We start from the raw sequence: 72089 nt of genomic DNA on the forward strand, positions 1-72089 counted from the left end.
AAATTAAGATGAAGTAAAGTAAAATAAGAAGTAAGATTTAAAGGAAAAAGATAAGAAGGAAAATTGAGGAGTTGATCCAATCCAAGGAGGGAAGTACCATCCAACCAAAGATGCCAAGTCCAGGAGGTCCAAATCCAAAGAGGGAATCAAGTGTCCAACCAAGGAGGCCTATTATTCAAACACAAACAAGGGAAAATGGAATCCAGGTATACTATCAAGGGTCCAAGTCCAAAAAGAAGAAGTCCTGATGATCCAATCCAAGGGGTCCAATGTCCAAAGAGAAGTCCAAATTCCAGGTCCAGAAGGTTGATAAAACTAACTAATAAACTATGATATGAAAAATCTTAACACTATATATATCTAGAAGATCCACTATTACTAATATTGATACTAAACTATTTCTAAAAACTAAAGCTGAGGGATTGGTATAACAATATCACCAGTAACACACTAGAGGTTACTACAAATGATGGAAGCTAAATGAGAAGACCCTTGCTATACTTAAAACAGTATAGACATATGGCGGGTAAACAACAACAACAAGCCTAGATAGTAAACTATAACTCTAGGAAGATGAGATGATGGACATAACCTAGATAGTAAACTATCACTCTAGGAATATGAGATGATGAAAAAGACCTAGATAGTAAACTATCACTCTAGGAATATGGGATGATAAACAAAGACCTAGATAGTAAACTATCACTCTAGGAATCTGAGAGGATGGAGGTTCAGCTTTAGAATAGAAGTAAGTGAAGGTCTCTTTAAAAATGCCAGTGAAACTAATGATGGTCCAGAGTGGTGGGAAGTCTAAATCATAAGATAAGAGGAAGGGTATATCTAGCAACTGTCCAAGAACTCCAGAAGATCCAGTATGGCCATATAACTATTTCTGAAAGAAACTAATGACTGATCCAAGGAAAGAATGAGGGGTCCAGATTCAGGGAATAGAAATTGAAGATGATGTTGATGTCTGAATGATGTGAAGTGATGAGTTTGTGATGAGAAAGGAAAAGTGATATGGTGACCAATAGTGACTGAGTTCCTGAGGGTTCCAATCCATGAAGTAGCTAGATCCAGTGTTTCATAAGGGAAAAGAGAGTTGAGATGATGTCCAAGAGAGGCTGAGTTTGTGAAGGTTCCAATAGTTGATAAAGCCAGGTCCAGTGTTCTAAAAGAAGGAATAACAAAAACTAAACTGCAGAAAAATAGGGAACTGATATGGAAAAGATCCAGTGAGATGATGAATGAGATGTTTAGATGAGGGAATGGTGGAAGTGATGATGAGAGAAAAAAAAGTAGGAAAAGCCTATTTATCAGAAGAGGGAAATATGTAGGATGAAGTGATTCAGGTGGAAGAAGTAGAGGAAGGATGAGTAATTGAGGATGAGTTGATTTGTTGAAGTTTTACATATTTGTAATGAGGTGAGGTGATGTCTTTTCTGATGCTTAACCTGACTGATTTTGATATTCTAAAATGGATATAAAAGATGATGATTTATCTGGAAAAATGGATGAAATGATGAGGGGATGAAAGGATTTTATAGATGAGGAAGGAGGAAAAGATGTCTGATGAAATGGTTATCCAGGTGATGGAATTTATATGAGGTAGGAGGGTATTGTATGCCCCTTTGGGTCCATAAGCTTGTTGATTTTGTGGATGAAGATGAAGATGATTGTTTTTTTTCTATGAGTGCCTCTCCCTCATATATCTCTGGAATGATAGGATTTCTCCCTTTCTTTTATATTGTAGGGAATTTTGTTGATTTTTTTCCAAATGTCCAGTCTCCAGACGCCGGTCGGTATCCATGTAGCAAGTCGCGTGCTGCGGCGAGTCCGTCGCGTAGGTCGCGCGCAATCCAATAACGCCCAAGGTAGGTAGGTAAGTGAAAAGGAAGTCAACCATAAGGGAAATGAAAGCCAATCCGGGTCGCGCACCGGCGTCGAAATGTGCAATGAAAAGAAAAAAAAACCAATCCGGGTCGCACACCGGCGTCGCTTAATGAGAAGAGATCAAAGAAAGAAACCGTCCGGGTCGCACACCGGCGTCGCCTATCGATAAGAAAAAAAAAGAAACCAATCCGGGTCGCGCACCGGCGTCGAAAATCGATAAGGGATGCTGATTTGTGTTTTATAGAGAAACTAGTCGACGGATTTGTTTAATTTTTATATCAAAAGAAAGGAGAAGGTCTGGCGGTTTGATTTAGCTAACAATCAGCCCAAAATTTTGAGCGCGGAAGTTTTCGCAGCGTTTGAAGTTTGACCAAGTGGCTACGTATCAAATCCAACCGAGTGAGGATAGCGCAAAGAGGCGCTAATAACTTCTGAACTAGTCGTGGTGTATTGCTAATTCTGGTATCAAACGAAAGAGGGGATCCTAGCAAACCTTTCGAGTATACAATATGTCCATAATGTTGAGTATCGAGGTGTCCTCTTGATGGATGAAGTTTGAACAACTTCTTGCTGGTAGAGAAGATGCAAATCCGAAGTAACTGCTCTGTGGCGAGCCCAATGAGAAGAATAATCCAATTTTGGGTTGTGCGACGGGGTAACTGGTCGAGAAAAGCTGTTGAGAATCCAAGTGTGAAAGTCTCAGACTCGTTCCAAAAAAATGCTGGTCGCGAACTGCTCGCGTTCGAGTGAGAGCCCCCAATGCCTCCTGTATTTATAATTCCAAGTAGTCTGAAGGGAAACCCGTCGTTGTCCGTCCTTTTGTCGCGTCCTAGCGATTCACCTCCCTCGTCCTTTGCTAGTCCTCCTATATCCAACAAGTCAATCGTTTCGGCGCCGCCGGATACCTTCGCGCGACTCCTTGAAACTAGAAAAGCCCTTGTCTCAAGTACTGACCACCAAGTTTTAGGTCCTAATCTGTAGATTTCTGAAGTTTCCCTGTGGGTTGAAGCTGGATGAAGAGATTCAAAGATGGTGATATGGTTTTGAAAGAAGGTTGTTGAGGGTAGGTGAAAGAAGGAGATTGAAATGGAAGAATTATAGGTATGTAGTGAAGGAAAGTGCTGAAAGTGGAAAAGGAAACTGATGACTATTGTTTTGTGTGGGTTTTGTAGGAATGGAGAGGAAGGGGAAAAGGAGTGGTATATTAAAAGGAGAGAAGAGGGATGGAGAAGTAGTATATAGCTGATGGTAAGAGTGCTACTCAGACTGAATGTTTCTGAAGTATAGAAAAGCCACTGTTGGGACACCACTTGTGGAACTACTCAAATGGGAGAATAGAGCTGGGAAGGGAAATGTATAACTACACTAGTACTAATGTAAGCTATGCCAAGGATGCTGATATAAGAGCTGCCTTCCTGACTAATACTGCTGGGGATGAGTGTAACACTAAGAAAAAAAAGAAGAAAGGTGTGGCTTTTCTACTCTAATCTTAGACTGACTAATACTATGAGCTGACTACTTGTACCTGTAGGGTATGAGGAGGAGAGGAGGAGTAGTGGGGGCAAAGATGAAAGGTGATGTGCAAATGTGAATGATATATGCAGGGGGATATATTTCTGGTATGTATGAAAGTGTATAAGATGTGTGAATGGCAATTTTATCTAATGGTGTGGTGAAAAGGTCATACAGGGTTTATGGGGTAGAAAGTGCATGTGCATGTCTATGTCTCTGTCTGGGGATACAACATATAGAGGGGAGTATATATGTGAGGAAATACAACAAGGGGAAATCATGATGAGCACAATGTAACAAGGTCTGAAGATGAACAATGATGAAATGTAATGATGAAGTGAAGTAATGATGAGCACTATGTAATGTCTATGTATGATGAGTGAGATATGTAATGTAATGATGAGCACTATGTAATGTACTGATGAAGTGAAGTAATGATGAGCACTATGTAATGTAATGATGAAGTGAAGTAATGATGAGCACTATGTAATGTGTAATATATGTAGCTATGGTGATGATGACTGGAATATGTAATGTAGATGAAATGTGAGAAGCAGGAAAATACCAATGAAACTGTATATGCTAATAACTTCTGATCCAAAGGGAATTTCAGGGTGGTATGAGTGAGTGACTAGGGGTAAAATGAGGTGTAGAATCTGAATCTGGAATAATAATGATGGATATGTGAAGGATATGTATGATATGAGAATAGTGATATGAGTGGGAACAGGGTTACCACACCGTCAGTACTGGCCATCGAGAGGAACATAATACACTCTTGATGGCCTGGACTGATCGGCCATCAAGAGGACATGCGCATCTCGCACAGTGACCCAACTGGTCATTGAGAGCAAAGCGCTTCACTCTTGATGGCCAGTCAGCGCAGGCCATCAAGAGTGTAGTATATTCCTCTTGATGGCCGGTACTGACGGGCCATCGAGTGGGGTGTGTATTTCCTCTCAATGGCCGATCAGTCCAGGCCATCAAGAGTGTATTATGTTCCTCTTGATGGCCAGTACTACTGACGGGCCATCAAGGGTGATGTGTATACACATCACCAAGAGAGTTTTGCTCTCGATGACCGGCCAGTACGGGCCTTCAAGAGTTTAGTGTTTTTGTCTCGATGGCCGGTGTAAGGCCATCGAGGGGTATGTGTATCACCTCTTGATGGCTGGTCAGTAGCGGCCATCAAGAGTATAAATAGTGCTTTACTCTTGCTGGCCGGTACTGACCGGCCATCAAGAGGGTGTAGGGTGTTCCTCTTGATGGCCGGTACAGACGGGCCATCAAGGGAGCTAGGTGTGTGTGTCCCCTCGATGACCGGTTAGCACCGGCCATTGAGGGAGTTGTGCTCTCTTGCACCTGCCACTGAGAATGGCAGGTGACGAAATCCACAACAGGTGACGACAAACCCGGGGCGCGGGTTTAAATTTGAGTTTGGATTTCGTCAGCGCAACAAAATCCGGGTTACGTCAGCTGTTTGCTGGCGGTGTGGCGTAGTTGGGAGAGTGAGGCTCCCCATGTCTGATGAATATCAGGTTGCGTGTTTGACCCCCTCTGCAGACTATGGTGCATGCCAGCTAGCTGCGCCGCTCATTTTTTGATGCCCGCCGGAATGTGGAGCCATCCAGCGGATGGTCCTTCAATCATCCGCTGAACGTTCCCTGGTCCGTACATGGGATGGTTTGTCCGAACCATCCGACGCGAGGGAAGTACAATGTCCGTCCAAAGGATGGACTCCCCCGCGCAAGAGCCGGACAGCCAAAGGTGCGACCATCGGTCCAACCAATGGATGTCCTGGATGGCCCGTGGTGTACGTAGTATGCGCGGGTCTGCGGAGGTATGGTAAAGTATAGTACAATCAGTTGGCCACAGGTGTCATGTGTGGCGGGCGGGGCACAGGTATATGGGCTCAGTGGAAAAGGGGCTTAAGACGCTTTGTAGCTGAAAGTATGTAGATGAGAAATAGGATGATTTTCAAAGGAAGAGGTAGAAAGTCCTCATATTTATAGTAAAAGTATGTACAAGAACGTTGCGCGCATGACAGAGAGAAAGTATGAAACATCAGGGAAAGTATAGGAACGTGGCTGAAACCCGGACCAGGCTGGGCTGGGCCATAGTTATCATAACCAAGGTGAGCTAAGGGGCCTGGCTAAGCCAGGCCAACCAGCCGCTAAGTAGCGGTCGGGTTACCAAGTTAGCCCGACGGCTACAACATCCCCCCCCCTTAAGTTAAGGGGCTGACCCAGTCCCGCCGTCAATAAATTTACCATCAAATTTAACACGGAGGCGTCGAGGGGGAACTTTGAGCTTGGCAATAGCTTTCGTTTTTGCGAGGGCTTCCTTAGCAACTCGCGCGTCTTTTTGGCGAATGTCCTTCGCTATGGAAGGGGGCGTTGCCCACATATCATTCGGGATAAGGGAGCGGAGAGACACAGGTCGGAGATTATTGCCGTTTACAGGGCGGGGGTATTTTTTGCCATCCGGGGATTCGAGGATATAAACGTTGTTATCTAATTTGTTGATGATCTCGAAAGGACCAAACCACCGAGCTTGTCCTTTCGTGTACTTTTCATTCCGAAGTTTCACGGACTGGCCAATATCGTAGACGATGACATCCGGTCCTAGTTTGTCATCGTAAGATTGTTTGTTCTTCAAAGAGCGATCTGCGATGCCAGAGAGAGCTTTGCAACGATTTTCATTGATTTGTTTGATTCGATTCCGGAGTTCGTCTTCTCCAGGGCAGATAGGGTTATTTGTGATCATCTTCTTCTTTTCGAAAGCGAGCGGTGGTGAAACACCATAAGTTAATTCGAACGGGGAAAATTTACTGCTATCGCTCGAATGAATGCGGGTTGAATAGAGTGCAGCAGGTAAGATGGCCTCCCATTTGGAGGGATCGCCGGTAGTATTCAGCCGGAAAATCGCGGCTTCAAGGATACCGTTGTAGCGTTCATTTTTCCCATTTGTTTGAGGGTGATAGCCGGAGGTGTTCGATTTTTTTATTTTCGAAGCCTCAAGAAATTTAAGGAGACCTTTCGAGAGGAAATTCGAACCACGATCGGTGAGAAATTCCTTAGGAGTGCCGAAAGGAACAATAACATGTTCAATAAGAACGTCAGCAATCGCAGCTGCCGTAGCTTCCTTCATCGGAACTGCTATAGGCCAAGACGTGCAATGATCAATTACGGTTAAGATCCATTTGAACTTACTCGGAGAACTCTCGGGCATAGAGATGAAATCCGCGGACCATCGTTCAAAAGGTCCGACAGCCGGCAAAGGAACTTGTTCCGATGTTTGCTGCGTATGACGAGGTCGCTCAAACGTCTGGCAGACCCCACATGTACAAATATAATGTTTAACATCTGTAGCCCGGTGGGGCCACCATCCGCGACCGCGGAGCAGAGATAATGTAGCGTCCCGACCACGATGGCCAAGGGAGTCATGGACCTGGGTGAGCAAGTCCAAACGGTGCTGGAAAGGAATAAAAGGAGACTTTTCGCTCCTCCCCGGACGTCCTGTATAGAGCAAGGTCTCTTCGTCAGCGTCATAAGAAAAATAATCAAGATTCTCTTTGGCTGTATCAATCAAAGTAAGAGAGATGGAAGGAGGGATGGGAGTGTCGTCGAGAATGTAAGGAATAAGGAGGGGCCAGTCAGACGGGTGAAGATCCTCGGAAACGTCCTGGATTATGAAGAGATTGGCCCGCCGTGATAAAGCATCAGGGACGATATTGTCTGAGCCTTTTTTGTATTTAACCTCGATATCCATCTCGGAGAATTCCTTGATCCACCGAGAGAGCCGTTTGGAAGGAACCTTCTGAGAGTGGAGGTACTGGAGAGAAGCGTGGTCGGTGTAGACAATGGTCGTGGCGACGGCGCCGTCCAGATAAACATGCCATTTGCGCCACGAATGAATGATGGCCAGCAGTTCGCGCTCCTGAGCTGGATAGTTTCGTTGGGCGGAATTTAATTTGCTGGACTCAAAGGCGACAGGATGGTCGCTCCCATCCGGACCGAGTTGTAAGAGAACGGCGCCAATCGCAAAGTCGGAGGCGTCCGTCTCAATGGTGTAGGGTTTGGAAGGGTTCGGAGTGAGAAGGACAGGGGCCGTTATCAAGGCTTTTTTCAATTCCAGAAAAGCGGCCTCATGGAGAGGAAACCACTTAACAACCTGGCGTTTGATAACATTTCCTGCCGTCAGATCATGCAGGGGGGAGGCTATTTTGGCGAAGTTCTTAACATACCGTCTGTAGAACCCACACAAGCCAAGAAAACTCCGAACATCATGAACATTTGATGGACAAGGCCAATTATCGACAGCTTCTAGTTTGTCAGGCATTGGCCGGATCCCGTTTTGAGAAACGAGATGACCGACATACTGAATTTCCTTGAGGCCGAAGGAACACTTGTGTCCACTGCAACGCAGCTCTTCAGCTTGCAAAGCAGCCAGGACCGTTTCTACATGTTTAATATGATCAGCCTCTGACGTCGAGTAAATCAATATGTCATCAAGATAAACTTGAACAAAAACATCAATGTACTCACGAAGAATGTGCGTCATCATTCGTTGAAAAGTACTTGGGGCATTAACAAGCCCAAAGGGCATAACAAGCCATTCGTAATGGCCGTATTTCGTCCCAAAAGCCGTTTTGGGTACATCAGCAGGGGCAATTTTCATCTGATGAAAACCCTGCTGTAAATCAATTTTAGAAAAGTACTTCGCACCTTGAAGGGAGTCGAAGCATTCTTGAATCAACGGGAGAGGGTGTCGATCCTTCTTTGTGACAGCATTCAAAGCGCGGTAGTCCACACAAAATCGAAGGGAACCCGAAGCATTTTTGGCGAAAAGAATTGGCGAAGACCAAGCTGAAGTTGAGGGCCGGATGAAGCCGGTGCTCTGTAACTTGTGAAGCCGGGTTTTCAATTCTTGAAGCAATAGGGGAGACATCTGCCGAACGTTCTGATATACTGGCTTCGCGTCCCCAGTATCAATAAGATGCTCAATAACGCGCTCTTTGTGAGAGACCGAGTCAATCGGGTTGAAAAGTTTCTCAAACCGAGAGACCAGAGATCGAAGACAAGAGCCGAAAGGTTCTGAGCCGCTGAAATTTGTCGGAAAACAAGCAGAAGGTGTCTCCCAAGGGCCAAGAACGTTCAGAGTACCGTCAACAATCGTACACACAAAGACTTCCACCGAAGGCTTGCGCATTTCACGGCGAAAAGCTTTTCGAGATAGCGGAATGAGTTCCGGATCCGAGGTGAAAGTTTGAAGAGTGTGAATCGAGGAGGCAGAAGAACCGGAGTGAGGAAAAAAGGACGTCGTGGCACCATTGGGTTTTTGAATAACCCATTCATTTCGTGCCCAGTCAGTTGATTTGACGTTCGTAGCAATCCAATCACGACCCAAAATGATATCGTACTGGGAAAGAGGAGCTACTCGACAACTAACAGGAGTAACAAAGTCGACAAGCATCAGCTTTAAGTCACAAATTTTGTTACTATGAACAACGTCAACAAAAGCGCCTGCAACGGCGTAAGGAGTAGCGGAGAAGGAGGTGGGAAAACCTCGATCTGAAAGAAATCTTTCCGATACATACAATGAACCTGCACCAGTATCTAAGAGAATGTTAGCTAGACGACCCTTGATGGAAAGAAAAAAATCTGTTTTTAGGTTACTTTCATGAACCAAAGAGTTAACCAAGGGTTGATCAAATCCCATGCAATCACTCAAAACATCAATAGATGTCGTACTTACTATCTCGTCTTCAAATGGAAGAGGACACTCTGTCCCCAAATCTGGGTGATCAGAAACATGTACTATAGTCGTTTTCGACACATCACGAGTGTCACAATGGCGCTCAGTCACTTCAGGTTCAACGAGTGTAATTTCATTACAAGAATTTACAAGAAGAGAAGGGACAACAAGAGTCGGCGGGAGAGACAATTCCTCACCGACTAAGCATTTAAAGACTTGCCAGATCCAGAGCCGGAGCCAGAGCCAGAACCACCGGCGCCTCGTTTAGCCTCATATTTGAGCTGCTTGGCCGTCTTCGGCTTGGGACACTTCGAACTGAGATGTCCTTCTTTACCGCAATTGTAGCATGAACAAGAGCCGCCGTCCTTCGAGCCGGATCCACTGGTACATTTGGAATTCGACGAGTCTGCCGCGTCAGCTGGTCGTTTATTGTTACAAGAACCAGAGGCGATGGAGTTTGCAGTGCGGAGGCGGTAAGTCTGGTCTTCTTCTAAGGCAGTGATGACGATCTGGTCAAAACTGAGAGGGGTGTGAGAAACACCAGATGACAGCTGTGAGCTAAGGAGGCCTTAATGGGAGGCCGACGGGACACGAAGGAAGAGGAGAGAAACGACTAAGCACCTGAGAAACACCAGATGACAGCTGTGAGCTAAGGAGGCCTTAATGGGAGGCCGACGGGACACGAAGGAAGAGGAGAGAAACGACTAAGCACCTATTGAGGTGCGAGGAGATGATCGACAAGATGAGTGAGTTCATTGCATGATGAGCAAAACAGCAAAGAGAGAGAAAACAGAAAGGGAAGAGAAACTAAACCTGAGAAACACCAGATGACAGCTGTGAGCTAAGGAGGCCTTAATGGGAGGCCGACGGGACACGAAGGAAGAGGAGAGAAACGACTAAGCACCTATTGAGGTGCGAGGAGATGATCGACAAGATGAGTGAAGAAAAAGAAGAAGAAGAGAAGCGGAAATACAACGGGAGCTAATCTAGATACAGCGACTGAAACCTAAACCTAAGCTACTCATGAACAACGTTGTGACCGATTCTTGCCCTCCTCACCCGCCTTGCCGCAGCATCCACCTAACCCCTTTCTGGCCTTGAACACTACAGGGTGCCGCGTCGTCGTTCAGCGGCCACGAGACCCTTGACTTTGTCCTTGAGTCCACGATTTAATCGAGCAACGAATCCAGAGCTGGCCTCATAGTGAAAACCGTAATTTTTCGCCTTATGTTGCCATTCGCGGAAACGCTGGAAAAAAGATTGAGCGGTCTCATTCGGTTGTTGGTAAAGCTTGTTGTAATCGTCCAGAATGGAATCTTTTGAGACGCAAAGAGGGTTCAAGTCGAGAAGCCAAGAGCAGAAGGAACGCCAATTTCCGGGGCGATTTCCTGAGTTGATAGCGTCCTCATAATCCAAGAATGCCTTATGTTCAAGAAGGCAAAAACCGACCAAGTGCCAAACGTCAGGATGAGCTTGCCGGGAATCCAAAACGGCCGCAAGGGTACCCAACCAGCGCTTAACATTGACCTCAACAGACCCATTATACCGAGGGCAGTTGGTGAACGACCAGTCCTTAAAGACTCGGCCAACATTGGTCTCGTAAAGGCCGAGGCTGGTGACACCCTCAAGTGCAGCTTGTCAAACAGCCGAATCATGGAGGCGGGTAAGAGTTGAGGTGTCAAGGTTGTCCGTAATTCGTGGCGCAGGGAGGGTGAGAGGAGGAATATTGGGGGGAAGGGATACCGTCGCAGAAGGGCCGGCCACCGCAAGGCCGGAGATGCCAGAGAGTCCTAATTCGTTGGGAGTCTGCCGAGCCTTCCCCTTGACAGTGCCATCAGAGTGTGTCATCGTGACATCCCCATCCTCCGAAGCATCCGTATTGCTAGCACCGCAACCCGGTGACTGCAAAGTGTCGCGGAAATCGTCTCCGGAATCCTCAGGGTTAGAAGCTTGAGGTAACCAAAATCGAGGATGCTCGGCCAACCATAATCGTTGTTCCGAAGTCATCGCTTCCAACTCCGCTGGTGTATATTCAGAACCGTCGGCCGGAGCGGCAGGAGCAACGCGGCTGGTACGTCCACCACGATTGACATTAACGCCGCTTAACACTGGGGATCTAGGGATGGCCATTTTCAATGATCTAACTTCAAACAAAAAGTCACAATGATCAGCGTCGATCCTTTGTCTTTCTTGCTAATAATAGAAGCAATCGTGAATCCACTGAACCCGCCCAGAGGGTTATTGTCGGGAAAACAGCACGCCTTAGTATCAAAAAATACTCACCAAAAAGCTGGAATAACCAAACAAAGATATACGTAAGACAGTCGAGTGCCGTAAGGATCAAACTTAGGGATAAATGAGTTTATCAAAGATAGTAGATCGTAGCGGGCAGGAGGACTAATCTAATTGACGGGAGGAAAAAACCAGTTTTTCTCGTAACTCAAAAGGAAATCGAAGAAGGTAATCTAAGATAGTATCGAGTATTTGTCGGTGAGAGCAAGGATTATAAGAAGGTTTTGAAAGGCTGAAAAAATAGCAACTCGCTACCACTGTGGCGGGCGGGGCACAGGTATATGGGCTCAGTGGAAAAGGGGCTTAAGACGCTTTGTAGCTGAAAGTATGTAGATGAGAAATAGGATGATTTTCAAAGGAAGAGGTAGAAAGTCCTCATATTTATAGTAAAAGTATGTACAAGAACGTTGCGCGCATGACAGAGAGAAAGTATGAAACATCAGGGAAAGTATAGGAACGTGGCTGAAACCCGGACCAGGCTGGGCTGGGCCATAGTTATCATAACCAAGGTGAGCTAAGGGGCCTGGCTAAGCCAGGCCAACCAGCCGCTAAGTAGCGGTCGGGTTACCAAGTTAGCCCGACGGCTACACATGACCTGTTGTGATGGAAGCGCACACAGTCTTGCAATTGCATATCAAGAGAGAGAGAGAACTATATATAGTGATCTATGTACAAGCATATCTGCGCCGTAGTCGATTATCTATAGGACTATGTGTATAAGCATACTCATGTCCAAACAAAATTCACACCGTTCAATTCGAAACTCGCACAGCTGCTACGGCGGGTCGATCGGAGATCAAAACTTTCCTGGGAAAGGGCTGTCGAGAGCCAACCTCAACCAAGTTGAAAGCGCAAAACAACCTAGGAAGCAAGAGATAACGACGAGGAGCCAAAGAGCAATCAAAAGATGGATTCCGAACAGAAGGATACCTTGACCCTCAAGATTTACCTGCGACCTACCACTGCTCTTCCGCCACCAGCGTTTGGTCCATTAGGGTTGGGGTTCTACTTGCTCGACCAGCATCCAAGCGTCAGCAATCTGACGATCGAATACGAGGACGGCCTGACCGGCCCTGGGAAGGACAAGAGCTGCAGTGTCCTCTCCAGCTCAGATGGATCCACTCGGGCCACCGACTCACTCGATTCTCTCAGGTTGCTGGCCAAGACGTTTACTGCTTCGCCGACTGAACCAAATACTAACCAGCAACCGGAGGAGACCGATCGGATATTCAAGATATTAGGGCCTTCTTTCGACCCAGTACAAGCAAAAGACATGAATACCCTCACCACCATCGCCAACAAAATCGACCACCATCTAACTCTCCGTACATTCTTAGTCGGTTACTCTCTATCGGAGACAGATTGGTGTCTCTGGGGATTGATCAAATCATCTAGCACGTTCAATGCACTTCTGAAAAGATCCCAACATCCGCATCTCTCGAGATGGTTCAATTTTATTGACTGTTTACCATCCAGTAAATTAGCAATCACTTCCCTACAAGATCAGATCAAGAATTCGGTCAAGGGCCGCTCCAAGGCTGGTGTTGCTTCCGTCAACTTCGACGGAGGCCTACCCGGTGCTGTCAAGGGGCAAGTCGTAACCAGATTTCCACCTGAACCCTCGGGTTATCTTCACATCGGACACTGTAAAGCCGCCATTCTGAACCAACATTATGCTAAGATCTACGATGGGAAATTCTTGGTAAGGTTTGATGATACCAACCCAAGTAAGGAGAAGGTCAGGCATTACTCCAGACCTGATATATATACTTCTGGACTCTCGGATAGAATCTGAAGTACGTTACTTTTTTATCACCTGGTTTCGGGTCTCCAGGAAGAATTTCAAGATGCGATTTTGGAAGATCTAGGATTATTGGGAGTGAAAGGGGATCGGATGTCATATACCTCAGACTATTTCGATCACTTGTGCGGCTATGCAACCGAGATGATTTCAAAAGGAAAAGCCTACTGTGATGACACCGAGCAAGAAGTGGTAAGTTCTGAATTTTCGCTTAAATTGGCACCTTGATGACGTTGTAGCTGGACCTTTTGATGACTTGATTAACCCGGTTTCGTGTTTTCTTTCTCTCCTATTATGCCGGCCCCCAAATTATTGTAGATGAAAAATCAGCGAATGGCCCGCCAGCCATCTCAACGGCGTGATTCAACCACCGAGGAAAATCTCTCGCGATTTGAAGAGATGAAACTAGGTACCCCTGAGGGTTTAAGATGGTGCTTACGTGCCAAGATCAGATATGATGACTTGAACGGAACATTGAGGGATCCAGTTATCTATCGATGCAACATTCTTCCTCATCACCGGACTGGGTTCGTCTAACTTTTAACTCTGCATTTTCTAGTCATACTTGAAATTTTCCCATTGCGATCAGAAAAGTCTAACACACCATGGCTCATGGACTCTATCAGTGAGAAATGGAAGATCTATCCCACCTATGACTTTGCCTGTCCGATTGTCGATTCCATTGAAGGGGTTACTCATGCCCTGAGAACTAATGAGTACCGGGATCGAAATCCACAGTATTGGTGGATGCAGGAAGCCTTAGGACTAAGACGGGTTGACATAAAAGACTTTGCGTGAGCTATGATTGTTCCCAGATTAACTCATTTCTAAAAAAGACTATCTCATCCCTTTTCTCATTTCTTTTCTAGTCGAGTCAACTTTGTCTACACTCTCCTTTCAAAGCGTAAATTGAAGTGGTTTGTGGAAACCGGTCGAGTGAGAGGATGGGACGATCCCCGTTTTGCAACTGTTCGAGGTAATCAACCGCCAAAACTCCTTCCATGTCTATAATGTTGATACTTGTACAAATGGTAGGTATTCGCCGACGAGGAATGACAATCCAAGCAATGAGAGATTTCATGATTGGGCAAGGTGATTCTCAACAGCAAGTCAACATGGAATGGGATGTTCTATGGAGTATCAACAAGCGAATCATCGATCCAATCGTTCCTCGACATTTCGCGATTTCCAACACCAACAAGTGCGTGTCTTGTACTCTTTGTTTATCTTAAATTCTAGTCATTCAATTTCCTTCCCATCTTTTCCATTTCATTCAGGGTCAGTGCCATCATCAAGGGTGGCCAGGGTGTGGCTTATGTCGAAAGTGTACCAACCCACAAGAAGCACCCCGAAGTTGGATCCAAGAGGGTTACTTACAGTCCCACAATCTATATCGAACAAAGTGATGCTTCATCATTTGATGCTGACGAAGAGGTCGGCATTCCCCAAAGGTTGACTTTAATTTGCAACCCCGCTCAAAAAGTTTGCTCTAATGCTCTATAGATTACGTTAATGGATTGGGGGAATGCGATTGTCAAAGTCAAATCAACTGGACCTGATGGATTAGTTTCTGGGCTGGAATTAGAATTGCATTTGGCGGGAGATTTCAAAAAAACGAAGAAAAAAGTACATTGGTTGACGACTGACGAAGCCGGTTCGACCCCATCTGGCGCGGGCTTACAAAACGTAGTCTTACTAGATTATGATTATTTGATTACGAAGAGAAAAATAGATGATGATGATGAGATCGATGACTTCATCACTCCGGTAAGCGAGTTCAGAGAGGACGCCATCGCCGATGGAAACATGAAAACGATGAAGAAAGGCGATATCTTGCAATTTGAACGGAAGGGTTATTACATCGTTGGTCAGTTTATACAACTTGAATTTTCCTGTATACGAGTTGCCTAGGTGCAATAATTATCGCGAGCTTAATGACATGAACAATGTTGGTATCTTTTTTTTTCTTTCTTTTTTTTCGTCGGTGATAGATAAGCCAATTGGTGAAGATACAACATTAGCGTCCGGAAGTGGGAAGGATTGGATCGAACTCATCAAAATTCCGGATGGACGAGCTGCGGGTATTGCCAGCAAAGCCGCACCACCAGCCACCGCCCCTTCGAAAACCAACAAAAAAGTCGCCATCAAATCGGAAGCTATAACAGGAGACTCGAAGAATAAAATGGTACGATGATCCCTCATTTGTCTCGACTTTTTTGCTGTGAAGACCAAGCAGCCATGCCAGCGTAAACTCCGCTATCTTATTCAAGTCCTCCCCCTTTGTGTTCAACATTGCTGATGTACCATCAATTGTTTCAATAGTTTAAGGTTGAGCCTGTCTACGGAAACGACGAGAATGACCAGCCTCCAGTGACAACAAAGATGTATAAAGTCGATAACATTTATCTCAGTTGATCAAAACGGGTGATCACATGATTCATGAATAACCCGCCTTGCAAAAATTATGACGCTGAAGTATTGAAAAGAATTGCATTCCCAGAAAATAGTATGATTTGGGGGTCTGCATCTTGTACGACTCAAATTTGCAACAGTCCCACAGAGGAAATTCTAAATGACATTTCAAAACTTTGAAATTCACTAGCATCACGTCATGTAATGCCCGCGGTATTCTCCAAATTTAATTGAAGGGTCATTTATGCAAAATTGAGTGGGGGATGGGCAGAAATGAATCCTACTCAGGTAGATACACCACATGCAAAATTGGTTCATGAAAGTGGGACAGGTTAAAGTCCTGTATAAAGTGTGTGACATGGAGAACCTGTCATTGTACAGGTATCCCTTTCATCAACGATGCATCTATATTTACGCTATAGTTAGCGTATAATGATGGAACTCAGACGATGATATCGGGGAAAACTATGATGGTAATGGTGATGAACTTGCTCGACTGAGCCTCTGGCGGAGGAGACGTAGTCTTCTCCGCAGCAGAGAGCCGCAGCCGAGTAACCCTGTGACCCAAGTCACAACAGCCCCCCCTCGGCAAGGCTCTAAGAAACCTACCACCAAGAAAAGGCTGTGTCTACATACAAGCTGAGAAAGAGAATAGACTTAAAAAAAAATGAAAGATGAAAAAATAGAAATGAAAAACTAGAAATCTTCATCATAACAATCAAAGCTTCCGCCATCATCAAACTCTTCACAACCAGCCTCATAATTTTCAAACTCAGTGTTACCATAATCATTGAAATCTGGATGGTCATTATCTATGTAGTTGTTCTCGGAGTTGTAGCTGTCATTGAAATTGTTGTTTTCAGAGTCATAGTTGTTGTTGACTGAGGTGGATTGATCAGAGTAGTTGGGATAGTGATGTTCAGATAGTCGGGATGAGGAATGTTGAGGAGATAAGGAAGATTCATGAGAGGCTGGGGAGATATTGTTGAGGCTGTGAGTGTGCAGGTAGGAATTACGCCAGCGGGTTTCTTGCAGGTGTTGTTTGTTCAGGTGGACATTGTTTGGATGTTGATTGCGCAGATTGAAAGCGTGCCGGCGGTTATTGTGTCGGCGGGGATCCTGTGGTTGAAAACGCTGATTCCGGTTAAATATCGGCCTCGGAGCTTCGTCTTCAGAGGCGCTGTCATCATCGCGCAAATCATTGATTGGAGTCAGACAAAAGGATCTGTAGGGTGTACGTTGTTGAGGTGTTCTTGATAGCAAAACTTCATTTTCGTGGTCAGAGAATCGCTCCTCGGGCCGTCTCAAAACGAAGGGAGTCCGAAGCGATGGAACGAACGGACGTCTAGGAGTCATGACGGGGTCCAGCGGCGGCGCAGGTGTTAGGATCGGTCGAAAGAAAGCGGTATTGTCGGATGAAGCATGTACCGTTTGAGTTGTCAGAATAGAACCAATAACGGAGTTAGATTGGTGGCCATCTTTGCTTTCGTTGCTGTGAGAATGCGGTGGATCCACTTCGAGCTCAATGGGTGCCGCAGGTGTTGAGATAGGATAACAGCATTCAGGACCTAGTTCAACCTCTAACTTGGGCTGATCATCCAAATCTGGCTGGTCTTGCAACTCTGATGACAGCTCAGAATCAATCAAAACATCAACATCTCCGGCTATCGAGCTCTTGTCACAGTCACTGACAACGCTTGCATCTTGCATCTCCTCCAGCAATCGATGGTCTTCTTCGCGAGGATCATTAACCGTTTGATGCCGATAACTCGATTGCAGACTAAGACTCCGCGCAACAGTTTGGGGTTTGAGTGGTCCGTGTCGACCTTGAATACAGACTGGCCGATGACTCGCTGAACACTGCGCCGTGCTTGCATTTGGAGTGCTATTGAATTTGAAACAATTTGTCGAAGGGACGGACGGTGGGGTCTGACGAGTACTTTGAGACCTCTGAGAATGTGTTTTTGGGTGCCCTTCTTTCCATGTCCGGGAACGAAGAGTCGGTCGCTTCCAGGATGACTGTTGATGAAAACCACCGTGCAAATTCTGGGGAAATCCAATCTGATTGAATGTCGGAGTGGGCCCGCAGGGGATCGGAGCTGAGAAATTTCCAAGAACGGCTTTCAAGTCCGCCAGGAATAGACGAATTTGACCATGAGCACCGTACAGGTGGGGATCCATTCAGACGTTGAGAAAATATTTGAAGAGATTGAACGTAGAGGTGAATAATTAAGAGAATTAAAAAAAATCTGGTATGTTGCTTCAGGTTGGGAAAGAGGAGGATCAAAAGCCGGTATTCTGCGTCGGTATAAATTTTTTCTTCAGCAAATAAACTGGAATAACAGGAGCGAGACACCTTAAGGGCTCATAACCTGATGGAACTCAGACGATGATATCGGGGAAAACTATGATGGTAATGGTGATGAGCTTGCTTGACTGAGGCCCCAATTATAAACGAAATTTCGAGTTTTATTTTGAAAGTATTCAAAGAGAATTTTGAAACAGAAATGAAATCAAAATGAAAGATTTTTGATTTCAAAATCCTCTCCGAAAAACTTCAAACAACAGGGTGCACATATAAACAATTGTGCATCCCTGAGCAAGTAGCCTGCCGGAGTGGGCAGGCAGGGGCGATATGTCTGTGACATGGGCAAGCTGGATAGAATACAGCTTGCCTGTTCAGGGTGACATGTCCCGCGCGGCCGGCTCCATGGACGTTCGGATCATCTGCGGCAAGATTGTAGCCGTATTGACGTGCGTTTTGTCCTGTGGTCCCGCCGCCAAGGGCAGGATCATATTGCCCCTGGTGGTCCCGGGCTGTCTGGAGGTGTTCGTAAGGGTAGGCCATCTGTTTCGGACTGGACATGGCCATGGCCGCCCAGCCGAGCGGACTGGATCGGCTGGGCTGCGCCCTAGTGCTTGTTTGGCCCGACGAGCACTAGGATGCCCGCCATCCAGCTCGCCGCGAAGGAAGGCGACGAGCTGGATGGAGCGAGGAGCCAAGTCCGCTAGGACTTGGCCTATGTACATGGCCATGTACATAGGCCATTTCTCTGTGAGTGCAATCGTGCAATCTGCTATATTGCACGATTGCGGAAGCAGTTTTTTTCATGTGCCAGCCGACCCCCGCCCGGCGAACTCCGCCGACCCAATACAGCCATTCAATGGGGGGGGGGGGGGGGTCTGAGGCACCAGTGGCCTGGCAACCATACAGGCATACTGCCTGTTCAAAATTTTGATTCCTCGAATTTTGAGATTCTGGAATCTCAAACACCCCTCCCGGGTGTGTTTGAAGAGTTTTGGGATTATTTTGAAATGAAAAGAACTCAAAACAAAGTTGGTTTTGATTTCAAAACAATTTCAAAATAATCTCAAAATAATCTCAAATTTGCGTTTATAATTGGGGCCTGAGCCTCTGGCGGAGGAGACGTAGTCTTCTCCGCAGCAGAGAGCCGCAGCCGAGTAACCCTGTGACCCAAGTCACAACATATAATACCCTAAATTAGCGGGTTTTTAACGCCGCTACGCTAAAATAAATTGTAGCGTTGGTGGTATTACAGTTACAGCTAACTTTTAATTCAGAAGAAAATCATAGATTTTAATCGCTAGAAAGTAGCGGTTTTTAGCGTCTGATTGCTACACTTCAGCTATATTTAGCAACTCTGTGCTAATATAGCAATATATTAGCGTTCCTTATTGCTACACTAATTTAACAAATAATTAGCGGTAATTATTGAATAATTAGCGGTAATTATTGAATAATTAGCGGTATTTATCTAATCTGGGAAAAAACTAGACCTCTAGCTCCAGAATCTATAAGCTATTGATGCCCTAATGTTAGGGCTAAGATAAAGATTTAGCAGGATGTGCATTAGCCCCACTATTGATGCGCTAATTACTGCGCTAATTTGCTCTAATTTGAATGCTTAGCGTTTATCCCGCTAAACTGGCATGTAGCAATGTTTTAGCGGGTGTAGCGGCTTTGGCGCTAAAATACAGCTATTTTTAGCGTTAGCGCCTTCAAAAAGCTAAACTACACGGCACAGGGAACTAGTGTAGCAAGGGTGTCGCTACGCTATGCGCTATATGTAGCGCTGGACCGTTACTGCTCTCACTAACTGCCCAGATTGTTAGCGGCAAGCGCTACACTACTTTTTTAGCGGCCTAAGAGCAACCACATCGGTCGCGGTTTTAGCTCGGATTAGCGTAACTAATCCGACCCCTCAACCGCATCGGGTCAGATTAGTCTTGGAGTAACTACTCCCGGGAGTAGGAAAAGGAGTAGCGAGATGTAACTTTGCTCCCCGCTAATCCTGGGAGTAGAGCCACCCACAAACACTCGGCACAACCCTGGAGTAACTCATCCTACACCACACACTTCGTCACCTCCAACATGCCACCTCGAAAATCACGTCAAACTACGACCACCACCCAGCTCTCTGAATTGACACCAGCCACGCCAACAGCTCAGTCCCAACCTCCAACCCAAACTGACCCTCCTCCGAAGCGCCGAGGCCCAAACTTTACCCCCGAGGAAGATGAGCAGCTTGCGAAGAGCTGGGCTGTAGTATCTCAAGATGCAGTCACATCCAACAACCAAAAGGCTGCCGACTTTTGGGCTCGAGTCCTAGATGATTTCAATCAATTCACACCCGGACCCAAACGAGATGCGGATGGTTTATCTACCAGGTATGTTGTATCCAGCACAGTGGATCCTTTTATGAACCAGTGTATTCATTTACAAATTGATCCCTTCCCTTCCCATCAATCAGATGGAAACCCTTGCAACAGGCATGCCTCAAGTTCGATGCTCTTTACAATCAAATTGCCAATAACCCGGCATCTGGTACTTCACCCGATGATTGGATGTTGAATGCGCGAGGGATGTATCACGAGCAAGTCCACAAGCACTTCACCACCGACCGAGCGTGGATCCTCCTGAAGGATATTCCTAAATTCAAAAAACTCAGCGGCAAAGCTAAGAATGGTCGACCTTCCCACGCATCCGGCTCCCAATCACGACCACCAGATACCCTGTCACCAACCAAACCATCAAAATCCAATGTTCCCGCGGGAGCTCCAAAATCAAAAGACTGGGAACGACCTCCGGGGATCCACCGAGCCAAGTGCAATGTTACCAAAGATGAATACAAGCGAAAGAAAATGAAGCTGCTTGAATCCTCGGAGAAGCAATTGGCCAAGCGGACTTTGGAAGCGAAACGTGCGAATGAAGAAGCCACCCAAGCAAACAATATTCAGGAAGAGTGGGTTGCTCTTGATCAAGAGAAGAATGAAATGACTCTTATGTTTCAAGATGTCAATGCCTGCACTGACGAGTATGCTCAAGCGTACCTGCTAGCCAAGAAGAAGTCCATCTTAGACAATTTGAAGAATGGTCGTGATACCTCCAACCACTCTGTCCAGCGATCTTCGAGAGCCTCCAATGAAAGAACCTCAAGGCCTCCAACTAGTGAGAATGAAGGAACCTCAAGGCCTCCGACTAGCGAAAATGATGGAAACTCAAGGCCTCCGACTAGCGAGAAGGACAGCAATGATGATGAGTCGGAAGAGGAAGAAGATAAGTCGGATGAGGGAGAATCAGACCGCAAAAGCAACTCCGATCCAACTCAAACCCAGAACGCCGTTGGTCCAAGTCAAGAGGAGGAATTTCCCCTACATCCTGACCTTGCATTTATGTAGCTTTCACGTCTATTTTTTTCATTTCCTATGAAATCTTATCTCAATCTGTTCTCCTTTGTTATAATCTTCAATCCATGAGAGAAATGAAGAGATCGATCGATCTCTATGACATTGTCCGATCTCAATTGATCTCAGAGATTGATTTATTGATCTCTATGAGATCTATGTATCAATCTGTTTGAGCTCAATGAGAGAAAACAAAGTGCAAGGGACTTTGATATCTATTGAGTGTCCAGACTGACTGGTAGATCGAGAGAGAAAAACAAATCAATGGAGACAGGCATTGATGGTAGATCAAGAGATAAAAACAAAACAGTGGAGACAGCAATTTTGAGAACAAAGAGATAAAAAACAAGATGGGCTTTGATTTCAACTTTTGAATTCACTTGTTGTCTGAAGAGCTATCGCTATTGTGGTTGGGTGTGTTGTCATCAGATGTATCAGATTGGACTGCCTTATCCCATAGGTTTGCAATGAGGTCGCTGGTCAGTTTACGATTGACAAGTTGTGATCTCATCTCGATTTCTCGTACGCGTTGCTCAAGAATGGTGTACGGTGTATCTCGCGGAGGAATGAGCTTCGTTGAGGAGGCAAGTGGAGGGTACGATTTTGGCTCGGCTTGCAATTCCACAATCATGTTATGAAGGATAATACAAGTCTTCAGGATTGCTGTAATGTCGTCCGAGTACCACTGCATAGCTGGTTTTTTTAGGATTTGGAATTGTCCTTGTAATATACCGAATGTACGTTTGATATCTTTTCGGACTGATTCTTGTCTTTTGACGAAGATCTTTTTGGCCCGGTCTGCAGTGTCTGAAAGTGATTTGGACTGAATCAGAGTCGACCAAGGATCGTAGATGCCATCAACAAGATAATAAGGCATTTTGTATGTGTTTTCGCCAAGTTGAAACTCTACACCCCAGGAAGTCCCGTCAAGTAGCAACTGAAAGAGCGGTGATCGGTCTAGAACGTTCTTGTCGTTTAAGCAACCCGGTGTTCCAAAAAAACAGTGCCAAACCCAAGTGTCCTTGGTCGCGGTGGCCTCCAAAACAATTGTTGGGGTCTTTTCCTTCCCTTCGAACTGACCGGCTGATTCCGTTGGGCAATTTTTCCAAGCCCAGTGCATGCAATCGAGGCTTCCAATACATCCTGGGAAACCTCTCGCAGCATTCTCCTCCAGAATCCTTTTCAAATCCTTGTCGTTTGGAGCTCGTAAGTACGTTGGGCCGTGAAATTCTTGGATTGCCCCGCAAAAAACTTCCATGTTTTGTCTGGCAGTTGTTTCAGCCAGCCGACAGTATTTGTCCGTTGCGTCAAGCGGAAGTCCATAGGCTAGTTGTTGGATGGCTGCTGTTATCTTCTGATGGGGGCTCAATCCCAGTTTTCCGGTGCAATCCTATCAAGAAAAAGGAGAATTTCACTGTTTGCTGCTTGGGAATAAAAACATGCATACGTACTGCTTTTTGAACAAAATAAGGATAATTTTTGGTGAGATCCTCTATGATACGGACAACCAGACCTCTCTCCATACAAAACCTTTGGCAAAAGTCGCGAGAGTTGTAGCGGCTGGACTTGCTGAAGTAATCCTTCATCATCGATTCATGGTGCTTCAAGTGGTCTCTGTTAGGAACTGTCTGTCGGGATGTGGAGGCCTTCCGGTGAGTCTAGCTAAATGATAGATTGCTAGATGGGGAAAGCAGGATGATCTCTCCCCGGGTCCCTCTAATGCTAGGGACCTGTGACATGTACATACAACAGTGACATGCCCTCCCTGAGGTAGGTTACGGCGCGCTGGCGCGGCAGCTCATAACACTACCCCGCCCTTAACGCCCAAGCCCCCGGCTCTGCGTCCTAATCCCCGGGTGGCGTCAAAAAACCCCGTAGGGAAAAGCCAACCCTTACTTGAATCGCCGTGACCGCCGATGTCCATCCGCCGCGTTGGGAAATCTTTTGTTGAATTGTTCAAGTAGATCTTGACAGTGCTTGAGGTTGATGGCCGGCTCCCACAAGTTTTCGTCCGGTCCGTAGCCCTTCCATCCCACCAAGTATTCCAATGTTCGTCTTTTCCGCCTACAGTCCAATATTTCCTCCACTTCCCACTCCTCTTCGCCTTCTACCTCGATTGGTCCTGGCTCGGCCGCTGTCCTCCCCTCAATGGTGTCCGGGACCGCCTTCCTGAGTACTGAAACGTGGAAATTTGGGTGTACCCCCTTCATAGAGGGCGGTAGTGTCAGTGTGTATACGGATGGGGATACTTTATTAGAAATAAAATACGGTCCTAGCCACCGATGAGACAATTTCGGGCTTGGTCGCGTTGTCGAGATGTTTCTGCTATTGAGCCAAACCGCGTCGCCGACGCTCCAAGAAGGAGTTTTGCGCACCCGTTTGTTGAAATGCCTCTTCATGGCCGCCTGCGCTTCTTCCAGGCTGGCCTTCAGTTCCTCTTGTACCCCGACGAGTCCTTTGAGCTGTGCTTCAACTGCTGGGAGACACTGTCCTGCCGAGGGGACACCGCCAATTGTCGCATCAAAGCCGTAGTTGGCCTTAAAGGGCGACATCCCTGTCGACGCGTGGTCGTGGTTATTGTACGCGAACTTGGCGGTGGCCAGAATGGGCTCCCAATTGTCCTGTTGATAATTGACAAAGTGCCGTAAGTACTGCTCGACGACTTTGTTGACGATCTCCGACTGGCCGTTGGTCCGTGGGTGATAAGCGGTGGAGGGGCACAGTCGAATGCCCAATGATTTACTGAGCTCCTTGGTGATTTGCGAAATAAAGATACTCCCTCGATCTGAAATGATCGTCTTGGGCGTCCCGTGCAGTTTCCACACATGGCGAAGCATCAGGTCTGCTAGCTCCCCGGCCGTAGTCGTCTTTTGGCATGGGATGAAGTGGGCCATTTTAGTCAGCCGATCCACCACGGTCAGGATGCTATCTGCCCCATTCGACTCTGGCAGATCAGTGATAAGATCATAAGAGATATTGGTCCAAGGTCCTGCCGGTATGGGGAGCGGTTCCAGAGTTCCTTGGGGTTTCTGCGTTGACGCCTTGACTTGTTGACATGAGTCACACCCGTCTACGTACTTGTTGATGAACTTTTTCATCGATGGCCATGTGAAACAGCGCCTGATCAGCGCCAACGTCTTAGCTCGTCCTGGGTGGCCCGCTGGTCGACAGTCGTGGCGGCTTTGCGCTATTGCTCTTTTGATTGAGGCATCCGCTGGCACTTCGATCCTTCCGTTCCGGTATAGCACACCATCCGCCCAGACATACTGGTCTGCGCCCGTTCCATCCGCCTGCATCTTCTCCGCTAACTCAGTCAGTCTTTGGTCATGTGCTGTGGCGGTGCGAATCAGACTTATCAGTTCGGTGTCTGTACGGATCAGGTTACCCTCTGCGGCTTCCAGGGGATCTTCCACTCCTGCGCCGAGTACATCCGCCTCAAAGTACCCCTCGGCATCGTCCAGGTCGATAGTCTCATCCACAAACCACTCGTCCACTTCAGCCCACTCTAGTTCGGATACCGCAGCAAAGGTTTTGGGTGTGATGTTTTCCGGTCGAAGTAGCTGGCCGAACAAAAGTTTATACTCCTTGCTGGGTGCCAGATCCAGGCGTCTTGATAGCGCATCCGGCTTAGTTGCCTGTCTCCCGGGTCGAAATACGATTTCGAAATCAAAATTACCTAATGTCTCGGCCCAACGCGCTTGCCGTCGCGTGAGACTCTTGCTGGTCATGAAGCTCTCAAGGTTTCGGTGATCAGTGTAGACTATGGCTTTTAGGCGGTTGGGTTTACCCTCGAGGTAGTGGCGCCATTCTTTGAAGGCCGCAACAATAGCTAACAACTCCTTGTCAAAGATTTCATAATTTCGTTCCACCTGAATGAGAGATCTTGACAGATATGCTACCGGGTGTAGCTCCTTATCCTTCTTGCATACCTGTGATAACACCGCTCCCAGTGCAAAATCGGAACAATCGCATTCTAGAAGGAATGGTCGGTATGGGTCCGCAATCTTCAGGATGGGGGCCGTTGTGAAAGCCGTCTTCAATGACTCAAACGCTTTGTTGCAGCGCTCGTCCCAAATGAACCGCGACTCTGCCTTCGTGAGATCATGCAGCGGTCTGGTAGTCCTGGAAAACTGGTCAATAAATCGTCGATAGAAGTTAGCAAAGCCAACGAATTGTTGCAACTCGGTGACGTTACTGGGGGCCGACCAATCTGTTACCGCCTTGACTTTGGCCGGGTCCATCCTCACGCGGTTGCAGGATATAAGCAGGCCTAAGTATTCAACCTCGTCCTTTGAGAATTCGCACTTCTCAGGTTTGAGCCAGAGTTGGTGTTTGCTGAGTGTCTCCAGCACGCTGCGTACTGCTTCCTCGTGGTTGGTCCCCTGTTGAGTGTAGACCATGATGTCATTGAGATACGCCGCCGTATCCTTCCCAATCCTGCCGAGCAGGATGTCCTGCATAAATAACTGGAAGAACCCAGGCGCGCCGGTCGGTCCAAACGGCATCTTGAGTGGTGCGAACTGGCTGGCGTGGCAGACGAATGCCAACTTCTCTTCGTCGCCCTCCGCGACCCGCAGGTTCCCGTAAGCATTCCGCAGGTCAAGTTTGGTGAACTTGTCAGCGTTGAGCAGGCTATCCACCAATTCCATTGTCAAAGGGAGGGGGTACTTGTTCTTTACCGTGAGCGCATTCAATTTGCGATAGTCGAAGCATGGTCAAAGATTCCCATCTTTTTTGCCTGTGAACAGCACCGGCGCCGCCCACGGGGACGTCGTCCTTCTGATTTTCCCGTTTTCAAGACCCTCTCTGACAAGTTTATCCAGCGCATCTGTCTCCGCCGGGGAGAGGGGGATTATTCGGCTGGCCTGTGGCACCGCTCCTGGGACAAGATCCACCCTGAAGTCGTACTTGCGCCTGGGGGGTAGCCGCTGTGCCTCGGTTTTGCGGAACATGTTAATGTACCCATGGTACTCTCGGGGCACCATCTCTTCTAGCGTCTTGGATGGCTCCGCACTACGCGCATCCGCTGCCAGCTTTGCCGAAGTGGACCAAGAAGTATTCGCCGCGCATACCATGCTCGGGACCTGTTCGATCAAATTCGGAAGATGTGCCCGCTTGCCAGATGCTCCTAACTCCGTCTGTGAGTGGGGGTAGGAAGTGGACTCACATCGCGGGGGTGTTGTTCCGCATAAAGCGCGCACCCCCTCGTCATTGAACCTCGCGTACCTCCCTACGGGCTCCTCCCCGTCGGTGGAGGTTTTTGTCGGTCTAGACGAAGCCGCCGAAGCAGCCGCGATGGTCCCCTGTCCCGCATCCGGTCGCGTGTGGTCGTTGTTGTTGGCCAACTCTGGGAGTGGTGGTACTGTCGGCGTCTGCGTGGGAAGTTCCAGAATGTGTACCCGCTTGCCAGATGCTCCTAAATCTGTCTGGGAGTGGGGGTTGAAAATGGACTCACATCGCGGGGGCGTTGTTCCGCATAAAGCGCGCACCCCCTTGTCATTGAACCTCGCATACCTCCCTACGGGCTCCTCCCCGTCGGTGGAGGTTTTTGTCGGTCTAGACGAAGCCGCCGAAGCGGCTGCGATGGTCCTTTGGCCTGTGGTCTTCTGAGGGTGACTTCCGCCGCCGATTGGCTCCGGATGTAGTGGCGTTGTCGGCATCTGTGTGGCAAGTCCTAGAATATGTACCCGCTTGCCAGTTGTTCTTACTGGGCTAAGTGAGGCGGAAGAAATGGGGGACTCACATCGCGGGGGTGTTGTTCGGCATAAAGCACGCACCCCCTCGTCAAATCTCCTCGCTTGCCTCGCCCCGGGCTCCACCCCGTCCTGCAAGGTTTTTGTCGGAGTTGACGACACTGTCTCGGCAGTGGCGATCCTCATTGGGCTGGGCTCCAATAATCGGTTGCGCCAGTCGATCCTGTGCCCGTGAACTCTGATCCAGGGCATTCCTAGGATTCCGTCGTAGGTGTCCTTGAGAGTGGTGACGATGAAGGTGGATGGGTTCGGGTCGCGATCGAGTAATAGGTCTACCTCCTGGGCCGACCGGCTGCGAGAGCCGTCGAAGCCGGATATGGTCCTTACTGTGGCTGAACTGACAAGTTCCAGGCCCACTCTGGCGGCGAACACCTCGCCTAAGACATTGTGGGTGGCGCCAGAGTCTAACAGGAAGACACCTGAGATGGGGGTTGTGGCTCGGGGATTGTGTAGCGGGTAGAAGGTCAGGCTGACGAACAGCCTAGGGTCCATTGCATTCTTAATGATGAGATTACAAGATCCTACTCTAGCTAACACGTTATCCCTACTGCTTGGGTGCGGCACAACCGTCACTCCTGAGCGTCGCCATTTTTTGACTCATCGGCCCTTCCCGCGCCTCCGCTCGTCCCCTCGCCCACGGTCAAACGTCGGACTTGATCTTCTAACTCGGCGATCCGCGCGCCGTATCGGCCTTTCCCCTTCCCCTTCTTTGGACACGCCCTCGCTATGTGACCCTTCTCCCCGCAGTGGAAACATTGCCCCGCCTTCATCATGCTGACTTTATCCGAGTTCGAGAGCGTCCCTCGAAATGCTGAGACGTCCATGGCGTTGGGGTCAATCGAGGGGTTGGGATCCATCGCGCTCGTGTCCGCGCCGTTGATCTCATTGTCGATCTTCAGGGCCAGGTTGGAAAGGTCAGTGAGCGCCGTGAATTGAGCCCTCGCAAGGACTAGGGCTAGCCGAATATCCTTCTTGAGGCCCTGATGGTATTGGCTCATGAGGGTGGCCATCTCCCAACCGGTGTTGGACGCATGTTGGTTGAACTGAAAAGTATAGTGTGCCACGGACTTCGTTTGTCGGAGTTGTCGCAGCGCTTTCTCGGCTCTAGATCTCCGCTTGGTGTCGTAGTACATCATCTGAAAAGCGGTAGCGAACTCGAGATAGGAAACCGGCTGGCCAGCGAAGAGTTTAGTCGTGAAAGGCTGGGCCCATTCGCTAGCTTGGCCGGTAAGCTACGAGATCGAAAAGATAATCTTACTCCGGTCATCAGGGAACATTCGAGGGTTAGAGAGAACGTAGAGGCCGATCTGAGTCACGTAGACCTCGGCCTTTGGTCCTTGCGTGCCATCATATTTATCCGGTAGGCCAATCTTAGGCCCTTTCACGCTGGCGTCCTCTGGGGCCTGGGGCGCGTTCGGTGGCTGGCCTGGGACTAGGGGTATGACGGCGGGAGCAACCATGCCCGTTTGGGCCGCCGCTAGGTCGGCCTCGGCTCTTTGTTGCAGGGCTTGTTCTTCCTGGATGGTGGCTGCGAGCTCTTCCACTCGGGCTCGTAGCGTTGCTGGATCGTCGGCCATCTGGATTCGTGGTAGTCAGTCGGGGTTTCTGTGTGGTTTGGTTCTGGTTGGTGTTCTGGGGATGGGTTTCTGTGGGGTTCGGTTTGGTTTCTTCGGTTTTCTGTTTTGGATCCTCACTAGTGTCGGCCTCGGCTCCCGTGTAGAGATCTAGCAATATGTTAGGAACTGTCTGTCGGGATGTGGAGGCCTTCCGGTGAGTCTAGCTAAATGATAGATTGCTAGATGGGGAAAGCAGGATGATCTCTCCCCGGGTCCCTCTAATGCTAGGGACCTGTGACATGTACATACAACAGTGACATGCCCTCCCTGAGGTAGGCTACGGCGCGCTGGCGCGGCAGCTCATAAAAGTCTTGGTCTTTGTTCGGCTGCCGCATTTTCTTGGGTGGTGGACGTGTTTCTTCATCAGAATCGCTAGAATCAAGCTTGTCATCGAGGTCGCTATCTAGAATATGTTGGACCGTTCTCCGATTCTGCTGAGCAATCCTGCAAACGATTAACCTGCGGCGTCGAGATTCGGATTGATCGGGAAATGGAAGGAAGCTTGTCCGAAGCATCGTGCTTGGTTTCGAAGCCGATGTGGTTGTTTGGAGTAAGTTGAAGGGGCATCAGTTACTCCTCATTTTGCTCCGTACCGATGTGGTTGCCCCCCCGGGGTAGTGCTAATCCAGGAGTAAAGTTGAAATTTAATCCCGCACCGATGCGGTTGCTCTAATTACATATAGCATAATAGATGCATTGTTGCTTTCATTCAGATTTCATGTAAGTAACATGGGGCAAATATCAAATGCACAGTCCCTGTGCAGAGGGGTTCACAGGGCTGTCACTCTCATGACAGCTGCATGACAAAATTTCATATAAAGTTGACAGGCACACACATGTCTGTCATGAGTGGTGACAGGACTGTGAAACCTGTAGTGCAATCATGAAACATTTTTGCATGTGGTGATAGAGTCCAGAGAAGCTGTAGTCTTAGACCATCAAATCCTGATTGGACCCGTCTTTGACCCCACAGACAGGCTCATACAAAAGTTATTAAATGCTAGTGACAAGTGGATCAACACCGCAACTGTTCCAATAGCAGTATTTTATTGGTGATACTGTGGATCAGATTTATTTTTGATCCACAGCTTTCTCAGGGTTGTGTAAAGGACCGGCTTGCTGGTCCAATACCAGGGATTGGATTGGTCAGACAGATACATTCTGAACTTCAAATGTGTATTGGATTGAGGGACCAGTACAATCCAATCCATAGATGTGGGCCAAGTACTCAGGAGAAATTATTTTCTCCTTGGGTAAACCTAACCGTTGTTGAAATAGAAGTGTGACACCTGATGAGAAGTGGTGCTCCACCTCTTTTCTAGATAACTCCGGGTTTGTATGGTTACTTGTGGTGGATTCCGCAACGTACAAATCTCTTCAGCACTCCGCTCTGAGCCTGATATGATCTGCCTAGTCTACGCAAGTTTCAGCCGCTCCGCTCGCACACAGCAATGATGGGTCACTACGCAATGCTACGGGCCAATATCTGTTAGTGTATACGTGGTTATTTAGCAAGACAAATGGGGTATTGTTATTCCCAATTATAGCCCAATACACTAACAGTTAGTGTATCCAAAGTTTCTCATTGAAGATCTTGGGTATTGTTATCCAGGATACACTCAAAATACACTAACAGGTAGTGTATTTCTTTTGGATAACCAAAATTTCACTGAAAGTTAGTGTATCAGAGTTAGGATAACAATCTTCTGCACTACAGTATCTGTTATTTAATGGTTTTTAGCCTCTAAAAAATGAGTCTCAAAACATCATGTCCCAGATTTATTTTTTCCCAACTCAAAACCAACTTGACTACCAGAAATAGCAATACATTGAGGGTAATTTTATCATTAATTGCAGAGATAAACTAACAGTTATTGTATTTGTTATCAGGAATAACAACAGATAACAATCATAAAAATAGGATTTGGTTATTGTTAACCTGGCATACAGTTGCGCAAGGCATCCTACCGTACAGCCTTGCCTGCAACAAGACATTTCAAACGCGGGCCGGATCTACGACTCCCTATATGAGCATTATGTCATGTAAATGACATTTTTGAGCTCTTTGGAGGCTGTAGATTCCAGTTCTATGAAGGCTAAGGTTTCTGACCAGCCAATTCTTTTTGGGGGGGAGGGAGCCTCACATTACGGACACCGGCCCAAATACATACTGTAAAGACATATTTATGGGCTTACACAACGATGGGAGGTTACGCTACCCGTAACGGTAGCGTAACAAAAACGTAACAGAATCCTTGCCGTTATTGTTACCATGACAGCGGCAATGCTTCCGTTACGTTTTCTTTAATTTTTTTTTCTCTCTTCCTAGCCTCGTTACGTTATCCCTCGCAATTATAGGAGGATAACCTGCGCAAAAAAGGGGGGTTTTCCCCCTTTTATGGCATTTTTGCCTCTGGTAACGCGGTTAACACGTTATCTCCGTTATTTTTCTGGGTATTGAGGGTGAAAACACCCTCTGTTACGTTACCCACCGGCCCAAGGAGCCATGTTGCCAGATAACAGTAACGCGTTATCTGGTAACGGTGGGAAGTTACGTTACGAAAATCCCTCTGGATATCGTAATGCATGTAACTTCCCATCGTTGGCTTACATATGCTAAAGCCATATGTATGTATATGTTACACCTGTAATCCCATAGATTATACCATCGGAGGACCTCTGATCCCGGTCATCAAAGAGCCTACAACCTCTCAATCACCAGTCAGCTGTTCATTGCAGAGGCGAGGATACAACCTCTTGATGACCGGCTGACCAGTCATTGGGTTGTATCCTATTTGATGTCCGGCTGACTGGTCATCAAGAGGGTTTATCCTCTTCAATGGGCGGCTGACCGGTCATCAACAGGGATACAACCCCTCTCAATGGCCGGCTGACTGGTCATCAAGAGGGTTTATCCTCTTCAATGGCCGGCTGACCGGTCATCGAGAGGTTGTATCCCTGTTGATGACCGGTCAGCCGGCCATCAAAGAGGATAAACCCTCTTGATGACCAGTCAGCCAGCCATAAAAGAGGATACAACCTCTTGATGACCGGTCAGCCGGCCATCAAAGAGGATAAAACCTCTCAATGACCGGTCAGCTGGCCATCAAAGAGGATAAAATCTCTTGATGACCGGTCATTGCTGTGGCACCAGGGGGGAATGTGTTGCACTCTCTAGAGAGTGCCAAGCCGTAATTTTTTATGCAATGGGGTCTGATGTGAGTCAAATGTCAACTTCAACTTTTTTCAATTTCTTCTGAATACAAGGGTAACTGTAGGTCAAGTTGTTTAGGAGTGATCTGTAACTCAATTTCAACACATGAACATCTCTTGGCTGAATTTTTGTGTTAGTTTCATCATGATAACAACTGTGGAATTGAGCTTCAATGCACACAAGTGTTTACAAAAATTTACCTATCTGTATTCTAAAATACATCTTTATCCAAGTGAGGGGGAATAATTTTCACTGCAGATCTTTTCAGTCAAAAAACACATAACATCATACTATGCAACATAATTTTGAAATATTGCAACTTCGGAGGATCAGCCAACTGGCTGATGAATCCTTGCAGCACATTTCTTCCATGTGGATTCCCTATATTAAACTGGAAATAAAGTGGTTTGCCATCAACTTTCTATTCTTCAAGTATCAATCAGTGTCAGAGCAAGGAAAACCTGTGTAACATGCAATTTTCCTCCCATAAATATGAAATGTGAAAATGCTGGAGTCAATTTTCCCTACCATTTTTTCCAAGGGATGAACCAGAAAACAATGTTGAATTGTGAATTTTGAAGAGTTGTCAATTTGGCAATATACACCTTGCCTAGTACATGACTACACATGGTACAATCCAAGTTTATTAAAGACACAGTTTTTCCAGAATCCTAAAAAAAATATCAAGGGTTCCCCCTGTAAATACACCAAATGAGAAAATAAAATCAAGGGTTTCCCCATTGTACAGAAAATCAATCCAAAAATCACAACTATTCCTCAAACAATACATATAACAAAAGCAAAAATCTCAACCTAGCCCTCCAACATCAGCAGAAGTGCTGTGTCCACAGGCTCAACCCCCAGCCTGCGTCAAGCGCACAGGTCAAAAGGGATGGACGTGAAGGCCCCTGGCCCGCAGCAAAGGCTGCTGACCAGTGGGGGGGCCACTCTTTGCCCCTCAAACTGTGCAAGTGCAACAGCGGAGGGGGGTGAGGACAAACCACACGCTGGAATTACAGCGGCAGAGGATGCCTGCGGCAAACAATACTACATCAAAATAGCCATTTGGACCCGACATGCCTGCCCGACTGCTCCTCTCCAACTCGACGCCTCGACCCTGGTACCCCGTTTTAACACCAGGCTATCACCAAGCCTCCAAGTACAAACAACAATATCAAGTGCCACGCTGGCCATTGCAGGCAACAGCACCTGATACATAAGACATAAGTATTTAGGCGCGCGCACAAACCAACCGTTGCATAATCTGACCAGATCATGCACTCCTCTGACCGCCACTAAGCAGCACCCTTGCCATCAGATGGTCTTGCTGGGCGTGTTTGTTGCTCTTGTCGGGCTGGGATGGCCAATCAATAAGTACTATGCGCCAAGGCGCTGGGGAGGACATTGCAACTGCTCATTTGCCTCCCTGCCAAAGAGTGCTTCATCCATGCCGGCGTCAGCCAGCCGTTTTGTTTCTTTGACAAACGTAATTGGGTGCTTTTCAGTGGCCATGATGGAAAGTTCTCACCCTCACCTTCTCTTTCCTGCATCCAAGAGATATCACTCAGTGGCTCATGTGTTTCGCGTTTTTGGCACAGGTCTTTGCAACCAATCTGGGTCAGGTGTTGCGCCATACCCTGTGCCCCAGCGCCGCCTGCTGCTTAAGATGCCTCTCTAACCCATATCACCTCACTCCCTCCACCCAAGCAACAATGGCCAACCATCCCCAAAGCCTCTCAGCCAACCCTGCCATGCTTCTCCTCAGCCACTCTGCCGCTGCCGCCGATCCTGCCAACAAGGACAACAACGATACCCCCACACTCGCCCATATGCCCGCCCTGCCCAGCACCCTCAGCACCAACCATCAGCTCTTACCCTGGTTGACACCCCTGCCCACCAACTCATTCTCCGCCTCCTCCGACTCGCTCTTGTCGCCGTCCTCCTCTCCAACCCTCTGTCACCATCATACGCTTGACCCGCTAGAACCCAAAATCCTGGCCTGCTTCGCCTCATCCTCTCTCTGTCTATCCACCCCTGCCTCCAACCCGTCGTCTACTTGTGACCCTCTCAAAACTACCCGGCCCATCTTCCTCCTCCCCGGCCCGGCCCAGCTCTCAACCATCCCCATCTCAATCTTGACTCCCCACAAGCTCTCAACCCCTTGCCAAACTTCGCCATTGTTGCCCCAGAACTTGCCCTATGGAATCATCAGCCAGTTTTCAGACTTGCATAAATGTGAAATCAATGCTGCCCTTTTAAAATAAAAGCTACTAGGATTTAAGGCAAAAGAATCCTGCAAACTTCAACACAGGCTTTTATCAGTACACTTTTGTATATCCCATGTTTAGTGTTTCTCCTCTAACGTGAGTGTTGGCTTGCAAGCCAGCCTTGCTACTGGGGTTCAGAGCATGGACAAAAATTTTCTCACTCTCAAAAACAAATACATTGAACTTTTTATCCGTGTGAATTGTATGGGGAACTGAGCCCTTATTGTTCCTGTAAAGATTTACTTGATTTCTATTTGAATTCTTGAGAAGCAACTCCACATTTCATGCATCCTTCCACTTGAATGGTCATTTTTCAATTCAATTGAGTCATGATACTGGAGAAACAGCATATGACTAAAATTGTGTGAGTATATCAAATAGCACAGTGTGTAGACCTATTTTCCACCATCATATTTTTTGAGGAATAACTTGAAGTCTGGTGAGAGCTCCTTACCTCTCAAAAAAGGTAGCAAAAACCCACTGCACATGCTGTAGATTACCAGATTTTCAAAGATCATCATTTGAATTTTTGTTGTAAATTTTTGAAATTCTCAACTGTGATGCAGATACTACTTGGTGGATAATTGTAGACTCTGATTTTTTTTTTTTTTCTTTTCAAAGGGAGGTTGGGGTTCTAGATTTTAAATTGTAACAATTACAGCGGCATAGCCGCCTTGGCCTCTAGTTTTTTTAAATTGAAACACAATTGACTGAAAAACTGACAGTCTAGAGGCCTAAACAAAGCTTCTCAAGGGAAACATGGTAGATTGTTGGATATTCACAAGAGCATCAATATTCCCTTGCTCCTGGAGCCAGCTGGAGATATAATTCAAAATCTGGTCTGAGAACTCCAAGGTGAGTAGTGGTGAATTATTGAATGCCCACACAAGTCCCAATGTTGGTAACACATTTTTTCTTGTAAATTTATCATCTTTAGATGTTATACCCAGCCATTTTACGTGAATCTTGTTTTAATTTGCATGGTTCAAAAAAATGTCTCTGATTGCTCTCATAACATGCACTACAAACATTTATTATTTTGCCCAAAAAAAAAAAAAAGTCAACATGAAAAAAATAAAACCAAAATTTCACTCAGGGGAACAAACTGAGCATGCTGAGCCAAAAAAATAAAATGTCCCAAACTGAGCAAAAATCATTGGACAATGTTTTGGGATGGGTTTTTTTCACGGGCCTGGCGGGCCTGGAGCGGGCTTGAGCGGGCCTGAGACGGGCCTGCCCCAAAAGCACATTGGGTCAGTATTAAAGGAGTTCTGCCTTGCCCTGGGAGCTTCTGGGGCTTTTGATGGGCCCAAAATCTCAACATGGGATTTTGGTGGTCTAGAAGTATCAACCCGGGCCACTGAATAGCCCATGGGCCTTTGAATTCCCAGAAAGGCCGCCATGAGCCCCCACATAGCTAATGGGCTCTTGGTGGCCCATGAAGATCCCTATGGGTCAACAGATACCTAATAGGGGGATGGAGTGGAAACAATGAGAACCTCATCAAGATGGTATTCTCTGGACTTAAGCAATGCCAAATTGATTATACGGTATTTGTTAGGATTTCAAGATAAGGGAAACAGAACAAGGAAAGAACAAGATGTAAGGATGATAAAAAACAAATAAAATCCAAGGAGAAAGACAATGGATAACAAATTTTTATATATAATATACACCATTTAACTAAATCCTAACCAACACCTTTCTCTATCCGTACGATACCTTTTGATTCCGGTCACTAACTTAACTAATTACAAGCCAACAAAGAGATAAAAAATAACAGTAGTTCTTTTTTGGGGGCTAAAGCACAAACGAAATGAAAACAAACAGCACAATACAAGCAAAAGACAAGCCGTCAACTGACAAGATTAAATAATGATAAAAAGAAGTAGGGATTACTAAGAATTAAGTGAGACATATATCAAGTATTATCTGATGGCAGATATCACTCGACGTAGGTATTTATTAGGAATGATTATGTGGTAGTCGAGATGTTCTACTTTTTTGATGTTTCCGTTTAATAATAATTCCAAGAATCCATAAAGATGTGAATAACGACGACAGTCCAAGAACAAAAGAGAATTGAGATAACTGAATCCGTCAAGACCCGCCAAATCTGTTGATGTCAAGTTCAGCCCACCCACCAAGAGCCGTAACACTTTTTTCCCAGTGACAAGGTGATAAGCAGTGACAGTAATGACTAATTCAATCCACAGATGATGTCGGATTGATTAAACACAAGAGCGAGTTTGGATCACAGACACGATAATTGAGGGGCTTAATTAGTAAGCCATTGATGTGACCGTGTTATGACCAGAAGAGTGTTGATGGTGGTGATGACTGGTGCCTGGAGCAGGTGGGGGTGGGGGTGGGGCGGGATGATGAAGCGTGACAAAATCATTCTTTGAGACTTGCGAAGCGGCTTGGTTACTTGACGGATTGATGTTTGGCGATTGGTGCTGCTCAAAGCATGGTTGGGAATCACCGTTGTCTTGTGGGGCAAGGTTGGTTCGGAGCGAATTTGATCGGAAGGTGCTGGAGACTGGTGAAACGCTGTACCCTGTTCGCTGGTTGTTACCCATCATGTCCGAGGACGAGTAGGATCCGTAGCCGTGGTTACCAGGGTTGTGTAGATTCGAGTTCGATTGATGCTCTTCATGAGGGCGATGTTGGTATGGCGAACCTGCGTCGGGTCCATTTTGGGAAGGTTCAGCAGCGGATGCAGATAGCGCATGTGAAGGCAAAGATAGCTGGCGGCCTCGGTCGACCGGAGAAGGAGGCCTGTAGATAGGTGGCCCGGCTGAGTATGACGCGGCACGACTGTGGTTTATGGCCTGAGCAGAATCGCAGGCGTCTGAGTTATTAATTCCAGATGCAGACATGCTCGAATCTGTAGCGACGGAGGATGGCCAAGATGAATAGCTGAATGACGAGCGATTTGCTGATAGCGGAGCTTGGGTTTGACACGCGTTTTGATTCGAAGGGTAGGTAGCTTCATTGGTGAACCAAGGATATTGGTTGGAGGGGGGCTGGGCCGAATAAGTGATCGCATGAGGGTTTGAGACACGCATGTATGTCATTCCATTGGCGGCAGGAGAGCCTTGATGATTTGGTGAACCGGGTCTTGGTGAATGAATCGCAGAAGGGGCAACTGTAGTCGTCGAACTGAGGGACGGCGCACGGGAGGAGTAAGGCCCGGGATGTCTGCTCATGAGAGGCCCGCAGTTGTTGGAACCTGGGCCAGGTTGCCCGAGGTGATGGTACCTAGGAGAGGTAGGGTTGTTTGGAGAAGGATAGAAGGAGGAGTTGGGTGGTTTCGGAGAATGCTGCGCAATAGAGGACAAGGGGCGAGAAGGTGGCTGGACGTGATGGTGATGCGCAAGATGTGGATGACCCTGGTTGTAAAGATCGCCTTGGGACGGATGAAGATGATGATGGTAGTGGTGAACATCAGCTGGGTGAGGCATTCCGCTGTGAAGTGAGCCCGGAGGAAGGTTCAAGGATTGAGGCGCGCCGGTGCCGCAGGCAAACTTGGCATGTATCTGCTGTTGTGAGGTGCTAGAACGACGTTTACCGGTGTTGTTAGGACGGCGTTTGTAAACGTACTCCGGGAACCTAAGGCAGGGGATCAAAGGATGAGCAAGCTGTGACACGCAGTGAGTTTGATTGAACCAGTCTGCCCACCGAGAATGAAACGCATCCTTGAGTAACTTGGCTTGCTCGAGGTAATGTGATTTGTCTTCCTCGGGGAGGTTCTTCCAATCATGACTCAGTCTTTTGGAAATTTCGCCAGTCTTGAGCCCAGGCTCCTTGGCTTGGATGGCCGGTCGACGATGACGGGCAAATATCCTGATGAGATTCAAGTTAGCGTGTTAATACGGCCAGGTAGGTCAGTGGGGCAGCGGGGAGTATGAGAGATCATGCAAGGACTCACATGAAGGCGTTCATGGGCCGTCGGGGTTGGCCGTCTGGGTGGAGTTCCTGGTCAAGGATTCCAGGGACAGCGCCCACTTGGGAGGAGACAACCCCATCGGTCTCTAGGACGGGTTTGGATGTGGCATATCCTCCCGATTGGTCATGCTCAGGCGCGTTGGCGGCCGAGGGATGGGCCGCTGCCGAGAGCGAGTTCAACGCAAAATCAGAGGGCTGATTCGGATTGTCATCCGGATCGGCTTTGACGGCCGTCGAATAGTAGGCTTGTCGAGCTTCTTGGCCAGGGGGGGTGTTTGAGCTAGCGGGCACATTGACCGAGTCGGGGGATGAGATAAAAGGAACTGTAGCGCGCAATGGCAATCAGGATCAGCCAAATGCAAACGCGGGCCACATCGGATGGGAGCGTAGTCAGCTATCCGATGTGGGCGCACCGGGGGCGCTGCGGATACATGCTGATGGTCTTACGGGCAGGGGGCAGGGCGGGAGATGGTTGCGAAACCATTGAGTATGTCTGAGATGACATTGGAGGGATGAACGGTACAGCGGTTGGGCTGAATGAACTGTGCGCAGGGTGCTTGGAGAGCTGTTGAATGCCAAGACAATTGACCTAAGCAGAATATGTGAACGAGATGGTTTGTCAGGGGAAGTAAATTAAACATAACAAGGAGAGTGGATGTATAGGATAGAAGGTTGGACTGGAAACTGTACTGACGCAATGTGTCTCGTGACCACTGGGGTTAAACGGAAGTTTGATAAATATTCAATACTCGATTGAAATTACTATCAATGAACGGAGAATGTGAAAAAACCTGTCCGAAAGAGATGATTAAGCGGCTGGGTTGAACGATCGTCAGCCACGCAGATTAAGGTGTAGAGACTGACCGGAATCCACCGAGCAAATAGTGTTCGACTGGTTGCGATGGTGACAGTGATGAGTCAATCTGCCGACGACGAGCGAATGAATTGAATTGGTGTCGGGAGCGAGCTTGGAGAGTCGGTGAACAAGGCGGCCGAGAGCAAAGGTTGAATGGGGGTAGTTGAGTTCTTGTTACTCAATCAACGAGAGGAATGGGGGTACATATGTTGTCGCAAGAGTCAATGGAGCATGTATGATGATACTAGAAGCCAACCAACATTCAACTGGGCTGCGAGCGGGGGGTGAGGCACAGTGCAGTTACAGTGCCCAAGGGGTTTCTTGAATGTACTTGGAGGGGATTGAATTGGAACGGGGAGAATAAAAAACTTTAGAACGGCACCACAGGAATGGGAGAAGAGCTCGGAGCTGTGATTGAACACGTTATGAATTGGAGCGGGTACATAAGACGGCAGGAGGCAGCGGGGAGACTGGCTATAAAACTATGCGTGGCCACTCGAGCGGTGGTTGGGTTCCGAAGTGAACTTGGTCAGTGAGCTCACGAGAGGAGCGACGCCTGGGTTCGGGGCAGGCAGGCCGTCAATTGTCAAGTGGGTGAGACCTGGACAGACAGATAGGAACAACGAGCGAAAAAAAAACACACACACACACAAAACCACAAAAAAAAGGCAAGCAAGCGAACAGCAGGTGATGGCTCGCTGACAGGCCGAGGAAAGCTGCAGCCGCCCGCGATTCTCTGGGGTTTTGTGTGATTTTGTCGGTGTTTTCTTCTTTTTGTTTTGGCTATCTGACAGTGACAGCCGAAAGAAAGGAGGACAAGAGGGGAAGACCAAGGAAAAAACGAGCCAGGCCCGGCGGCGATAGAGGGGCGACGAGCGCTCAATACAAGATTGTATGTTGTATGTATGGACAATGTATGTACTACATGCGCAGAATTCAGTATTGAGGGGAACGTTTCTACTAAATAGCGAAGTCGCACCCAAGTGGGAGCCATCTGGTGGTGGGAGAACTATTAGATTTAGCTTTTCCAGATTGCAATCCCATACCACATACCCTCCGGGGATGCGCCAGCCGGAGCGAGGACGACAATGTTGATGTGAGTGGCCTCCCAGCTGCAGCGAGATGAGACTTGAGAATAGGCCGGATGAACTCGCAGGCTGAGCCGCCCCCGATGACAGTCAGATCGTCGAAGCATCCCAGATAGCCAGAGGAGTCGGATGAGAAATCACCCAAGACGGTGTGGGCGAGCTCGACAGATGTTAAGGTAAATATGTAATACTAATTTATGTTTGTTTTTTCATCTTTATAAACCTATTTTCATACAACACCGTATCCATCTCCCAGTCCTGGTTGCCGGACCGGATGCAAGCCCTTCTGCTTCTTACATATGTAGGAGGGTGTACGAATGGCCACACTTGCATCACTTTCCAGGGCTGAATTGAATACATAGGACCAACAGTGGTGTACAGCGACTGCTGCAATTGATTTTAGAGAAGGAAAAAGCGCTCCCGAAGCTGTACAACAGCAAATTGCGAGGCCACATGTAAGCTATGCAACACGTTCAGGGGACGCGGGTGGCAAGCCTCCCGCCCCTACGGGTCTGGCGCCCCCACACTCTCTTTCGTACACTGTACAGCCAGTAGGCTGTATGGGTAATAATTATAGGGTATCCATCTCCTATCTAGAGTGTATGCATCCCCTCGTCCACGCCAGTCGCACCCAACCATTTTCAAGGCCAACATCGCGCTCAACACCACAAGTAAGAAAGAGGCATGGACAAGTCTGAAGTTGTGCCAGAAACCACTTCATTCCTTCACTCACACTTGAATTGTCAGACAAGAAGACTATCAACATGGGATTCAGTAATGAGACAAAATCTGAGAGGAAAAAATAAGGAAAAACGGACTCAGCAGTTTCTGTCACTCAGAGGGTATCTTGATCTTGGTTTTAACATTGCGCAATAAGATAAACACCGAGTGCAAGATCATCTTCGATTCTTTTATGATTTCAATACTTATTTTTCCCACAAGAAAGGGGCCGCTGGAAACGATAGCCAAACGGTAGATCGCGTCAAACCGTGAGCTGGCCGGAAGTGTTCCAACATTTATGAATATGTAAATAAATATGTATTTATGACTGGGTGGCCCAGTACCGGTGGCAAGTTTCCTTGTGTCCAGTCAGGTCCAGTCTCAAACTAAAAAAAAAAAAACATCTGTGTGAATTCGTGATGTGCACGACGTGGGAAAACATGACGGTAGCGCTCCGAGCTGCTCCGAGGGACACAACGTGATGCCGGCCGGATGGCACTGACAGGGACCCAGGGTCACGGTGTGAGGCTGTGAGGCCTCATCACGACCCGACCTACCAGCCATACATGTGGAAACAATGCGTCTGCAGCTGCCTTGTTAGCAAACAACCTGACATCAATTTCTGGAGAGAAATATTACAACCCCATGGGTCTGACTGAAAACCCAGAGTGTCTGCTCCCCGGCCACTGGCCGAACTTAACACAAGCGTACCCTCCTCGGGGGAGCGTAGCGACCTCCGAAGGAGGGACTTGCCTCTAAAGTCGCATGTCTCACCCTACAGGATCGAGACAAATGGCAGGGAGGACCCTACGCTCCCCCATTTTCCCCAACATCTCCCTGTTTCCTCTTGATTCATCCCGCGCCCTTTGCACCATTGGAATGGCAAGCTTCTTAGGTTATTTTCACCCACTTCAAACTCCCCCGTATCCATCCCCCCTTGAAAGAAACGTCCTGTAAATGTTGTTATGTACATGGTGGATTTCTGTACCCAATCCCCCCCTTCGAGCCCGCGCGGGCTCAGGGAATTTCAAATTTTGAGCTCAAAAACCGCTGGATCCCCGCCACCTACTAGACAACATTCACATTGATCTTAGCGGCATAATCCGGATTCCTTGTATCTTCGACTACTCGTATTTCATGTTAATAGTTGATGAATATAGTAGAATGACTTTCATTATTTTCTTGAAAACTAAAACCAAGGAGGAGGTTTTTGAAGCAATTCAATCTTTTATTACTCGTGCCAAAAGACACTGCGACCAAAAGGTAAAAATGATCACAACGGATGGAGGAGGCGAGTTTCTCAATTCCTTGATGGTCCCGTTCTGTCAAACGCTCGGCATTGTGAAGAATACCACCGCGCCCTATACACCACAGCAAAACGGACTCGTTGAACGATTCATGAGAACCATCTCTACTAAGGCTAGATCCATCTCAATTCATAGCGGCATATCGAGTCAATTCTGGAGCCTGGCATGTGAAGCGGCTGTTTTCATTCAAAATCAAATATTCAACAAGTCCCGGAACGGTCTTCCCGAGTCTGCCTATGAGCTATGGTACGGGCATAAACCCAATCTCACGTACATTAAGACCTTTGGGTGCCTGGTATACATTCACAATCGAAAGTCACAAATGGAGCACAAGTTCAGCCCGACATCAAGAAAGGGCTTCCTTGTTGGTTTCGATGAGTTCAATAGGAACTACTTAGCCTTTGATTACGAGTCTCACCGAATAATCAACACTCACGATGTCACTTTTGATGAAGACAAATTCCCTGAAAAAGGAGATAATGACCCAGAAGACTTCATAATCAAGGATGAAGAAGATTCAATACCAGAAGAAACGAAGGAGACCCCTATTAAGTCAATTTCGACTGAAGAAGAGAATGAATCATGCTTGGATACTGAACCGGCGAATGCCCCTCAAATAATGCCAACTAGCATCAAGGTTATCCCGCCGAAGCCTCCAATTAATCACCCCGACAACCCAAATTATGTCTGACGATATTCAAGAATCAGTCAACTACCAAGAAGGTTGTATCTGATGTCCAACCCAAATCAATGCAATCACACAGAAATCACGGATCCAAAGTTCGAACCGAAAAGGTTCAAAGACATATTTAAATCTGAATTCAAGAAGCGGTGGTTGGATGCATGCAACAAGGAACTAAAGGGAATGCGCAATAAGAAGGTCTACAGTCTCACAACACGCCCCAAGAATCGAAAAGTCATCAAGGGGTGATGGGTTTTCAAAGTCAAAATGCTTCCCGATGGAAGTATCGCCAAATACAAAGCAAGGTTCATCGCAAAAGGATATACTCAAGAAGAAGGGGTCAATTACGATCAGACCTTTTCTCCCACGGGAAAACCATCTTTGCTTTGTCTAGTTGTCGCGTTGGCAACCAAAAATAACTGGGTAATCGAGCAAATGGACACAGTGGCCGTGTTCCTAAATAGCGATCTCGATGAAGAAATCTACATGGAACAACCTGAGGGCTTCAAAGAAGGCGGTAAAGACAAAGTATGGCGTCTTCACAAATCAATTTACGGGCTAAAGCAGTCCGCAAGACTTTGGCATATCGAGGTTGAAAAACATTTAAAAACTATCGGATTCATCAAGACTGAAGCGGACTCGTGTGTATTTTATTGGTTCAGAAATGGCAAACACAGTATCCTATACTTGCATGTAGACGACATGATCATTACCGGCGATGAAATAGCCATGGTGAAAGAAGAAATCAAGAGAAAATGGGCCATGGAGGACCTAGGCATAGCAAAATTTGCCGTAGGTATTGAGATTGACCGCGATGAAAGAGGAAATTACTCACTCCATCAGAGAAGCATGATACTGAACGTGTTGGAGAGATTTGACATGTCAAACTGTCAACCTGCAAGCACTCCTTTCGGTTACAACATCAAGCTTGTGAAATCATCCAATGAAGAATCAAGATCATTCACGGAGAAGAATCAAAGATACAGAAAGGCCGTTGGCTCTCTCATGTACATCGCCATATGCACTTGTCCCGACATAAGTTTTGCTGTTGGTGTATTATCAAGATTTCTCGACAAACCAAATCAAAAACATTGGGACGCGTTTATTCACGTCCTAAGATACCTCAAGGCGACCATTGATCTCAGAATTACCTATCAAGCTCAAAATGACAAGGAATTATCCGCAAACCCGGGATGGAACTTTCCGGAAATTGCTAGTGATGCCGATTGGGCTGGCAACAAATCAACTCTCCAATCAACCACCGGATATGTATTCAAATTCATGAACGGCGCCATTAGCTGGCGCAGTAGACTTCAACCCACCGTAGCCCTCTCATCCACTGAAGCCAAATACAGAGCAATTACTGAAGCTGGGCAAGAGGCGCTGTGGATAATGAAGCTGATGAAAGAATTGAAAATACCAGTTCAGACCGAAGCTGATGAAAGAATTGAAAATACCGGTTCAGACCAAATCTGATGAAAGAATTGAAAATACCGGTTCAGACCAAAGCTGATGAAAGAATTGAAAATACCGGACTCATCTGCGACAATCTCAGTGCTATTCATCTAGCTCAGAACCCGGTACACCACGGTCGAGTCAAACATGTCAAAATTGAACACCACTGGATCCGCAAGCACGTTCAAGAAGGCACTTTCAAGATGAAACATGTATGCACTTCAAATATGATTGCCGACATCCTAACAAAGAAATTAGGAAAGGTCCCATTTGCAAAATTCCAACACATGATTGGATTGAAGGATGGCGTTCGAATTGAGGGGGACTGTTAAAATACTGCGTATTCCAATTATGAATACACAGCAAATATTTTCCAATACTCACGCTCATCATGAATATCACAAACGTTAACCTAACCCAATCTGAAAATTCCCCCGCCAACAAAACCAACCGCTCCGCCCAAGCCCCGCTAGTCTTTTCCTCACGCGCAACAAAATTATCCAATTGTGAGGAAGAGACTAGTAAGCCAAATCCCCTTTCTTTCACACTCTTCAAGTCATCAACATCAAAATTAACAACAACAACAATCAACTCACACTCATCTCATGATTCTCTTCTCATTTTTCCACATAAATAGATCATTGCTCTTGCGCGCGTCCCTCGTAAAAACCCAATCAATCAATTCTCATATCAAAAATCACACTGCGTCATCGCAGGTATGCCCAACTCCACACGCATTGTTTTCTATTGATCTCATCTCATCACCGTCATCTGATCTAATCAATTTGTTATCTTTTTCTTTTTCACTCTCCATTTTGTTTTCTTTTAGGTGTGTTATTGCTCAGAGTCGTTGTGTCGTCGTTACAGCTTGTTCACAGATTTAATATCTTTTTCATAAGGTTAGTTTAAAAAGAAATTTATAAACGCGCAACAAAATTATCCAATCATGAGGAAGAGACTAATCATTGCTCTTGCGCGCATCCCTCGTAAAAACCCAATCAATCAATTCTCATATCAAAAATCACACTGCGTCATCGCAGGTGTGTTATTGCTCAGAGTCGTCGTGTCGTCGTTACAGCTTGTTCACAGATTTAATATCTTTTTCATAAGGTGTGTTATTGCTCAGAGTCGTCGTGTCGTTGTTACAGCTTGTTCACAGATTTAATATCTTTTTCATAAGGTATTCACTTCAATCTCCGAAATCCTCAATCAATTCTATCCAAAATTTACACCTTTTTCAGACATTGTCTGCTTTTGGCTAAAGCCAATCTTCTTCCCTCTGCCCGCTCTGCTCGCCTCCGGCCCTAATTTCCTCATCAATAATATTCTGATAACCCCCACTTGAATCAGACTGGGTGCCATGGCCTCCCATCCTCCAAGTTCTCCCGGAACTTGGATTCCTGGAGGCCTTTCACAAGCATGTCATCATCTCCTCGCGCGCCATGCGCGCGCACACACCACAGACAACAGAGAAAAGGAGAGAAAAAGACAACACAAAGAAGAAAAGAGAAGAGAAATAAAACCAAGAGCTGAAAACATGAAACAAAGAAGCACCACAACTTAAGAAATGAGAAAGGAACCAGGAATATTGGAAATAAACATGAATGAGAAAGACAAAGAAGAACAAAAACCAGAAAAGACAACAACTAGGAATAAATCCACAGACAGTTCTGTTTTAGGACCAAGAAAGAGAAAAGATGAGGAAGCAAAGGGAAGGGAAGTGGGAATGAGAAAAAAAAGAAAGGGGATCAAAAAGGGCTTGGGAAGATGAATCTTGAGGTTTGAATCTTGAGGCTTGAGGACCTTGAGGTTTGAGTCTTGATCTTGAGGGCGAGTTTCTTGAAATCTGATCTTGAAGATTTAACCTGAGGCTGACTACCATTTTGACCACCACACCAGTTACCTGCAAACAGGTACCCAAGTGCCATCTCTAAACTGTTCCACAAAAAAAAGCATCAAAGGCAAAAAAAGGGACTTAAAATTGACTCCCAGAAATTAATTTTCCAAATCCCAAAAGTTGCAGATGCCCAGAAGACCAGATTTCAAGGTCAGGCCCAGGTCCCCAGTTAAAAATTTGACCTGGGGCAAATTTGGGAGTCAGAAAATTAATTCCTTTGCCTTGTCTGGGAGTTGGGAATTTAATGTTACAAAAAATTACTGAAATATGGAAAAAATTATGACTCCTTCCTGGGGCGCCCAAAGCCCCCTAGAATTTTACATGTGGAAGAATACCCTCAGAAGAGAACATGGAGCTGCATTGTGTTTTCTCACCCCAAAATTCCTTCTGCTGCTGTGGCTCTAATTTGGCAGATTTCAAACTAAAGAAGTTAGGGATCATATTTCTAATATTTTGTTTCTTATTTAATGATTTGTGCAATATAACACCTAGAGTTATGATGTGTCCAAAAAATTTTGATAAAACTGGTAATATTCATGGATGATGTGAAAAAAGAAACAACACAACAGACAAAACAAAATAACACAGGTAAGTCCAGGGGACCTCACCTGGAGGGCTCTCTGTAGGAGATGCTTATAGATAATGTCTGAAAGCTGGCAGAAAAAAAGTATTATCATATAATAGTGCCTCCGGGACTGTTAAAAGTGCCTCCAATACATTTGATGTTACATTTTGTTGCTGGTGGGATATTCAATCTTGCACAATATCAGAAATTCAAAAAAATTATCTTCAGAGAAATGTAATATCCTTCAGGATTCCTTTGACCTTTGTGTTTTTGTTTTTTTGGGGTTGATAATACTTTTTTCTGCCAGCTTTCAGACATTATCTATAAGCATCTCCTACAGAGAGCCCTCCAGGCGAGGTCCCCTGGACCCTCCATTTGAGAGGCATAGTTAATTTAGAGGTAAAGCCTCTCCTTTGGAGAAACTTTGTGCTGATATAGTGTATCAGCATTTCCCACGGACTATGTCCCTGACATCTTTTCAATCTCTTGCTTAGCCTCATGTCACCTTTTGTTTCCCTCAACAATTTTTGCCTCCTTGTAGAGGCTTAGTTAAGATTGGTTGGTCATCTGACAAGTGGTTGACCGCTGGAGGTTGGGCAGGTTGACCATCCAGTGCCTCACGGTCAGCCAATCTCCAGCCAATCCCCGTCTGGCAGCTTGAGACTATATAATACCATCAAGGCTTATCAAGGCAGGAACCTGGAAACCTCCTATATATGTGGGTAATGTAGACATGTTTTGATTCAAAGACACTTTGGCTTTGAACCAAACATGTAATTGTAATGATTCCAACATGGGAACATGTGCATGCTGAAGGGGCATCTTGTACATGTACACCACGGACGCACTTCCTTGCGTCTTTTTTAAACACCGTTCGAAGTGACGGAAAATCATTGAAAAAAAATTGAAGTGGCCCCACTGGTTGGGATTTCAAATACACTCCTCAATTTTTTTCCCAATATTTGGGAAATAATTCAAGGAATAATCAAGTGGAAACTCAATCCGGCAAATATACGGGATATCCGCGGGAGTTGCAGGAGAAACTCCAGTGAAAACCTTATTTGACTGCTATTCGAATATCATTCGATTGCCCTCTGAACCGCTTTTGATGTCATTTCGATTTCACTTTGACTATCATCCTCAGCCACCAACAATTGAACAGAATTCAAACATCACCACCAAGATCAAGATGCACCTGAGGTCCAGATCGACGTTGGGCCACCGGAGTAGTGGACCTTATAAATATCATCCGCTCACCTCCCTCCCTACCTCGCTCTCTCTCCCTTGCTCTCTCTCCCTTGCTCTCTCTCCCTTTCTCTCTCTCCCTTGCTCTCTCTCCCTCCCTCCCACTCTCTCCCTCCCTTTCTCTCTCTCAAGCTTGCTCTGTCTCTCTCTCTTGCTCCTATCACCTGTTATGTCTATCTTATACACCTGTCCGAAAAGCCATTATACACGCAATGATATTACCAAGTGCTCCATATGGGGCTCTGAGCCATTTGAATGCTAGCGAGGAGAACGGGCAAAATGCGCAGGGGGGAGGGTTGGGGGCAAGGGATCAATTTCCCCGGTCTGCTTCCCAGTCCGCTTGAATTCATTTCAAACTGAGAGCACTTTCCGAGGTACTTTCAAGTTTCAATCAGCTTTGCTTTGATTAAAACTCCAAGGTATCCCAAAGACAACAATTGAATATAATTCAAACACCTCTGAGTTTGAATTATATTTGAATGTAATTTGAACACCTCTGAGTTCAAATTATATTCAAATGTAATTCAAACACCTCTGAGTTCAAATTATATTTGAATGTAATTCAAAAAATAATTGAAGAGACTTTGTGTTTTGTTTGAAGTCTCCACCGGATCAATATTTGAAGTCATGGGCCCATCGGATTACATCCAATGGGTGTTTGAAAGGACTTCAAACACTCAGTTCAAACTCACTTGGTCAACTAGTTTGAAAAAGTTGGCGACGTCCCTTCTTGCTGGCGGGGAGTTCAAACAATCTTCAATTGAACTTCGGAAGGCTTTTGATCTTTTGCGTCCATGGTGTATTCATTAGTGCTGAACCTGCACCAGTGACCGTTGAGAAGGGAAAAACCAAGAAAAAATATAAATGTTTGAATTTCATTGAATACATGTACAGATGCTCCTTAAGCATTTACAGGTCCTCCTTAAGCATTTACATGTCCCCATGTTGGAATCATTACAATTACATGTTTGGTTCAAAGCCAAAGTGTCTTTGAAGCAAACCATGTCTACACTACCCACATATTTAGGAGGTTTCCAGGGTCCTGTCAAGGCTCTGTGCAGATCCCATTTGACATACTTGATTACAAAGCAGGAGGGGTTTACATGACCGCGGCTTAAGAGTATCAGGGTACTGGTCTCCTTTTCTTGTATAAATATTGAGCATGTTTGTTAACGCAACAAACATTTTTAACAACTCCTTAAATTGAGATATGGGGAGCATGCTGATCCCGCGTAGAGCCTTGATGGCTTGATTTCCCTGCCAAAACCAACACTTTTGGTGTCTCAATCAACATCTGTGAGGGTCGCAGATTTGACGGCAAGCCGTCCATTGCCCTCAATGGCCCGCACATCCGGTCATCAAGACAAGGGTGAAAGCGCTGCGCTTCAAAAAGCGCAGCGCAGCGGTTTTGGTGGCCGCTGCGCTGCGCTGAAAGTAGCGGCCCCGCCCGCTGCGCTACCGCTTTTTGGGTCTGGCAAGAAGCGGGGACCCGCTACTTTCAGCGGTAGCGCAGCGGAACCATCGCTGCGCTACCGCTTTTTGACCTGGCCGCGCAGCGCTCCCCCGCTGCCAGCCAAAAAAGCGCAGCGCAGCGCAAAGCGCAGCTGTTCTGGTGGCCGCGGCGCGGCGCTGAAAGGAGCGGCCCCGTCCGCTGCGCTACCGCTTTTTGGGTCGGGGAAAAAGCGGGCCCCTGCTATTTTCAGCGGTAGCGCAGCGGGACTGGCGCTGCGCTACCGCTTTTTGGGCTGACCGCGCAGCGGTTCCCCGCTGCGCTGCGCTAAAAGACCGCTTTTTTGTAGCACAGCGCAGCATTTCAGCCTTGATCGAGATAATTGGTTTCAATCAATACAACATACGTTTGCCAATCAACCCTACAATAGCGGCGAAGGATACTTAGTATGGCTTTGGTTATTGAACTATTGAAGAAGAAACGTATTGGAAGAGATGATCTTTCTTGGCAACGCCCACAAATGTCACGTGTATCTTCCAAATCAGTCTACACTTTCAGGGGGAGGGGGGAACCTGCAACTTTCCTTGCGTATCCTTGACACGCATGTTTCTGGATGAGATCTGGAGTGTATTTCTCACACATGTGAAGCCTTGTTTGTCTTTTATTGCATGCAATGGGCAAGTCTTCTGTAGGATTGTTGAATACCCCATTTTTCAACTGAAAGTCCACCAGCACAAGTCCCCATTGCTCGCATGATGGCACGCGCGGTGGGGGGTTTATGGTTTGCACGCCCTCCAAGCCTTGAACCTTGGGCGTCTTGGCATAGTAGGTTGCCATTGCATGAAGACGGTGACAGTCGGTATTGGCGGCAGACGCTGAACAACAAACAACACCACTGACTTGTCAGTTGGTCAATCTGAAACTTCTTGGGATGGGGAGATTCCTGGACAGTCACACAGCTAGTGTCCACAAAATTTCATATGCCACATGGATCAGCTTTTCTCATAAGTTGGACAACTCAAGGTCAAAGAAAATTGGATTGAGCCTCAGAGAGTGCAACCGCTGCGCTGCGCTAGAAAAAGCGGCCTTTTAGCGCAGCGCAGCGGGGGGCCGCTGTGCAGACATCCCAAATAGCGGTAGCGCGGCGGTACCACTGCTGCGCTACCGCTGAAACAAGCACTTCCCCACTTTTCATTCAACCCAAAACGCGGTAGCGCAAGGGGTGGGGCCGCTACTTTCAGCGCAGCGGTTGCACCCTTGAAATTTAATTTGAGGCATCAACTTTTTTAGTCATCACATGTTTTTGCTGACTATATTCTTCATATCTAGTTTTGGGAAGGAGTGGGAGGCTCAAGAAGATGACAGGGGAGATCATAGCCAGCCTCCTAAGTCCAAATGTAGAGGTTGTTAAGAATAAGAGAGCATCCTACAGGGACCTTTTGTTGAGATTTGGGGTGGACAAACTCCACATTTGGAGTATTGAGTGTTCAAGAGGTGGTCAGGCTGGAGCAATGAAACCTTATGCATTCTGATTACAACACCTTTAAGTCCCGGGGGGGGGGGGGGGGGGGGGGGAGTTAGTAGTTAGGGTCTGGCCTGTATTTAGATTACAAAGCACACACCTGTGATAGGAGTGTGCTTTGGCACACTCCTACAAACAGAGTGTGCTTTGGCACACTCCTACAAACAGAGTGTGTTTTGGCACACTCCTACAAACAGAGTGTGCTTTGGCACACTCCTACAAACAGAGTGTGTTTTGGCACACTCCTACAAACAGAGTGTGCTTTGGCACACTCCTACAAACAGAGTGTGCTTTGGCATACTCCTACAAACAGAGTGTGCTTTGGCACACTCCTAGGAGCGGAGTGTGCTTTGCACACTCCTAGGAACGGAGTGTGATTTGGCACACTCCTAGGAACGGAGTGTGCTTTGGCACACTCCTAGGAACGGAGTGTGCTTTGGCACACTCCTAGGAACGGAGTGTGCTTTGGCACACTCCTAGGAACGGAGTGTGCTTTGGCACACTCCTAGGAACGGAGTGTGCTTTGGCACACTCCTAGGAACGGAGTGTGCTTTGGCACACTCCTAGGAACGGAGTGTGCTTTGGCACACTCCTAGGAACGGAGTGTGCTTTGGCACACTCCTAGGAACGGAGTGTGCTTTGGCACACTCCTAGGAACGGAGTGTGCTTTGGCACACTCCTAGGAACGGAGTGTGCTTTGGCACACTCCTAGGAACGGAGTGTGCTTTGGCACACTCCTAGGAACGGAGTGTGCTTTGGCACACTCCTAGGAACGGAGTGTGCTTTGGCACACTCCTAGGAACGGAGTGTGCTTTGGCACACTGCCATTACGGAGCAAAGCACACTCCTATTACTGAGTGTACTTTGGCACACTCCTATTGCAGTGTGTGCTTTAGCACACTCCTATTGCGGGGTGTGCTTTGGCGCACTCCTATTACGGGGTGTGCTTTGGCGCACTCCTATTACGGGGTGTGCCTTGGCACACTCTTATTACAGAGTGTGCTTTGGGACACTCCTATTACAGAGTGTGCTTTGGCACACTCCTTTTACAGAGTGTGCTTTGGCACACTCCTTTTACAGAGTGTGCTTTGGCACACTCCTTTTACAGAGTGTGCTTTGGCACACTCCTTTTACAGAGTGTGCTTTGGCACGCTCCTATTACAAATTGTGCTTTGGCACACTCCTATTATAGAGTTTACTTTGGCACACTCCTATTACAAGTGTGCTTTGGCACACTCCTATTATAGAGTTTACTTTGGCACACTCCTATTACAAGTGTGCTTTGGCACACTCCTATTACAAGTGTGCTTTGGCACACTGGAGTTGATTGAACACAATCAACAATTAGGGACGGCATCCCAAACACGCTTAACCGCAACTTGCCCACAAAGAGCAGTGGGTTCAAATGAACTCAAAGCTTTTAGATTTTTGCTACATGAATGGAGAAATTTATCAAAGTAAATAAAAGTTATATATAGAATTTAGATATCAACTAAAAGATGAGAGAAATTCTTTGGAGGCTCTATAAATCTCTCCTTTCTTCACAAATAAAAGGAATAGGAATGAGATTTGCCAAAAGAACATCAGATGCATTAAGCAGGAGCCAGTGTGTCACAAAGTCAATGGTAAGAGAAGAAGCTATTAAACTAATAGATGGTTTTTTTTTTCTTTTTCTAATGAATCCATGATAAGAAACCAAGTTCTCATCCAGATTTGATCCAAAGGAATATATGCTGGATGATTTGTTATCCTGTGCTTTGCATACTTGATTGTTTGAATCATTGATATTCTGGTCAATGAGCGTGTATGAACAGGGTTAAGGAATAATCCTTGAACACCTGATAAAGGAAAAGTGGTCAAGTGACCTAGATCTACGTTTTTGAGAGCTTTTCTCTCTAGTTTGATGTTGTTGCCTATAGCTTTAACAGCTTTTAGAGCTTCAATCATGCTCTGGATTTTCTTCTGAAAATCTTGGATACAAGATATCTTCCCATCTTCATTGGTATATGTTAGGCTACAATTAATAAGATGGGCAAAAGTATTAACTCTTTGAGCACCTGGTTCAATTATTGAATTGATTGTTCTCAGAAATTGGGCCTGTGGATCTGAAAGATCATCGAGTTTCCTTAGTGGCTGCTGGATCCGTGGATCAAGTAGTAGTGTGCTTTGGCACACTCCTAGGGATGGAGTGTGCTTTGGCATACTGCTATTACGGATTGTGCTTTGGCACACTGCTATTACGGAGTGTGCTTTGGCACACTGCTATTACAGAGCAAAGCACACTCCTATTACAGATTGTACTTTGGCACACTCCTATTGTGGCGTGTGCTTTGGCACGCTCCTATTGCAGGGTGTGCTTTTGCAAAGCGGCCCCTCCTTCAGGGAGGGATTTGCATATCATCCCCCAATTTCATAGGGGAGAAGAAAGTACCAAATGGCTGTAAGGGTTTTTAAATTTTTAATAGCTCTGCCCCCCAAAGGTCTGAGCCAGAGCTTTGTGGCCCTTTGAAATCTCCTATACAAGTCTGTCTCCTCAGAATTTGTGTATTGCCATTGATGTATCTTTAATAAATTGTTGAAAAGTGACTGAATTTTTGTATTGCCATTGATGTATATTTAATAAAATGTTGGAAAGTGACTCCTCAAGAAATGGATCTGCACAAGGATTCACAAGGCTATATTGCTTGTAGATCCTGTGGACCAACAAATCCACATGCTTTCTAGGTTGTATCTAAATTCTTGACACATTGTATGTACATAAGCTAAGATCACCACCATGCTTCCCTCTGGCCAAATGCAGATCCACAAATGGATCTTCCAAACTTAAGACATGGTTTGGAATTTTGTTTTTCTGTCTTGATCTAGATTCCTGGAGACTTTTGCCACTAGGGATTGCAATCTTTGGATTGAGAGACTGGAACAGGTGTCAAAACTTGCGCATTTATCAAGGCTACAAGACTGTCTATTCAGTTTTCTGTTGTTGCTTATATTACACTTTACAGGTCAGATTTTGTATTTTTTCCACTGAATATCACTTCTGCTCCCGCCAAAATTGAGGGATAGCAAGTAAGCCTCTCCTACGGAGAGCGCTCCGCAAAGGTCCCCCGGACCTCCGTTCAAGTGGCTTTGTTAAGCTAGAGTAATTCCATAAAGTGATATCTTTTTGGAGTTTGAGTTTAGACAGCCACCTGACATATCCTGTTCAGCTACATATCTTAGCTGATGTCAGCTCTGTAACTTGAACTGTATGCATGTGTGCACCAGGAAAAATCAATTGTCACCCAACATCAGGTGACATCAAGCAACAATGGCTGTCACTTTTTTCCAGCTCTGGTGCTACCACAACTAGGCTACAATGGCCCCTATGTTTCCTACAGGGGGCTGTCCATGCGGTCAACTGTGCAACTGGTGGGTAGCTCAGTGGACTTTGGCTGATGTCAACTGTAGTCTAGTGACAGTTTATTTTTCCTGGTGAATTGTGTCAGTACAGTGTGTGAGAATATGGTGTTTTGGGGTTCAGAGCATTTGTCCACCATTTTGCGCTTGAAGCACTTGGAAAACAAGGAATGGGATGATGCACAAATGCGGGTAGGATGAAGCTGAAGCCATGCTTCTCTATCTTTTGGTACAAGACTGCATGCAAAATATATACAAATGGGGGGTGTAAAAAACCAATGCAAAAATGAGCATTGGCATCGAGGATGATTTTCTGTTCCTGCCACCCACACTTTCACCGCTTACGAGTAAGTCCCTCCTGCGGAGGACCCTTCGGGCATCTCTGCATTTCTTGCAGCACAAGTCAAGGTTTTATTTGGAATGTATATAATACAGCTTTCTGCATGCTTTGATACTGATGAATGAAGAAAATTGAGTGATTGGAGGACTTCCCTTCGATTTACACGGCCGTGTAAAGTCAGATCTGGCACTTGTAAAGCCAGATCTGACTCACCTTGTAATTTTTAGCTTTAGAAGCTTTTCCGCAGGCTTGAGATGCCAGAATACCTGCCAGATTTACAACCCTCTAGATACCCGGTATAGACCGGCCATCAAGAGGATTCAACCCTCTCGATGCCCGGTATAGACCGGCCATCGAGAGTACGCAACCCTCTAGATGCCCGGTCGAGACCGGTCATCAAGAGTACACAACCCTCTCGATGGCCGGTATAGACCGGTCATCGATCACTCGATGACCGGCCTGTACCTCGAGAGGACACATCCCTCTCGATGGCCGGTACAGACCGGTCATCGAGAGTACAGACCCCTCTCGATGCCCGGTACGGACCGGTCATTGAGAGGGTACAGTGTCCTCTCGATGCCCGGTACAGATGTGTCCCCTCTACCAGTCATCGAGAGGACACATGCCTCTCGATGACCGGTGGGTAGGACATCAAGAGGACACAACGCCGCTCATCGAGAGGACTCAAGCCTCTCGATGGCCGGTACAGATGTACCCCCTCGATGACCGGTCTGTACCGGCCATCGAGAAGTTTGTGTCCTCTCGATGACCGGGACAGATCTACCAGAGGGTGGTGCCCTCTCTCTCGATGGCCGGTCTGTACCGGCCATCGAGAGGGATGTGTCCTCTCGAGGTACAGGCCGGTCATCGAGTGGGCTATGTCCTGGCGATGACCGGTCTATACCGGCCATCGAGAGGGTTGTGTACTCTCGATGGCCGGTCTCGACCGGGCATCTAGGGGGTTGCGTTATCTCGATGGCCGGTCTATACCGGGCATCAAGGTTGCGTACTCTCGATGGCCGGTATAGACCGGGTATCGAGAGGGTCGAATCCTCTCGATGACCGGTACAGACCGGGCATCAAGGTTGCGTACTCTCGATGGCCGGTCTGTACCGGGCATCGAGAGGGTTGAGTCCCCTCGACGATCGGTCTGTACCGGGCATCGAGAGGGTTGTGTACTCTGAATGGCCGGTACAGACCAGCTATCGGGAGGGTTGTGTACTCTCGATGACCGGTCTGTACCGGCCATCGAGAGGGATGTTCTGGTTTGATCTAGCCGCTGAAAAGTGCGTGTAAAACCAGGGTGTAAAAATCTGGCTTTACAAGTGCCAAATCTGACTTTACACGGCCGTGTAAATCGAAGGGAAGTCCTCCATTGTCCGCAGAACTGGATGTATCAAAAGAGGAGTATTGATGGGACAGAAATGACATGGGGCGCAACATCGGAAGAAGTGAGATGAATCGGAAGCAGAGGCACCAATGCACTACATTTCAGTCATTTTCAGTCACACACTTTTTTCACCTGACAGGTAGATAAGCTCCATCAGACGAGCGGGAAAGCGAGGCAGAGTTAATCCACACTCAGCAAAACCAGTCTGTCACTGGTCAGCGGACATTGTGCGGGTGCTGCTTTTTTGAACGTGATATTTCTTGAACATGTTGTGTGAACAATTTTTCGAAAACAAGACAAAAAAAACATTAATTGTGTGTTTAGACCGAGGAATGAATAACAGTCGAATGATTTAGGGTTTAGATCGACTACTCCAATTGGTCAATCAGGCACGGTCAGTGTTGAATACATGTACTTGTCAAGTGCTTGGGGAAAATTTGGGATCCGATGGGGAGGCGCCTTAGTCGCTATCATCATCACTATCACTTTCACTTTCACTGCTAGAGCTTGCATATTCGACCGGACCAACAGGAGGAGCGCTGGAATTAGGCCCGAGTGCTGGATTCGTCGATGGCAGACCGTTGGCGTGATGAAGAGGCTGCTGTTGAGAATTAGTGACTCCGTCGAAAACAGTGAGTTTTTCTTCCAGCTGCTTGATGTGGGCCGCGACCTCACTTTCGTCGATGCCCTTCCGCTTGGGAGGACCAGGAGCGCTAGCCCGGGGTTTCTTGGCTTTGGGCTTGGTGCCATTTTCGTGCCCATTCGCTACCTGAGCGCTGGGATACGGATTGACGGGCGCCAGTTCAGTGTATGGAGCACCCGATGCTTGCGAGACTGGTGCTGCGAAAGAAGGCATCGCCGTCGGCATAGACTTGCGTGTGGCACCAGGGCCTGTTTTGCGACCACCCTTGGCTTTACCGTTGGCAGGAGCCGCCTTGGGTTTCTTGGGTTTGGTAGGTGGTAGTAGGGGGGCGCAGACGAGTTGATATAGTTGGTATAGGGTACGATCGTCCAAAGCATCGATGTCAAGCTCGATTTCCTCCCCGTCAGCCTACATGAGTGACAAGGGAGAAATCAGAAAATGAAGTCGTAGTGTGTAGGCAGTACCACATGATGAACTCACAGCAACAAGGTCTGGACGACTGTTGCGAATCAGATTGATGGCATCTGACTGCATGGGCTCCACCGCGTTTTGAATCTGGGCGGCCAAGTCTTTCTTCTGCTCGTAATCAATTACTTCGAAGTAATCAGATCCCGAGAAGTTCTTCTTTGCTGCAGAGGGGGGTGCGGAGGGGATAGCTGCTCCAGTTGAAGGTAGCGGCTGGTACGGCTCGCGAGTAGTCTCATGTTGATCTACCTGACCGGACAGCGGCAAATGCTCAACCGCATGAGTTGGGCGCTTAGCCGAAGGGGTCGAAGTCGAGGCAGCGGACTTGCGCCGAGCGCCGCCTTGATTCTGCTTGGGCTTTGCCGCGCCTGCACCATTCAGTTTACCTTTTGATGCGGCGGTGAGCGTAGAAGGTGGTAGGACGGGGCCCGAATTGTTGAGAAGATTTGTCGAGCTTTTCGATGCCGCAGGGGCGCGGGGGATTGACTGCTTTTTGGGTGGTCCCGTACCAGGAATCACATGACCTCCGGCAAGTCCTGGGTTTGTCGCATGCACAAATTTGATATGCTCTTGGAGCTGAGCGACCTGCATCTGAAGCTGTAGGATTGCTGCCAAAGGAAGTAATGTTATCATCCAAAGTGGACAGGAGAAACGAGATGACTCACGATCAGAGAGAGTTGCTGCAGTGGAGACAGGGGCCACAGGCGGCGGGGCCGGGGCAGGGACTTCTTCGGGTGGCCGCTCAGCCCATTTCTCTTCAAACAGCCGCTCCAGCTGTTGTCCACATTCACGGTAGGTCCCAGTCGGATTGAAGGCGTAGCAGTTGTCCAACATCAAGCGAAAGTCTTCCGCAAAAGCTGCGCCATTGGGGTATTCATTATTTTTTAATTTCAGTCTCATTGTTTCCAGGTCCATCGGCTTTTTGACATATTTGGGATAATCGGGTATGCCAAGTTTGACGATGTCTAATCGATAAGGGATGTTAGACAAGTGAAAGACAACCGGAAATCAATTTAGTGGAATAACTCAACCGACTGGCTCATAGAACGGCCAAACAAACTTGCTGTAGACCTTCTTGTTGACTTCCCTCAAAAGGTTGTGACAGAATTTCAACTCAGCTTCGGCGTTTGATACCATCGGTGGCTCGGAACACACTACGGATGGCAGAAAGCATCAATACCACCAAGGGAGCCCGCCTGTCAAAACAACGCTCACTCACTTTGATGGCCACCATAATCAGCTCCGACAGGTGCTGATTGAACCCAGGATTCGGTGTTTGGACGATGAGACGATGAGGGGTCATTCATCGATGTTCTCCGAATTGCGTTGGCATTCACCGGATCAGCGCTTTGCAGGACAGACGCCGAGACAGAGGCAGCCTTGGTACCTTTCTTCCGAGGGTGTTGAGGAGAAGCAGAACGACGTTTTTGACTTCCACTGTGACCTGGCTGGATAGGAGTGTCGACCGCCATAGATCCATTTTTCCTTTTGAGCGGAGGTACCGGTGCGCGGGTGTCAGTAGTTTGCTTCGATTTGGGAGCTGGCTTGACAAGGCTGGGACTTCGGCTGGTTGAGGCATGAGAAATGGGCTCGTCTGGCGGCATCTTTTTCATTTGGGTTTCAAACTGGATGCTAAGGTCCAAAGCCATTCGGGAATAAGGTGAGGTGGCCGGTGGACCGTTGTACATGTAGCAATTGCTAAATACTAGCTGAATGTCCGCCACAAATTCTTCAGCTGATCTATAATGGCAGGGTTTGCCGGCTGAGTGGAAAGCAATGATAGTTAGCCAGCGAGCTTGAGAAAGAAACTGAATTAAACAGCAGGGAGTAGGGGAGATGAACGTTACCTTTTCCCAAGCGCGTCTCGATAGTTGATAGATCCATCGGCTGCTTGACGACGTTGAAGTAGTCAGGAATGTTGAGAGCCACAGGATCTACGGGGGCGAGGAAAGGGCCTGCAGAGCGATGCTTCTTGAGTTGCTTAGTGACACTGGTGGCAAAGCGATGCTGATCCTTGGTGAACCTGGTGCCAAGGGTCCCCGGAACAAAGCCCATGGTCTCTGTTGTTGATGGAGTCGGGTAAGGAGCGGCGGTTGGAAGCGACGGTGCAGGGGGATACGAGTTGATGGCAGTCTGTGGTGCATCGGAGACAGGCTTCAAGAGCGAGGAGCTCATTGGGGGATTGACAGATGAATCACTGTCTAGACGGGGTCGCTTGGGCGCACTTTGGCCATTAGGCTCGGTTCTGGATCCGTTGATGTGATTAGGCGAGTCTTCTGCTCGTCGGGCGGTGCTAGTGCTGTTGTCATACATCGAAGGAGAGGGTTGTCGTTTGAAAGACGCGGTTGAGGGGCAGTGGAGAGGGGGAAGCTGAGAGGATCGATTTGTTGGAGAATCTAGCGCATGGGGCGGGGAAGGGGCAGACGGTACATCGGAGAGTGGGGACAAACTGTTGATGGAGGCAGTGGCGGGTGCCACCTGTTCGGGATGAGGGAGGGCCGATTGATCGTGTGGTGTGAGCTCCGGACGAGGGTCGAGTGAGCTGGTCGAGGGTTCCTCAGGACCTGCAGGTGGGATGACTGGAGGCAAGGGGTCGGGCCCGTTGCTGCTGCTAGTCGGGTGAGTTGGGATCGGCGAGGGAGGGTTGTCTGAAGGTTCGGGTGGTGGAAGGGTGGAGGTGAGGGGGTTGATAGCTGGATCTGCTGGACACACAGAAGGTGAGACGGGTCGTGAAGGGATATCGATTTCGTTGGCCGCCGCGGGGAGGGGAGCAGCACCAGGAGGGATGGTGGGGGCGTCGTCTGGCGCGATGCTCAGACTCCCTGTGTCATCTGCAATTTCCGCAGTCAGCTGCGCGTGCTCAGTGCGCTCGTCCCGAGTGATTAGATGGTCTGTCGGAGCAGATCTGCCGGGCGAGCCAGGCTCGGATGCTGCTGTAGGGGCAGGGCACGGCGTGAGAAGCACCGGCCGCGGCAGATCAGTGCCAGCGTGGGTGCCAGGCGAGTCGGTGGGCTCGACAGACGAAGAGGATGACAGTGAGGCGGGAGCGGGCACTGGGGGCAGAGGAGAGCGATGGGTCGGCTGAGGAAGGTGCTCAGGCTGAGGGGTGCAGGTGCTGTTCGGCTGGGGAGAGGAAGACTCGGTGGGGTCGCTTGCGTCCTGCTTGAACTCAGAGTTGACGACGGTGAGCGGCGAGGCGAGCGAGGCCTCGGACTGGAAGGGCTCGATGGTCTTGTCCAGGGGCCTGGTGGGCAGGCACGCATGACTGTCAGCCAGAGAAGGGGTGGGGGCGAGGGCATTGAGCCGATGCCGCGCGCAGGCCGGGGGGGGGAGAGGCAACTCACCGCTCTGGCTCGGTAACATCGTGGGGGGTGACGGGGAAGGCGGGAGGCGGACTGGACCAGGTGGCGCTGGTGATCACAGCATCCGGAGGGGAGTTCACGGGAACATCGGTTTCGGGCGATTGTTCGTGGTGATCGATGATTGCGGACATGCTATGCTTGGGAGTGTGGGGAGAGAGAGAGAGAAGGAGAAGCGCTGGAGCGGGCTAGTGACAGAGCAGACAGAGAGGGAGCCAGGCTGGTGTTAGCTCGACAGTCTGAGGTGTGGATACATATTTCTGGTGCTCTGCGGTTCAGCTCGGCAAGGGGGCAACAGGCAGGGGCAACCAGGGTGAGGACAGTGTGAACCAGCGAATGATATTGCTGGCAAGGTGCATCGAAGGGGTGCAACCACGCCGGAAGAGAGATGGGGTGTGCAGGGAGGGATGCGCGGAGACAACGAAGAGAACACAGACGGAGGGAGACAGCACACGAGACTGTCGAGCCGGCCGCTGCTGGCAGTGGGCATGGAGTGCCCAGGCCAGCCTCGAGACTCACCCGGGATAATCGGCGGAGGCCCACTCTGCTCTGTGCGTCCCCACGCGGAGGATGTGAAGCACTGCGTGTAGGGAGCAGGTGGGCGCTCGCCGGCAGCCATCTGCTGGGGAGGGGTGGGGGGAGGAGGATGGGTGTCGATGGAGCGGGCTGGATGAGGGGCTATGTACATGTGGGCATGGGGGCCACCGGGCCGTGTGGGAGCAATGTCCCGGTCACCAGAAGGGAGGGTGTGCTGCGTGGCTGTAGCACCGTGGCATGGCACGGGAGGGTGTTGGGGACGAACCAAAGAAAAAAAGGGGGGGGGCTGGGATAGGAGGAAAAAACCTACACAGCTGTGGTGAGGATGTGGAGCCCGGGGCAGGTTAGCGGCAGGCTGGGGGGGATGGTAGCAGGACTTGGCCTTCTGTCTTTATCTTTTGGGCAGGGAAAGTGGGGTAGAGGCATACAATTCAGGAGGGGGAGCGAGGAAGGCGAGGAAGGCGGGCAGACAGGGAGGGAAATGCTTACTACACGGACCAAGCACGACTCCAAGCTGTGTGGGTGTAGCGGGTGGGTGTGTAAATGTGTATATTCCAGTTGAAAAAAGGCTTGTGTAATCTCGAAATCTGGTGGGATTACTCTTGCGATGAAGCGCAGAGGCGAAAGGACGAACTACATATCACATATTAGGACCAGGAGGGGGAAGGCAGTGGAGATGCATAACGAGAAAAAAAAAAAAAAAAAAAGAAAAAAAAAGCTTGAATGGGGCTAGATGGGGCTTTGCACTAGCGACTGGCCGCAGTCAGAACCACAATCGCAGCGGGTTATGTATTTACGAAGCTCTCTCGTCTCCGGTTGTCAGCAGAATCGTGTTTTACCAAGCAAGTCATGTGACGGCTGAAAGCCTGGACATGAGACAGTTCACAGGCGAATTCGACGCAGCAGGCCTTACCCCATACATTACATACATACAAATATGTAACACACAGCACAGCACAGATTGTGTCGAATGTGCACTTACGGATCATAAAATGACGCGCAAACACCACAGCCAAATGAGGCAGTGGATCAGGATGTGTTTGCGCCTCCTCCTTAAACGCATACATCCATCCAAAACTGGACAGAACTGCGTCTCATGTTTCAGCTTTTGCCGAGCCTGCTGTCTCGATTCTCGACAGCTAAGAGTGAAATCTGCTGTCGACGCTGCAAGTTGCTACGACTTCCGACAACGGCCTAATTGGTAAAGTTCTTCACAGGGGGTCATCCCATAGCAGCAGGGAACACTTCCTGCGCACGCATCGCTTCTGCTGGCTCGCCAATGTGGGTGCCATGTGCGTTGATGTAGACATGGTAAATTGTCCGAGGATGTTGCATGTCATCTATGCATTTATGTGACGAATGAATGTGGTCTTTAGGAGTGGATTTGGGCCTTCCGCCGAATGTACTTCCATGGCAACAGCAAAAAATACTCGATCTGGATGTTGTTTATGTAGACCGGAGACCGTAGTACTAGGGTGGTGCTCTCAGCAAAAGACTTTGTTAAGTTGTGTGACTTACCAGGACAACTAAATATACCAAGGTTTGTTGTCCCGGATACATATGTGAATTTGAATCTGGTCCTGCATAAGAGCTTCTTCAGGATTTCTTGGCAATCATCTCCCAATGGCAAACATGAATGCATGATATGTACATCAGAAGAGAGAGAATTTTTTTTAGGCCCCATTTGGCACTGATATAGATATAGGTGATATTATCACCGGTTAATTCAATGAAAAATGCAAAATTCAACATAAACCCTCCAAACTTTTCTTGTAGGCATCCTACAGTGCTGTTCTCTTCAACTGTGAACCCAGAATCAACTTATCCAGCCATCTTCAGCACCATAATACCATTATACCACTTTTGACGAATTCAAAAGTGATATAATGGTATTATGGTGCTGAAGATGGCTGAATCAGTTGAATCTGATTTCAAAGTTGAAGAGACCAGCACTGTAGGTTGCCTACAAAAAAAATTTGGCGGCTTTATGTTAAATTTTGTATTTTTTATTGAATTAATCAGCAATTATATCACCTATAATTATATTGGTGCCAAACGGGGCCTTAATATTCAACGGACTTACTTCGCGCACTGCGAGAAACTCTTCGCGCACTGCGAGAAACTCTTCGCGCACTGTGGGGGTCGTTGTCTTGACATCCAGCCCCCAGTGCGCGCTTCTGCCACGACTCTTCGCACACTGCATTTTCCGCCAAAAAAACGGCTTGCATTTCTTGAGATATTTTTTGATGAATCAATAGAATGGCTTTTTATGATCCCCCTAAAAAATAATCAAGTCATTTAGGGGTCTCCTTGAGCCTAGAAAATTTTGACATGAAAAAATCATATTTTAACGCGGCAGGGACCTGTTATAATACCGCTTCCTGTGCCCCAGTAGCCCCAAAAATTTCACAGTATCATGGTACATGTGCAAATTCATGACCTGATAATTTTCAGAATTTTCACCAGCTTTCCTTTAGCCCAAATAGGTATTGTGTTTATTATTTTGCGTATATGTATAACTTTTTTGTTACACACAACAAAGGTACAAAATTTTGAGAGCACAAAGAAATTTGCTTCAAATTAATTCCCTGAAATTCCTAGCAATAGTGTGTCATTATAAAATGAGATATAAGGGGTGCGCAGCAGGCTTAGTAGGAAAATTACTGCTAACTGTATAGCTTTTTTGTTACACACCCAAACAGTCCCAAAATTTCAGGAATGTTTTCATTGTGGATATTCTCCGCGCCATAAATTTCTTGGCAATAGTGTGTCATGATAACATGAGATATAAGGGGTGCGCGGCGGGCTTAGTAGGAAAATGGCGGCTACATGTATAGATTTTTTGTTACATGCTGAAACAGTCTGAAATGTTCAGGAATGTTTCAATTTTGCATATTCTCCGCGCCATAAAGCTCTTAGCAATAGCGTGTCATTAAAACATGAGATAAGTTAGCAGTCATTTTCCAACTAAGCCCGCCACACTACATCTCATGTTATCATGACACACTATTGCCAAGAAATTTATGGCGCGGTGAATATCCACAATGAAAACATTCCTGAAATTTTGGGACTGTTTGGGTGTTTAACAAAAAAGCTATACAGTTAGCAGTAATTTTCCTACTAAGCCTGCCGCGCACCCCTTATATCTCTGGGAAAAATTCTGAAAATTATCAGGTCATGAATTTGCACATGTGCCATGATACTGTGAAATTTTTGCGGCTACTGGGGCACAGGAAGCGATATTACAGGTCCCTGCCGCGTTAAAATATGATTTTTTCATGTCAATTTTCTCTATGCTCAAGGAGACCCCTAAATGACTTGATTATTTTTTCGGGGGATCATAAAAAGCCATTCTATTGATTCATCAAAAAATATCTCAAGAAATGCAAGCCGTTTTTTTGGCGGAAAATGCAGTGTGCGAAGAGCCGTGGCAGAAGCGCGCACTGGGGGCTGGACGTCAAGACAACGACTCCCACAGTGCGCAAAGAGTTTTCCGCAGTGCGCGAAGTAAGTCTGATATCTAAACAACCCAGTAATCAATTGGGACGTAGCTTCAGGATCTTGAAAAAAGGCTCAAATGGGTAGCCATAGAAATGAAAACAAAAACCTTGGTGATCAACTAATTGGATCATCCTGTCATTTTTTATAATTAGTCCAATGATATCGCTGATTTCTAACCATCCCAGATATCCTGAGACCACAGGCAGTACAAGAGAGTTGGATCAGGCAGTACGTACTTCCCATCACCATTTTATACAGGTTTCTAGATGCCCCTCTTAACCCAATGATAATGTCTCATCTATACACATGGAATAAATACAACTCAGGGTCATTGAAATATATTTATTTTCAAAATTGATTCTTATGATCCTGCAGATCCAATTGGCTTAAGTCTTTCCTCCAGCTATTGGTGATTTGATAAATGACACAGATTTGGAAAAAAAGTTCAGTCTGGCAATAGCATTGTACACCAAGACCATCCTTTGGAAATAAAATGGGGATCTGCAACTGGTGAATAGCACTGTTCATGCAGGGCTTTGATCAGTAATATTTTGTGCTTTCTAAGGGAGTAGATACCAAGTTTAACAGCCTGTCAGTAAGGGCTCTGACCCTGATCAGCAAATTTACAATGTGAAAAGGGCTAAGAGGGCAAATTCTGGTCTGAAACCAGACCACTGGGCACTCCAAAAAAGTGTGGCCAGTGATTCCCATTGAGAAAGAGCAGATAAATAGGCTCAGACTCACTGGAATCTTTGAAGCCTTGTCTTAAGGAATATGAGTGTGGTGGAAGTTTTCCTGCAGGAGGGAGGCAGGGTATCCAAGGGTCAAAGCACAACTTTGTTGATCTGGAGCAGTTGCTTGGAGTGCATGCACGTATTTAAAACTAGAGCCTAAGGCGGCTTCGCCGCTGCACTCCCAGGTCTCAGCATCTAAGCTGTATGGAATAATTGTGATCCTCATGAAGTGATCTCTGGATTTACTATTCAATAATGGTGTTCAAATTTGAAATCATAAATTTGTAAGCATAAAATCATAAATTCACAAAGCTTTTGAGTGCTGCTTTTTTATGTACTGTTTGAGAATTAACACACTCCTTTAAGTGTTTGGGTGATACATCTTTTTTTTGGCTTGAAGGTTTATGATTTCATTCTAGCCTAAGTCTGCTGATGGAAAGCCTCTTCCTGAGAATATACATACATATGGTCTTGCAAGCGTGTCTGGGCACATGCCCAACTCCTTGGCCAAGCAACAGTGGGGGTTTGATATGTGCCCAGGGGGCTTGATCAGGCAGGATTGATGAGAGGCAGCACTTTGCACACAGCCAAGTCCTGCTTGGTCAGGATCAATCTCTGGGCCAATGGAATATGTGACTTGGAATGCACACTGCACATGCCAGTGATCAGACTCTGGCCCTTGCCTCTGCCTTGAAAGGCAGCAACAACATACCCTTGAGGAGGGGAAATGTTTCTCCTTGATGGCAGGCACAGCTTTTGGTGGTGTGGCACCCTCACTTGAAATTGGCCCAGCAGGGCTTTGTCCCAAACCCAGCAAGCTTTTCCATGTGCCAAGCAGGGGTTGGGAGTGTGTCAGGCGGGCTTTGGGATTGGCTAAGCAGGCTTTGGGATTGGCCAAGCAGGCTATGGGATTGGCTACACACGCTTGGCCGCTTTTTGGCTGAATTTTGGCATGTGCCCAAACTGGCTTACAACACCATACTTCAGGAAGATATTAGTTAATCATAGACATTGATCTGACCAGATTGATGTTTTAAAAGTTCTATTAAATCATCAAGGGGGTAGAATATACTTCTAAGATTGAGATCCCATAGTTCTCTCAGGTTGGTCTTTAGGCCGCAGTACATTTTAATTGATGTCAAATTAATATTCCCTGAATTAAAATTAGTTCCAGCTTGAATGTACTCCAAAATTTTACTATGTGCACTCCACATTTTTTGGCTTTTCCTCCATTTCTATGTGCAAACCAAGCCTTGCAATTCAATTTAATTTTCTGACAACTTTGCTTGTCTGAGGGGTTGGAAATATCCTGAGGGTTAAGTTTGATGAAATTTGGGAAAAATGTAAACAATTACAGAGACAGCTAGCATTCAAGGCTCAAGATTGGGCATTTGAGGTTGTGCATGGATATCACTTGATTGCAAATGGTAAAAATCTGTTGGCATCAGTTCAAATCCTGGTCCATCTCTAGAATGAATCACTGTTTGCGCAGACCAATAAGACTGCTAGAGTGTAAGTTCACCATGATTGAAATCAAGTGAGTGTCCAACCTTGTCAAAAATCTTGAAAGATGAAGATTGTGTTGAGATGTTTGTTGATCTGATGTTTAGATTTGTTGGTCAGATATTGGAGGAATTTACAGAGAAATTAGCAACTTTGCAATCTGAGATGGATGGGTGTTGTACCACATTTGTAGAGAAGTTGAGCCCCTCCCGATGACTGGCACAGATGAGAGGAGGTCTCGATGACTGGTGGTCTGTACCGGTAAATTGGGGAGAGGTTTAACTCCCCTCGATGACCAGATGGCGAGGAGATATGAGTCCACTCGGTGACCGGTAAAGGCCAGTCATTGAGAGGAGAATGAGTCCCCTCGATGGCCGGTCTGACTGGTCATTGAGAGTTGCAACTCCCCTCGATGACCGGCACAGACCGTTCACGGAGAGAATACCTAAGCTGATCTGAGTCCCCTCGATGACCGGTACAGACCGGTCATCAAAAGGTGTGACTCCCCTCGATGACCGGCGCAGACCGGTCATCGGGTGGAGATCTCAGTCCCATCGATGACCGGTGCAGACCGGTCTTCGGCAGGATATCCAAATCCCCTCAATGGCCGGTTGACCGGCATCGATGGGACTGAGATCTCCACCCGATGACCGGCACAGACCGGTCATTGGGAGGATATCCGAATCCCCTCGATGGCCGGTCAGACCGGTTCCCTCGATGGCCAGTCAGACCGGTCATCGAGAGGAGTGAGATCCCTTGATGACCGGTGCAGACCGGTCATCGGGAGGAGTGAGTCCCCTCGATGACCGGTGCAGACCGGTCATCGGGATCATATGCGAGCTGGTAAAGGGCTGGGGTGAAGCTGTTTGTCCCCCCAGGGGATCTGGTTTCGTCCCACCCCCTCCCTGAAGGCCCCCTATTTCACTTGAGTAGGCCCCTTCTTGATTTGAAAAAACAAAAATTCTAATCTTGAACAAAAATTTAAACTTCAAACTCACACAAAACAAAAAATATGACCACAATCAAAACACACAAAAAAATAAAATAAACTCAAACAAAACCAAAGATTTACACTTAAAAAAACAACTCTAAACTCAAACAAAAAAACAAACTTGAACTTTTTAAACTTAAAAAACACAAATACCAAGCTTTTTATTTTTTGGCCTGCAATTTCAATGAAATGCAGCATGAACCCATGAAGTCAGTTTCTGTGAAACTGTGGTTTTAATAAACTTAGATAGGTGAGCACTCCAATCTTGAAACAGACCCAGTTTCAAGATTGGAGTGTACAAGTTTCGACTCCAATAAATATTGGAGTGAACTTCTGAACACTCCAATTTAGCCCAGTTTTGGAGTGAACAAAGTTTCACTCCAAATATATATTGGAGTGAAATTCTGAACATTCCAATTTAGCCCACTTTTGGAGTGAAAATTTGTTCACTCCAATATTTATTTATGGTGTTCAAAGTTGGTTTGCATACTTTTATGCATGCATAAATCCTAAAATCATAGAAATATTTTGGTGAGGAACTTTTGTGTGACATAATCAGACAGTTATATCCCCTGCAATTTTTTTCATGATTTTATGATTTATGCAAACCAACTTTGGACACCATGATTGGAGTAGGCACAAGTTCACTCCTTTTTTGGAGTGCATGTAGTAAATATTTGGAGTGCATAAAGCCGGCCCCTTAATTAAATGTTTATTTACATCACAATTGACATTTTATATATGATGAATCCAAGTGACATCTTGGTGAAGTCTGGGGCTGGATCCTGCGGGGTACCCGGCCACTTTGAGCTAGCCCGGCACCCGTCCCGCGGGTATACTTGTCACTTGGTTACCAAAATCAAGCAGCCCAAGCCTTACCTGCGGGTATTGAGAACGGCAACATGATACTCGTGGGATGGCTGGGCTACAGGTATACCCGCCAGCCCCCTGCAACCCATTCCTGATTCCCGCGGGTAAGGCCCATAAATTCCCAGAGCTACTGCACCCACTTTGCACCCATGAGCCATGAAGGCCCCAGTCCGGGCTGAGGGACCTTTGTACTTTTGATATGTGCATTTTTTTGCTCACTTGATCACTTCCTCTACGCGGGTGCAGATTGGTAGCTGCAGTGCACCTGAACATGACCTTCCTAATACACAATATACCCGGGGGTATTTCTGAGGCTGCCCATGGACCGTACCCACCGGTGTGGTGCTCCATCCCAAGCCACAAGTAGTATTTTAGTATCTTCTTTTAAATATCTTCATCATTACACTGTCTATTACCCCATAACCCTTCACAAATACTTCATTATTATTGCATATTCCGATTCTACACCTCATTTCACCTATAGTCACTTGCACATAGTACCCCTTTATCTTCAATGTTTCAATAGTTGTAAAGGATATAAGATTTATAGAAAACCTACAGTCTTCATTAGTTACAACACTCATTTCATTAGTAACTTACTTGAATCATTATATTACATTCCTTTTACAGATATTTTCTCACATATTAAACCCTTTACATACATTGCTCCTTATGTACTAAGTCTATTGTACACATTACATCATTGGATCTGTGCTTACCTCTTTCAGTAGTGCTCATCATTACAAGTTGTTACTATGTTCAAATCATCTTCCCCATTTGTACAATCTTTCTTCCCATAGCCAGAATTCCTCTTGATTTCTCATCCTTCAGCTGAACATAAGACAGACTGTTCCCCCCCCCCCCCCCCCCACTTGTAGATTCCCCAGTGAAATGAATATTATACAGAAATTATATTAGAAATTCCTCATCACCCATCTGCTTATTGAAATCATTGCTATTACTCCTGAGCTCATTGCTATTGAACATTGCCCATTGCCCCTCTGAACTCACCATTGCTATTGAACCATTGCCATTGCTTCCCCCTCATCAATCATTTCCCCAATCCTCTCATCCTCAGTAGCCAAACATTAGTTAAGCTCATAGTACTAGTTGAAATCAGCCACACCTTTTCTTCTTTTTCTAGTGTTACTCTCATCCCCTCAGCATTAGTCAGGAAGGTAGCCTCATCAGCACCTTTGAATAGCTTACATTAGTACTAGTGTTGCTATCCATCTCCCTTCCAAGCTCTATTCCCCCTTTGAGTAGTTCCACACTGGGTAGGCCGGGTACGGTCCAGACAAAGAGGCGTCCCGGAGCCCTATACCCGCGGGGCAGACCGCAGGTATACCCGGAGAGGATGCAAACGGGGGCCAGCCCTAGTGAAGTCTCAATTATTCCATAATATTGATCATAATCCACTTGTAAATGCCCAAGAAATGAGGGTATAATCTAGAAATTTGAAATCATGAATGGATATGACTTTGAACTGCTTGAAATTTGGTGTTTTCCATAGGCTTCAACCCAAGAAAAAAATGGTGGATCCTATTGAAGGGTCCTCACTGCCAGAATACTTGGCTGGATTGAGGTTATCCCAGTTAAAATGGTATGAAAGCAACCAATTTAAACTTGGTTGATCTCAACTGATGAAATATAAATCCAAGGTACCCCCCTTGGGTTCATATTTCATTGGATTAGATCAACCCATTTTAAATTATTTGACTGCATCCCAGTCAAACTGGGATGACTGCATCCCAGCCAAATATGCTGGCAGTGCCTTTGGACCCTCACTGGAGACAAAAATGGGTATTTATGTTACTAACAATGGTGACATATCAGATTTCAAGTCATTATTGTTACATTTACCTGTAACGGTGGTGGAATATGTTATTTCACCATTGTTCATATTTATCTCTTTCCTTTTTATGTCATAGGTGCACGCAGAGTGCAAAATAACAATCCAATTTCAGAGGTAAGATGGCCTTTGATGGCTTGTTATTGTGTTATCCAATAAATCATGTAGCATAACAGCAACAGAAAAAGACACTGTTACACTAAAAAGATGTCAATTAAACAGCCTGCTACTTGTAATGTAACGGGGTGCGGTTGACAACGCAGGTTGTGACGTAAATACAATGGATAACACAACACAACATAACCACACTACGTTGCTGGAGACAACGTGGAAGGTGGCAAGGGGAAGAGGCTAAATGCCTTTGAAGTTGTTGAGGGAAACCAGGGACTACCAGTACTCACAGAGGGGCTTGAAAATGAATGATAGATATGGTATTCAGTGAGAAAGTAAAGACATGTGAGAAACAAGTAGACTGCAGTAATTGGCTGCTGGGTAGACTAGAGGCATATCTACACACAAGCACCAGGAAAAAAAAGTAGTTAATTGATAGCAAGTGACATGATTAAGCTTTGTTTTCAGCTCCAACACTACTCCATTGCTGCTCCTCTCCACCAGCACATCTATGGCTCACATGACAGATGTCAGGAGCAAAGCACTCAATGTGACAGAACCAGATGGTGCTCAGCTTTGGCCCTGGCCCAGCTGATGCTCAGCTTTTACCCTGTCTCAGCTGAGGCTCAGCTTTTGCCCTGGCTCAGGCTTTTACTTTGTCTCAGCTGATGCTCAGCTTTTGCCCTGGCTCAGCTGATGCTCAGCTTTGGCACTGGCCACCTGATGATGATCTTTGGCCCTGGAACAGCTGATGCTCATCCTTGGATGTGTGGCTGTGGCTCAGCTGATGCTCAGCTTTGGCCCTAGCCTAGCTGATTTTCAGCTCTGGTCCTGTCCAAGCTGATGCCCATTTTTGTACCTGGCATGGCTCAGCCAATACTAAGCAAGCTGAGCATCAGCTGGCCAGCTGGCCCAGGACTAAGAAAAGTATGAGCAAGGACTGGTAAAAAGCTGAGCATCAGCTGCGCCAGGACTAGTACAAAGCTGAGCATCAGCTGGGCAAGGACTGGTCAAAAGGCTTTCTTTCAATGCTGAAAGTGAGCTGTCTGAAAAATCTGAGTATGAGCTGGGTACAAAAGCTGAGTATCAGCTGGACAGAACTGAGGATCAGTTGGGCTCATCAAAAACTGAACAGGACCTCCTTGGTAAATTTTGGAAATTGAGGAGATGGTTGGGAGATTGGGGTAGATAGTGGATAGATATTGGATAGATGGCGGGTAGCTGGCTGGAGCTGGTGTGATGTAACTTGTCATCAACTGACCATTTTATTTTACTGGTGGCAAGTTCCTGTATTGTTAGCAACACAAAAAAAGAGATAACATGGAGTGTTATTGTTAGCTGGTTTTGGCTACACTACGCTACACTTAAAGATCAATTTTCAGATTTTCTGCTAATTCTCAAGATTGAATATCCTATCTGCAGCAAGATTTGACAAT

The 72089-nt window shown here is 46.9% G+C and overlaps 3 protein-coding genes across 3 annotated transcripts; 2 read left to right on the forward strand and 1 right to left on the reverse strand.

Moving 5' to 3' along the window:
- Positions 1–12361: 12361 nt before the first annotated feature.
- PtA15_7A816 (uncharacterized protein) lies at positions 12362–15670 on the forward strand (the record flags this gene model as incomplete). The annotated part of the gene is made up of 10 exons (XM_053171462.1): positions 12362–13192; positions 13289–13447; positions 13574–13782; positions 13882–14049; positions 14125–14231; positions 14291–14456; positions 14533–14689; positions 14759–15122; positions 15247–15440; positions 15578–15670. The coding sequence occupies 10 exons, from the start codon at positions 12362–12364 to the stop codon at positions 15668–15670; spliced, it is 2448 nt and encodes an 815-aa protein (XP_053022641.1).
- Positions 15671–33668: 17998 nt separating this feature from the next.
- Positions 33669–34220, forward strand: PtA15_7A817 (uncharacterized protein; the record flags this gene model as incomplete). Its single annotated transcript, XM_053171463.1, has 1 exon — positions 33669–34220. The coding sequence occupies one exon, from the start codon at positions 33669–33671 to the stop codon at positions 34218–34220; it is 552 nt and encodes a 183-aa protein (XP_053022642.1).
- A 2285-nt stretch (positions 34221–36505) lies between these two features.
- Positions 36506–38679, reverse strand: PtA15_7A818 (uncharacterized protein; the record flags this gene model as incomplete). Its single annotated transcript, XM_053171464.1, has 4 exons — positions 36506–37838; positions 37908–38072; positions 38158–38497; positions 38622–38679. The coding sequence occupies 4 exons, from the start codon at positions 38677–38679 to the stop codon at positions 36506–36508; spliced, it is 1896 nt and encodes a 631-aa protein (XP_053022643.1).
- Between the last annotated feature and the right edge of the window lie 33410 nt (positions 38680–72089).

This window comes from Puccinia triticina, chromosome 7A, assembly GCF_026914185.1.
Source record: "Puccinia triticina chromosome 7A, complete sequence".
Classification (NCBI taxonomy): domain Eukaryota; kingdom Fungi; phylum Basidiomycota; class Pucciniomycetes; order Pucciniales; family Pucciniaceae; genus Puccinia; species Puccinia triticina.